General features: G+C 35.7%; 2 pseudogenes; one reads left to right on the top strand and one right to left on the bottom strand.

The window, feature by feature from the left end:
* Positions 1 to 18,744: 18,744 nt before the first annotated feature.
* On the bottom strand, positions 18,745 to 54,400 carry LOC100028947 (carbonic anhydrase-related protein 10-like; annotated as a pseudogene).
* LOC100021616 (eukaryotic translation initiation factor 2 subunit 2-like) lies at positions 54,084 to 55,623 on the top strand (annotated as a pseudogene).
* Positions 55,624 to 72,089: the final 16,466 nt, after the last annotated feature.

Here is a 72,089-nt window from a genome sequence, read left to right as displayed (position 1 = left end):
GGTGTGGTTCCTGGGCTCAGAGGAGGTTTGCTCTGGAGGAAGCTGAAGGTGGGGGCCTCTGAGACTGTTTCTCCATTTTGGACACGTGAGTAATAGGGACTGATCTCTTTTCTTTGCCCCAGCTATCTAAGGGCTTGGGCCTTTTGGCCCAGCCTAAACAGAAGGGGTATTTAAGCCCTATTCCCTTCTCTACCTTTTTCTCTCTCTCTATCTCTAATTCCCTTCTTACTCCTATTGTAATTAAACTCCAAAAAAGGCTGACGGCTGACTTGAGTTTTTCATTTAGGAATTACATAGCTGATTCCTTGGCGACCTTAAATTAATATATATCAGTCTTTTAAAGTGATTCCCATGTAACACCAGTCACAATCCAAGCATGCTGGAAGGACACTTCACTGGTGACTAATATCACTCCGGAACAATGACATTACATTATTAGAGTCATTTGCTATTAGGCTCCTGATGGACACTTGTCATGCTGACATCCATTGATATATGGTACTCAGAACAACATCAAGTATGTTAACTCAGAAGGACTAAGACACACTCATGTCTGTATAAGACACCAGATATATCCCACACTCCAAAGACTTTACTATGAGATTGAGATGAAATAGCTACAATTGTTTAGCTACTAATGTATACCTTGTGTTTTGTATATGATACTGTCAAAAGGAATTTATATTGTATGCATTGTAAATCTACCACTTGTATTGTAAGAAATGCTACTATCAACAAGGGTATAGACATTGGTATGACTCTCCAAAGAGTAGGAAATAGAACACTTTCATTCATAGCATAGATCTGATACCTCTGACAACAAAAATGAGGTGCTTAAGCAGAAGATGCTGCACAGGCATGTTTAATGGACAGATGATACTGATGTTACTCTCAAGAAAGGATGAGAGATCAGGCAAAATGCACTATGAAATCTTTAATCAGCGACCTGCTTTATTGTAAAAGATCATTGACATCAAGGCAAAGATTATGTTACTGACAAAACTTGGATGGACATTACGGGCTGACTACCATAGGTGTAGTTAAGTGTTAATACCATTGTTAACCATTACTCCTGATACCCTGTCTTTGTGGGTAATATCTTGTTAGGAACAATTTCTTGCTCTCTCCCAACAGTCCCAGAATTCAGACTGCCACTGGATTCGGGGTCTATTGGCTTCCCTTTCATATACTGGAAGACATTCTGGTATATGGAAGTAAGACCTCAGGAGCAAACTGAGGACTCTGGGTTTGACAATTTCTGTGGACGTGCAGTCATTGTCTCTCCTAGGTGGAACAAATTATTATACACAAATGCATGGAGCAAGGGCAAAGTATAATTTAAGTTTTACTTTTTTGGAGTATGTATTGAAAACATGACACAGTAGGCACGGATAAGCTCATAGAAAAAGCACATTGAATATTATACATTGACAACTAGGAATGAAAAAGCTATGTCAAATTCTATAGGTACAAGAAATTAGAAATTGTTTCTATGTGAAAAACAACTTAAGCTTCTATATACCCAAACATTGGTTTGGTAGAATGGATTTTGCAAATATTGGTAATGTTATATGCTTGATAATCATATTGATGGGTTTATTTATACAAGCAGAGATTTAAATAAGGATGATATGAGAAATATGCAGTCAGAACTTGAAATATTACTTCATTATCATCATCATGGTTATTTAAGCTACAAATGAGAATGTAAAGTGTATGGGAATATTGGTATTTGTTAAAAAAAATTCACAATAATTGTTGTATTATTGTTTTGCAAGGCCTTTAATGGTACAAAATTATGTTCATATACAAGGAAAATTTTGATCTATTTAGATCAGGAATTAGAAATCATTTGGAATGTAAGTTCTGATATTACACATTGGCTCAGTTTCAAAGATACCACATAAACAGTGAGCCAAGAGTCTAGAATTTTGTATTAATTTTGGGATCAGGTTCCCAGGATCATTTTCTAAGATCATTTGATATGTTATATACATGGTCCTCCAGAATTGTTCAGAGAGGATGTTTTTCTTTGAAGGGATCTCTCCCAACACACAAACAAAAAGAAAAGGGAGAAGAATCTTATAGATATCAGTATTTTCATTTGAGAGAACACTTTTGATTCATTTTCAAGTATTCAACTTTGATTTTTCTGTTGCACAATTATTGCCAGAATTTTAAGTACAAGGAAAGTACTACTGATGCTCTGATCCAGCATCACAAAGGTGCAAATATTTTATTGTTGCAGGACACCTGAGAGTCTGAGACCACGAGAAAATGACAGTATTTGTTAATTTTCAGATGACTCTTCTTGAGAGTGATGTCTGATTGCATGAAAGGGGAATCATAATGAACATATCATTATGGACCAGATAACCATGGCCACCCACCAACATATGAAATGGATGTTCAAGTTTGGGGATGCAGAGACAAGATGTACTGACGCTCTCAGTCACTGGATGTCCTGGCATTGAACTACCAACCAGTTTCCTATGTGGCAGGCATCTGGCAGTGAGCACGAATAGATCCCTGAGATGCAGTATCAGTATGAGAGAAAGGAAGGATTCATCCTTCATCTCCAGAGATAGTAATTTTGCTAACTGTTGAAAAGTCTGACAACTTCTGATAGTCCAGACTGTGAAAGGTGGCATGTTTGATTAGTGCACCTGTCATGTGAGCCATAGAATTCTACCTCATTAAACCAGGATCAGTAGAGTGGAAACTGTTTTCTTAATAATTTGGTATCTACTAAGACTGTTACATTGATTTTGATATGCAGACAGGTAGATACGAAGATCAGTTTGGGTTTTTTAAGATGTATCACTGAATCAGTTTATGCTGATGATCACACTTGATTTTTATATCTGAGTTCTACTATTGGGTTGGTTTTTCATCTCTGTATCAGGATATGATTATGCACCAGAGTGTTTGTATTTGTTAATGCCATAATTTTGTTACATTTTGATATTGCACTACTTATTGTTATGTTAAACAAAAAGGGGGAGATGTAGCAGTACACCCCTAGCTATGGGCAAGGGAAACAGTTAGTATGTACAGAGTGGCTTAGAAGAGTGCATGCTCAGTCTTGAGCATGGCTGGGAAAGCCTCTGACCCTTGACCCCAGCTTCCCCCAGGTTAGGGGGGAAAACAGGTTTCTTTGTGTTCACCTGGCTAAGAGAAACCACACCTATACCTTGTCATTAACCAATGATAACCATCCCTATGTATTGTATATATTTGCATATCAAAGAGATTAAATACAGGGCCGCAGCAAGCTCCTCCTTCTCTTCCTCTCTTGGATCTCAGCTCTCACTGATGTCTGTCCTTGCTGGAGCTTGGCCATAGGCCAAGATCCATCTTTAATTCCTTTCCTTATCTACCTCTCACACCTGGGAACTGGCTTTTGGCCAGGCACTCTCTTTTCTCTATCATGTCTCTGACCTGTGTGGTATTAATTGTGGATCTCAGGACGGATCATGCCTCTGTGACATCCTAAAGATCAGGGTTATGCTGTGGCCCTATTATAATCAATAAGGCCTGGTTTGTGACTCATTTCTGCCACCTCATATATATAACTTAGCTCCACTACGCCCCTCGGGATATCCAAAACTTTTATCCTTTTTCTATCTTCCTACCTTGAGGTTTCTCGCGGGTTCGGGGAGCCTCAATCCTCTACTTGTGGATAGTGTTTTTTAGATCCCTGCAAAGTGTTCAGGGACATTGCATTGACCCTAATGGAAAAGTCCATTACCTTCGATTGTACCACATTGTATCAGTCTCTGTGTACAATGTTTTCCTGGTTCTGCTCCTTTCTCTCTGCATCACTTCCTGGAGGTTGTTCCAGACTCCATGGAATTCCTCCACTTTATTATTCCTTTTAGCACAATAGTACTCCATCACCAACATATACCATAATTTGTTCAGCCATTCCCCAATTGAAGGGCATCCCCTCATTTTCCAATTTTTGGCCACCACAAAGAGTGCAGCTATGAATATTCTTGTACAAGTCTTTTTCCTAATTATCTCCTTGGGGTACAAACCCAGCAGTGCTATGGCTGGATCAAAGGGCAGACAGTCTTTTATTGCCCTTTGGGCATAGTTCCAAATTGCCCTCCAGGATGGTTGGATCAATTCACAACTCCACCAGCATTGAATTAATGTCCCTACTTTGCCACATCCCCTCCAGCTTTCACTGCTTTCCACTGCTGTCATGTTAGCCAATCTGCTAGGTGTAAGGTTATACCTCAGAGTTGTTTTGATTTGCATCTCTCTGATTATAAGAGATTTAGAACACTTTTTCATGTGCTTATTAATAGTTTTGATTTCTTTATCTGAAAACTGCCTATTCATGTCCCTTGCCCATTTATCAATTGGAGAATAGCTTGATTTTTTGTACAATTGATTTAGCTGTCTGTAAATTTGAATAGTTAAACCTTTGTCAGAGGTTTTTATGAAGATTATTTCCCAATTTTTTGCTTCCCTTCTGATTTTAGTTATATTGGTTTTGTTTGTACAAAAGCTTTTAAATTTGATGTAGTCGAAATTATTTATTTTACATTTTGTGACTCTTTCTGTCTCTTGCTTGGTTTTAAAGTCTTTCCCTTCCCAGAGGTCTGACATGTATACTAGTCTGTGTTTGCTGATTTACTTATAGTTTCCTTCTTTATGTTCAAGTCATTCACCCATTTTGAATTTATCTTGGTGTAGGGTGTGAGGAGTTGATCCAAACCTAATTTCTCCCACAGTGTCTTCCAATTTTCCTGGAGTAACATCTATTTAGTTCCCCCCTCATCTTCCAGTATCAACCTCTAATACAATTTGGCACCCAGAAATAGCATGAACCCACCCCAGGCTAGTGGACAGAAAAAATTGAATAGGGAAGAAATAAGGAAGATAAAAAATGATGCTATAAATAGTGTTCTGGGCATCTGTACTGGCCATTCTATCTTTCTATTGGATTTATAATATCATATACAACATAGTTACAGGAGTGGTGCTGGACACAATGGGTTTTATAGCCAACTCAACTTCATTTATTACAAGGATGCCTTTCAAACACAATCATGTGGCAAGTGATCACACAAGTCTATGTGATCACAATGGCAGCTATTCAGATACTATCTTATCTCAGGAATGTCCTTAGACTAATAACACCAAGAAGACTGCCCAAATCCTAGTACTGGATGATAAATTAGAACAATTAGTCCATAGAATGTGCTCTGAATATCTGGCACAAAAGGAAAAAGAACAGGATAAGGAAGAGTCTAAGAAAAAGGCAGAAATGGCTGAAAATACATGGAATACTGATAAAGATAACAAGCCAACACACAAAAATAATGTCCCTACTTTGCCACATCCCCTCCAGCTTTCACTGCTTTCCACTGCTGTCATGTTAGCCAATCTGCTAGGTGTAAGGTTATACCTCAGAGTTGTTTTGATTTGCATCTCTCTGATTATAAGAGATTTAGAACACTTTTTCATGTGCTTATTAATAGTTTTGATTTCTTTATCTGAGAACTGCCTATCCATGTCCCTTGCCCATTTGTCAATTGGAGAATGGCTTGATTTTTTGTACAATTGATTTAGCTCTTTATAAATTTGAGTAACTAAACCTTTGTCAGAGGTTTCTATGAAGATTTTTGTCTATATTCATCCATATCACCTAGATTGGTGTATTTATTGCCATATAATTGGGCAAAGTAATTTTTCATGATTGCCTTAATTTCCTCTTCATTGGAGGTGATGTCCCCCTTTTCATATTTGATGCTGTTAATTTGCCTTTCTTCTTTCCTTTTTTAGTTAGATTGACTGGTACTTTGTCTATTTTGTTTGTTTTTTCAAAGTACCAGCTTCTAGTCTTATTTATTAAATCAATAGTTCTATCACTTTCAATTTTATTAATTTCTCCCTTAATTTTTAGGATCTCTAGTTTGGTTTTCTTCTGGGGGTTTTTAATTTGTTCACTTTTGAGTTTTTTTATTTGCATTTCCAATTCATTGATCTCTGCTCTCCCTGGTTTGTTATTATATGCACTCAGGGATATGAATTTACCTCTGATTACTGCTTTGGCTGCATCCCAAAAGGTTTGAAAGGATGTCTCGCTGTTGTCATTTTCCTCAGTGAAATTATTAATTGTTTCTATGATTTCTTCTCTAACTAAATGATTTTGGAGTATCATATTGTTTAATTTCCAATTAATTTTTGATTTGGTTTTCCATGTACCGTTACTGATCATTATTTTTATTGCCTTGTGATCTGAAAAGGCTGAATTTATTATTTCTGCTTTTCTGCATTTGTATGCCATGTTTCTGTGACCTAGTGTATGGTCAATCTTTATGAATGTGCCATGTGGTGCTGAGAAGAAGGTGTATTCCTTTTTGTCCCTATTTATTTTTCTCCATATGTCTATTAATTCTAATTTTTCTAAGATTTCATTCACTTCTTTCACCTCTTTCTTATTTATTTTTTGGTTTGATTCATCTAAATTTGATAATGGTTGGTTTAAGTCTCCCACTAATATGGTTTTACTGTCTATTTCTTCCTTCGATTCTTCTAGTTTCTCCATTAGAAATTTGGGTGCTATATTATTTGGTGCATACATGTTGATTAGTGATATTTCCTCATTATCTAAAGTCCCTTTTAACAAAATATAATTACCTTCCCTATCCCTTTTAATCAGGTCTATTTTTGCTTTGGCTTTATCAGATATCATGATTGCAACTCCTGCCTTCTTTCTATCAGTTGAGGCCCAGAAGGTTTTACTCCATTCTTTACTTCTGACCTTGTGGGTATCTACCCATCTCATATATGTTTCTTGAAGACAACATATGGTAGGGTTTTGGATTCTAATCCGTTCTGCTATTCATCTATGTTTTATGGGTAAGTTCATCCCATTCACGTTCAAAGTTATGATTGTCACTTGTGGACTCCCTGGCATTTTGATATCCTTCCCTAATTCTAACCTTTCTTCTTTAGCTCTACCTTTTAGTCCAGTGATTTACTTTAAATCAGTTCCCCTTGTACCCTCCATTGATATGTTTCCCTTTCTAGCACCTCCCTTTTTATTCCCTTCCCCTCCCCCTCTCCTTCTCTCCCTTTTTGTGTTCCTCCCCCCTACCCCCTTTGGTTTTCCCTTCTCCCTACCCTTGTTGGGTAAGATAGAATTCAAGATCCCAATGGATCTAGATGTTCTTCCCTCTCAGAGTTGATTCCCCTGAGAGTAAGGTTTAAGTAAAAACTCTCTTCCTCTCCTCCCCTTCCCGTGTGAATCTTTGTGTGAGAAATCTTTTGTTTTTCTTTTCCACCTATTTACACATTACATTTTCCCCACATATTAATATATATAGATTGATATAAATGTAGTCCTTATATAAGAGAGTTTGAATAAAAGAAAAAGATAACATTTTTGTCCTTTTCCCTTTCCTTCATATTTACCTTTTCAGGTACTCCATGCTCTTTGTTTTTTGGTATCAAACTTTCCACAGAGCTCTGGTCTTTTCTTTGCAAAAACCTGGAAATATTCTATTTTGTTGAATGCCCATACTTTCCCTTGGAAGTATATAGTCAGTTTTGATGGATAGCTGATTCTTGGTTGAAGACCCAGCTCTCTTGCTTTTCTGAAAATCATGTTCCATGCCTTACAATCATTCAGAGTGAAACTTGCAAAGTCTTGTGTGACCCTGATTGGCATTCCTTTATATCTAAATTGTCTTTTTCTAGCTTCTTTTAAGATTTTTTTCTTTTGCTTGAAAGCTTTTGAATTTGGCAATTACATTCCTGGGAGTTGTCTTTTGGGGATTTAGTGTAGAGGGTGTTCTGTGAGTTTTTTCAATACCTGTGTTTCCCCCTTGTTCTAGAATCCCTGGGTAATTTTATTTGATTATATTTTGTATTATGATGTCGAGTTTGCTGTTTGTTTCTGGCTTTTCTGGTAGTCCAATTATCCTCAAATTATCTCTTCTTCCTCTATTTTCCAAGTCTGTCACCTTGTCAGTGAGATATTTTATGTTTTCTTCTAATTTCTTGGTCTTTTGGCTTTGCTTTATTAATTCTTGCTCTTTTGCAAGATCATTGTCTTCCCATTGCCTGATTCTGACCTTTAAAGCCTGCTTTTCCTTTTCAGTTTGGTCAAACCGGTTTTGTAGTTGCGTGAATTCCTTTTGCATCATTTCCCACTTTTCCTGCCAGAAGTCTTCCATCTTTTTAATCATTTCCGATTCAAATTCTTCAAGAGTTTGTGAAGAGTTTCCATTTCCTTTGGAAGGTTTCAGAGCATTTGCTTGTATTTCCTCTTCTATCTCCTCCGTATTTTGTATTTTTGCTCCATAAAATGTGTCCAACGTTGCCCCCTTCTTCTTGTTTTTCTTGGTGTTTTTAGGCTTTTGTACTTCTGTACTGTTTGCCATCTTTCTCTGAGTGAGGAGGACTAGCTCTTCTTATATCTGTCTGATGTTCAGAGGCTTTAGCCCCAGGCAAATTGTCCGTTCTCTACAGCTATTCTGTCTTCCCAGGGAAGCCCGGAATTTGCTGGTGTTTTGGGTGTTACTGTTCTCCTCAGTTCCCTCCTGATGTTTCTCCACTGCCTTACTTCCACGCTCTGAGCCTGATTCAGCACTGTCCCCAAGGTATTTCAATGCTTTTGCCGGACCGTTCACTCTGAGGGGGGAGGGGCCGTGGCTTCCCGGAGCTCCGAGGGCTCCTGATAGAATTAACTTCAGCTGGGTTGGGCTGAGTGTGCCCTGACACAGGGACCTTCCAGGTGACTCAGATGGAAGGATCCAGCCAGGGGGCTACAGGCACCCCCCCCCCCCCGCCGTCTGTCTCGGTTTCCCTGCCTTCTGTGTTGGGTGCCTCCATGACTGACTCAGGTTGTTTTCCAAATGCGGCCTTCAGAATAGCCAGCCTTGAGGTCCTTTTGCCGGCCCTGAGGTTCCCACTCCTGCCTCGGGCTCAGAGCTCTGGGTTGGGGGGGGATGGGTCCTGGGACCTTCCTTTTGCCTACCCCTTAGATCCGAATGATCGAGGGTTCTGGCTTTTGGGGGGCCGTACTTTTTGATCCAGGTCCAGGAGGAGGGTTCCTGGGGTCTATCCTGTTGTTTGTTTTGAATTTCGGTGCCCTAGGAGCATAGGATTTGTGATTGGTAAGGAAGGGTTTTCAGAGATCTGAACTTTAGCTCTGTCTAAGCCACCATCTTGACCAGAAGTCCTGAATAGGTGATTCTTGGTTGTAAAACTAGTTTTTATGCTTTCTAGAATATCATATTCCAAGGCCACCCATCCTTTTGTGTAGAAGATGCTAAATCCTGTGCAGTCCTAACTATAGTCCCATCATATTTGAATTGTTTCTTTCTGGCTATTTGCATTATTTTCTCCTTGGCTTATGAGGTCTTGAATTTAGCTTTAATATTCCTTTGAGTTGTGATTTGGGGTTTTATTACAGGAGGTGGTCTGTGGGTTCTTTTAATTTCTGTTTTACCCTCTTATTCAAAAATATCGAGACAGTTTTCTTTGATAATTTCTTGTAATATGATATCTAGACTTTTTATCATGACTTTTAGGCAGTCCAATAATTCTTAGATTGTCTCTCCTGGATCTATTTTCCATGTTAGTTGTTTTTTTTTAATGACACATCTCATGCTTTCTTCTATTTTTCTTTCTTTTGATTTTGTTTTATTGTTTCTTGATTTCTTATCATGTCATTAGCTTCTATTTACCCAATTCTAATTTTTAAAGAATGATTTTCTTCTGTGAGCTTTTGAACTTCCTTTTCCATTTGATTAGTTCTACTTTTCATGGAACTCTTTTTTAACCTCTTTTTTCATTTGGTCAATTCTACTTTAAAAAAAAAAAACCCTTTTCTTCATTGGATTTCTGTGCCACTTTTTCCATTTGACCAATTCTGCTTTATAAGCTATTATTTTCTTTTTGCATCACTTTCATTTCTTCTCACTTTTCCTCTGCTTTTCCTTTGATTTTGGAATTCCTTTCTGAGCTCTTCTAAAGCCTGAATCAAACTCTCATTTTTCTTTGAAGTTTTGAATATGGCTCCTTTGAACTCACTGCCCCCTACTGGGTCTGTGTCTTTCTCTGCTTAGTCTCCATAAAAAAATTTCTGACATTAAGTTTTTCTTTTATTATTTGATAATTTTCCAAGCCCTTTTTTAATCTTACTTTTATCTTAAAGGTGAACTCTGCTTTCATGTTAGAGAGTGTACTGTCTTAAACTTTAGTTTTTTCTTGCTGCTGCCCTCAGCTATAGTTTTAGGTTCAGTTCAGTTCTTTCAAGGTGGTATTATGGGCTATGGGTTGAAAGCTCTGGGAGCTGGTGATTTCACCTTCTCTCATACTTCTGGTGGCTTTCAGGCTTCAGAGCACTGTGAGCTACTTTTCTCTGAGGTTTAAGGCTTCACCTCTGGATTGAATGGGCCAAACTCCATGGACTTGGAGTTTCACTTCAGGCTTGTGCCAAGGCTTGGGACTCCAAGGTATAGGCATGGGGTGCTCTTTATTCTGAAGTTTTGGTGGCCTCAGACACTTCCTAGCTGACCCTGGGCAAATCACCTGACCTCCACTCTTCTGCCTTGGAACCAATACACAATATTGATCCTAAGATGACAGGTAAGGATTTTTTTAAAACTTTTGGGAGAACTTCTTGCATAATTTCTTACATTTTAATTAGCTTCTTTAAAAATTATTATGTTCTTCTGGTACATTTACATTTTATAATTTGTCTTGTATATTCTATCCTCAAAATGCACATAAATATTGGCTTATATAAAAAATACATGTTCATTTAACACTAATGTCCCTTGCATTTTTTCTGTCAGATTTTTCTTCATTTAAGTTTCTGAATGTATGTCTGCAATGTTAATTTCTCACTAATTAAGAGTAACTTTTCATTGATGATTAATTTTTATTCTAAACTACTAACTGAATTTTAAACTTTGCTTTGAGAAGTCTAAATTCAGACCTGGAGTAATTTCCAATTTTTACCTTTATTGTTGGAGAATTGAAGAATCTTGGGGGGAAATGTGATTAATAATCATCTTCTTGGTCATATCCATTCTGTTTTTAAAAGAGAGTTCCAATAGATTTTAGGAGAGTTAAAATCCTTCATCAAGGTTCAATTCCAGCTTTGTCATCTGCTTCTGAAATTCATTTTCTACTTTCTACTTCGGGTTAAGTGGTATAATATTTATATATGCATATGTATGTATATATAATTATATTTATATATATATATAATAATTTTTATCACAATAAGAATTCTGTCTCTTATCTACCATGAACATATCATGAACTTTCCTCCCTCTGAAACTTTTGTTACTTCTACATGGAAGTACTTCCTATTGGCTCCCCACCTTTAATCTCAACTAGATTTTAAAATCCTGCAAGTGGGAGGTATCTTTGTATCTCAGTACTTGGCATAGTAAATGAACATAAAAGAAGCTCTATAAATAAATCTATTGAATTCCTGATAATCCAGAATTCATCCTCTTGCATTATTCATTATTTTCTTTCTTTAAGTCATTAAAATATATTTATGTCTCTCTATATATATCCACATACATATATGGCTATATATTCATATATACAAATATATGTGTATACATTGTTGTTGTTCAATTATGTCTGACTCTTCATGACCCTGTGGACCATACTGTCCATGCAGTTTTCTTGGTCAAGATACCAGACTTGTTTGCCATCTTCTTCTCCAGTAGATTTAGGCAAACATAAGTTAAGTGACCTGCTCATGGGGACATACCTAATAGCTGTTTGAGGTCATATTTAAACTTAGTTCTTTTTTACTTCAGGTCCAGTTTTCTATTCACTAACCCACCTAGATCTCTCTTAAAAAACAGAAGTTAAGGGACTTGTGTAAGGTCACACAGCTAGTAAATATCTGAGACCATATTTGAGGTCTTCCTGACTCCAGACCTGGTAGTCTATCCACTGTTATGTAGCTGCTGCTATAACTATATATACATATAGTTTGCATATATGAATATCTAATGGAATATAAGTATCTGGGGACATATATTAAAGGCTTACCTCTAGTGACAGGAAAGACAAAGTAGTATTAAAATGCTAGATACTTGTTAACCAAAAAAAGGAAATAAAAATATAGACAAGATCTAATATTAGATCTCATGCGCTTCACATTTTTTTGTATCTAGTCACAAGTTCCCTTGCTACGTATAGTTGTTTTTTTGTTTTAAAAAAAACTTATGTAGTATCATTCATATTGACTAATAATGCTCTCTTGATTTTAAACTATTGTTTTCAACTTTTAAAAATAAATTAAAATCTCAAATCATTAGAAATAATAAATAAGTAGAGGAAAGAGGAAGTCAGGGAAAGCTAATTGCTCACAATGGAGTTTTATCATTTTATGAACTTTACTTTCTCTGGATTTTAGCACAATGGGGAATAAAATACTATAATATTAATTTGATTCAATAACTAGAAGGCTAATTTTTTTCTTGCTCTGTGGTTTTAGCAAGAAAAAATATGACATTTATTGATCTATTGGCACTGTTTTATCTGAATTTGAGACAGTAGAAAGAAAGACAAAATGTATTGATTATCTCCCAAAGAAAGGATTCAAATAAATGAGAAAGGTATCTTCCTTTGTTATGTGCTCATTTTTCCTAGACCTGCATTCTTCACATCCAGATTAGATGAATGGTTTAGCATTTGAGAATTACCTTCTAATGAACTAATATGAACTTATCCATTGCTCTTTAGTGATACTAATACATGATATTTGAGTTGTATGTATAATAGATTAAAAATATAAATTCTGCTGATGTGATAGAGAATAGATATTGTTCCAGAGGGGAAGATAATCATGTTCATTTCTGTCTTGTTGGTTCATTCTTTTCTTTTCTTTATTCAGCCTCCTAATTTTGTTAATAATAATAATAGCTGTCATTCATATAGTATTTTAAGCATTTTTCCTACATTAACTAAATTACCTAATTTGACACTCAAAACACCCATCTGAGGTGTGTTTAGTTTTAAGAATAGTTATTACCTCCCAGGTTTTGAATTAAGGAGAAAAAGCTAATAAATATGACCATAACTAGTATGAAGGGACGAAGGTTGTTGAGTTGATTACTAATTATATCATGACTTGCACACGAATTGGATTTAAATGAGGCAGAGTTGCACAAAGTCATCAGCCTCATTCTGTCATCCAGAGCCACTGAAGTACAGCGGCAAGACAAAAGTCAGGACAGATGGTAATGAACTGGGATGCAGTGAATTACCATGGTATCTTTGATATCTGACACAGCTCTAAGTGTTCCACAATGCCTACTTCAGCTGCCTTCATTGCCATTGGAATAAATTGTTCTCATCCTCCTATTCTGCCAGGGCAAGTTTTCACATGCTTGGCATAGACATCCCCCCTAAGTCACTGATAGTTGGTTACCCTTAGGTTACTTGGAAGTAGAATAAATATTCACCAAGTAATTTGAGATCAGAATTCCCCATTTAATACACAAATGTCAATGAAACAGGGGGGATGAGGTTCAGGGGAGAGAACTTATTAAGACATTACCCTGTGATTGAGAGAAATGGGCCAAGACTGAAGAAAATGAAATACAAAAGAAGAGCTCAAGAAAAGCAGATAAAATCCTCCAGACCAAGACCCATACCCATTGGGAGAGAAGATTCTATGGAAGGTTGGGAAAGGAAAGGCAGTTAGCCCAAGGTGGGGTGGACAGACACTTCTGCTTGGAGTGGTCTGATCTCTACATCACTTCACCTCTCTGTAACCAACCTCTCTGAATGGGAAGAAGTTCTTGGCTGTGACCTTTCTCTACCTGGTTTGAGCTGAAAAAAAGAGAGTCTTGCCAGTAAAGACCCCAACTGAACTATTATTGTTTTCCCTCAGGGGAAGTCAAATATTCCTTTTTGTTTTTGAAGAGACTTGAACCAAAACCTTCAATAAAGAATTAGAATTAGGGAAATCCTATCGCCCTCTCTCCCATTTCCCTCTTATTTCCTTCCCCCAAAGAAAATAAATAGGTCTTTTTAACTGCAGAAACTGTTCTCAGGAATTTGTAATCAAAGGGAGGGACTGACTCATCGTCTGTTAGGCAAACTCCATTAGGCTTCTTAGTAGGGAGACCAGGAAGCAAGGGTGTCCTCTGAAGTCAGCTCCCTTCCTTCAAAACTATTTCCTGGAGTAACATCTATTTAGTTCCCCCCTCATCTTCCAGTATCAACCTCTAATACAATTTGGCACCCAGAAATAGCATGAACCCACCCCAGGCTAGTGGACAGAAAAAATTGAATAGGGAAGAAATAAGGAAGATAAAAAATGATGCTATAAATAGTGTTCTGGGCATCTGTACTGGCCATTCTATCTTTCTATTGGATTTATAATATCATATACAACATAGTTACAGGAGTGGTGCTGGACACAATGGGTTTTATAGCCAACTCAACTTCATTTATTACAAGGATGCCTTTCAAACACAATCATGTGGCAAGTGATCACACAAGTCTATGTGATCACAATGGCAGCTATTCAGATACTATCTTATCTCAGGAATGTCCTTAGACTAATAACACCAAGAAGACTGCCCAAATCCTAGTACTGGATGATAAATTAGAACAATTAGTCCATAGAATGTGCTCTGAATATCTGGCACAAAAGGAAAAAGAACAGGATAAGGAAGAGTCTAAGAAAAAGGCAGAAATGGCTGAAAATACATGGAATACTGATAAAGATAACAAGCCAACACACAAAAATAAGAAAGAGGCAAAGGAAAAGGACAAGAATGACACAGATACAATTGATGAAGCTCAGAAAATCCTACCACTGAAAGACATAGCTAATATTACTTATGGGGTCAGTGTCCTCCATTCCAAAGCACACACATCATTTTCCACACAAGACTTAGACTCCCTAAAATGGAGATTCCCAAAATTTTTATCTGAGCCTTATAGGTATCTCAAAGATCTGAAAAGGGCCTTTAAAATTTTTGAGCCTGATTTTGAAGACATAGATCTCATTTTGTCTGAAGTTTTTAGCCCTCATGAACACAAACAATTCATAGACAAAATGAAAAGCAGATGAGAGGAAGGATTTTGATTTTGCCAGTCTATCAAGTTTATCCTATCTCAGAAAGTTCAGAGAAGACCTTCTGCAGGCTATTAAATCATTTTGTTCTGAGCATAATGCTTAGAGCAAATTTGATAAAATGAATAAAGATAAGGATAAACATCCAGCCACTTTTTATTGATAGATGATCCAAGAGCATTGAGTCTATCATGGGATTAAATCAAGATTCTCAGGAATCTGTGGCACATGTGAGAAGACAATTTCTTAGGGGCTGCAATACACATTTAAAGAATTTTTTTCAGGAATTTTTTCCCTAAGTATGACAGCATACAATAACTGAACTGAGGGACATTGCAACATACCTACATGATAACCAAAAGGAACAAGAATTGGAAAAACAGGAATTAAATCAGAAACTACACCACACTGAGGAATCTTTAAAGCAAAAAGGGATTGAAGAAATTAAAAATTTACAAATGATTAGGACATACTCTAGACCCTCCTACCAACAAAGGAGAGGTCAAAAAGAGACTAGGAAGTGCTTTTTTTGTCACAGAGTAGGCCACATAGTAAAAGATTGTTATATAGAGAAAAAGTATGAGCAAAATAACAAAAATACCAGAAATCAGAGAAGAACTTATTATAATAGATCCAATAAAAACATGTACTGTAATCATTGAACCCTAAGGAGCTCTGAAACTCCAGACTTTAAGCATATGCAATTGGTTATTCAATCAGGAGCCAAGCCTAGATACTCAGATGTAGTAACTGAGGGAAAATATTCATCATGAAGCTGGGACTTTAAAATAGTTGAGAATAAGAATGGGCATGGGAGAAAGGAATGGCAGAGTGTGAAACTTAATAAGGGACATACAATATTGAAACCTAAAGATAAAAAGGGAGAAGAAATTACATTGGTGGTACCTAAAAATGAATTTATAGGGTCTGTGAGAATTTCCAATGAAGAATCAAAGCAAAACATGAGTTAAAGCAGAGACAAGTTAAGGAGATAGAAAAACAGATCAAACATATGGTAGCAGAGATGAGACAAGATATCAGAGACTCATAAAAAAGGAGCATAGTAACCAGTCAAGAGAAAACCAAAGAACAAATCAAAACATATCTAGAAAATTTCTTTGAGTGCAGATTGGGCTCAGGGATTGAACAGGAGAAAAGGGAAAATTATAGAAAATTACATCAACAAAATCACAAGTTAATGACAAAAACAAAGAAACAAAATTTCAATTCCCCGCACCAAGACAATTATGTGAATGCACAAACTAGGGTTACTATTGCAGATGTATCTTTAAAAACTACATATGATGTAGACAATCTCACAGACATGGACAAATCCCCACTTGGACTAATTGAAAGTTCAAAAAGCTGTTTTGTGCAGACCCCCTTAGGAAAAAGACCCAACTTGAATTCAAAAGCTAAAATTTTTCACCCTGTATGTTACAATATGGAAAATTCAAATCTAAATGGTTGTAAAGCTAAAAATACAGTTGATATTGATAACCATGTTCAAAATATTGAAAATATCACATCAGTTAGATTTGAAAATATAAATAGAATGCAGGGCACAACAACTGCCATGATGGCCAAGGGTTCAAGAAACTTCCATGGAGCCAACATTCTGAATGGAGCAGGGAGGTCTGACCAAGCCAAAGAATATGAACAAACAGAAGCTATGGTTTAGATTCATGTTCCCAGAAAAAGAAAGATACTATGGACCTAAGGGCTAATAAAGATCAGTCAGGAAATGAATTAAACCAAGTAATGTTAATTGGTCCAACCATACAGTCAGCAAATGATGAAAGTACAGTGCAAAGTGATAGCTTAACAATTGGTTCATTGACAACACAAAAACCTGAACCATATGTATGGAGTAAAGTGGGGGGAAATAGTATACAAAGATCCAAGTGATACAGGGGTAAATGCATCTGTACTAAAGTCATTCCCAGTAGAACCCACCATCAATACTTTAGCTCAGTTTGTTATAAGACTGAGACCCTGATTAAATAGGGAAGAGAAACTGATGAACTTGTATGGAGTATTGAAAGTATCAAAGCATGTAGCTAGTTTCTAGACTGGATAACAAAATCTAGATGGAAAGTTAAAAAAAAAAGAGGAGATAGACATGCAGACAGAAAGTAAAATAGTGGAGCAGGCAGAAAAAGAAGTAAGAATGGGAGAGGAGTAAGAGAAAAGAGAAAAACAGACTCTATAGGACTAGGGATGGAGATGTAATACTTAGAATTATAGATGAATTTCCTAAAGTAAGATTCATTTCAACAAAAAAAAATGTATTAAATGTGTACTATGTGAAACCACTGATGATACCGTGATGAAAAACAATATAGCTGGCCTTTAAGGAACTTAACATCTCATGGGGGTGGAGGATAGGATAAGGTATGTAAACAGATAACCATAACACTAGGCACATTCAGATAAGGGTAGAGGAGAAATCTAAACAAATTGGTAAGGAAAATTTGATGAGGGAAAGATCACTTCCATTTAAAGAGATCAGAGAAGGCTTCAAGATGAGTTGGCTCCTATGAATACAGAAATGAAAAAGAATGCTTAATAGTTTTCAAAAACATCTTTCCTGGAAAGTTGTCCAGTGCTCAAACAGCCTTTCTCTTCTACTTGTAATGAAAGTATGAGTTTCTGTTGGAAGTAGTTCAGCTCTGAAGCACTATCTCTGTAGCCAAGCTCTAGATTCCTTTCTGTACAGTGATAAAATATTATTATTTTCAAAATTAAAAACAAAGCAAGTTCCATATTTCTTCTTCCTCTCCCCTATCACTATATTGTGGTTGGTACAAATGTACTTATTTCTATCTTGGTATTGTAGTGACCATAAAAAGGTAGCTGTCAAAGTAGATATTAAAAAATGATATTCACTAAAATGAAGAAAGACAAAGAAGGGATAGGATCTTGGGGATATAGTGGTTTTCTCATGGATAACTATAAATTGTGCCCATAGCATATAAATAGAAAAACAGAGGTTTCCCTGACTATAAACTGAGAGGAAAACAACAATATATGGAATATTTTAAATGGGAGAAAAGTATATTCTTTTCAATCTGATTAGTTTCATATTATCTTCAAATATTCTATTCATTTTCTTTTTTTTTTAACTTGTTAAACACATTTATTGAGTTGTTAACAGTAACCAAATACAATGAATGACCTTTGGAAAACAAGGAACAGAAAATGAATCAATTCTGATCTTGGCAAATCCTACTACAGATATGTGACAAAGAGGAAAAGAATTCAATTTCTCAATAGTCTGCAGTGTTATATTTACAATGCATATTGCTTGACATTTGTCTGTTAAAACCTTTTTTTAAGTAAATAAACAGAATGATCATAATCTAGAAATTAGTTTCATCAACCACCTTCTTTATCCTGACTTGCCAGCCACCCTTAGGGAGAGGATGCTAGGGCAGCTGTTCAGGGTTACTTGATAAATAGAAAAGTCCATCTGATGCTGGAGAAGCTGTTTTTCTTTTTTTTTTTAATTCTCTCTCTTTTAGGAAGAGTTCATATATACAAAGGCTGAAAAGTCTCACTGTGTAGTTTCATTAGTTCAGGAAAAAAAAGGTATCACTATTGTAATCACATTTACTAAAGTTATTATTTTCTAAGACAGATCTCTTATGAATTACCTTTTTTATTTTTAAAAATAACTTGACTTCCCATCATGGCAGCTTTTGTGTGTCTGTTTGAATTATGTATGCGGGTGTGTGTCTATGTGTATCTGAGTCTTTCCTGTGTCACAGGCTTGTAGCTACTGTCATGTAGGAAGGACCAATCCAGAGAATGAATGAAACTTGGGGCAGAGGAGAAGGGAAAGGGAAGGGAAGGGGGGCATTCTAGGTTACGTCATTTCACAGTTGTAGGATTTCACTGAGGTGGAATTCATCTGGATCTGGTTTCTTCACTTGAGCAGCCATTCGTTTACTCTATATTGTAGCTTCTGGGCTCTGTTATTTGGACAGTCTTTCCCTTGTAAACTAAAGTTGATGTTGGTACGGATGCAACGGTTATTGAGTGGCTGAACAGGCTGGAAGTTGTCACTCATGCTCAGAAAGATCTGAGATGGCTGATTCTGGCTGAGCAGTCATAAGGAATACATCTGCATCCTGGTTATGTAGACTGGTTTGTTCATTATTATCCAACTTGCTGCCTCATAACAGGGTGGGATAGTCATTGACCCATCGTAGGTAATGAAGCTAGAGGTCTCAGGATATAGTTCCTCTATATTAAGTCCCTGAAGCAAGCATGCATCATTTTTATACGTTATTCTTGTGATGGTATCTCTGTTGAGCATTCGATTAAGAAATGGATTTGATCAGAAACTTTCATAAATGTAGAAACTACTACCAATCCATTTGGACTTTTTGCAGCCTCTGTGACATTTGTATATAACTCATGGTTATAGTGGATTAGCTGAACCACAAGATTTGTCTTAAGCAAGGATGTCTGGGGAACAGAGTCTCCCCAGAGGGAGTTCCAGCCACAGTCAGCCTCCCAAGGGACTTCTTCTCAAGAGATCTTCAAAGGGCCTCCTCCAAAAGGATCTATCTCCAAGGATCCAAGGATTCCTCTATTCATTTTCTATACCACTAGCAATCCAAAGGCAATAGAATATGTTCACACTTCCTCTATTTCAATTGGCACCTCTAGGGGAAGAGACGGCAGAAGGTTTTAAATATCAGTCTGCCCACCTTCTATATTCACACAAAGACATATGGAAAGTAGAGGACTCACCACCCACTGCCCAGAATACTCTTCCCCTGAGCAGTTAGTTTAACCAGAAAAAAAAAAAGAGATTGTACTTTGAACAAAAGCACTGTGAAATTTGCTACTTTCCGATGATAAAAGTTATATTCTACCCTTCCTTCTCAGTCCTTGGTAGTCAAAAGCTAATTTTCTGTTAGCAGGAGGATACTATGTCTCACATATCCACCTTTGGCATTTATAAATGATGAGAGTTTTTCAGAGAGCCTTATTTGTCATTGGAGGCAGTTACATAGCATTAGAATTCCTGAGCCTGACCTGCAGCATAAAATATTATATGCTGTGTTTTTTTTTTAAGTTGTAGCTGAGAATAAATAAGTCCTTCTGCCACCTCCATTCCCAATTTATTCATGATATTCACCTCTTGGAAAGCCCAAAATCACCTGTCATGGCACTAAGAATGTAAGGTTTAGGGACAGATAGGAGGCTAAGCAAATTGAGAGCCAGGTGTAAAGATGGGAGGTCCTGGGTTCAAATATGGCCTCAGAGACTTCTTAGTTCTGTGATCCTGGGCAAGTCACTTGACCCCCATTGCCTAGCCCTTACCTTTCTTCTGCCTTGAAACCTGTTAACTTGGAAATAACACAGAACTATTAAATAGTCAGAAAAACCAAGTCTTTAATCAGGATAGGGATAAGTCCAATTTGGCCCTTTACTCAGAGTTGGCGCCACAACCTTTTCAGGGTGCAAACCCTGGACTCTGGGGATGTTATCCCTAGGGAGCGCCACAACGATAGATGACAACTCTGAGGAACAACAGAATTTGGGGAACCTATATACCCTTTAGGAAATCCAGGGGCAAGGAAAGATGATTGACATCACTATGGCTACAAGGAAAATGGGAGTGTTCAAACTAAACTGACAGGATACAATCAAGCTTGGGAAAGGAATCATAGCTAGAGGCTAGGGTGTAAGAGAAGGGGCTGCTTACAATAGATACTGAAGGATGGTTCCTGCTCAGTTGTGGATCTTCCTGAGAAAGGTTCTAATACAATAGGAGATGCTACCTAAAACAAAGAATGTCCTTAGCATATGCTTATCTCACCCAGGGTCATCATTTCCCTTCAGGGTAGATTCCATGGGAACAGGGAACAAGGACAAGCTTTTGGGGTCTCCAATCTACAAGCTAAATCTAAAATTGGGGTTCATCAGATCCCACTAGGCCACAAGTTTGGGATTCCTAAATTCCATGTTGACAAATCAATACACAGTACTGATTTTAAGATGGAAGGTAAAGGTTTTAAAAAAAATTAATGTGAGGTTTAGCAATTATTTTTGCTTTTGTTTTGTTTTATTTTGTTTTGTTTTTGCCAAAAAACATCTATTAGCAGGAACAATGAGGTTGGGAATGCAACCATGCTGCAACAACTTTCCCAGAGCAAGCTGGATATAAAATGTTAATCTATCCACTTCCCACACCCACATATTTAGAGAACTCTCTGCCCACAAACTTCCTTCAAGGATTCTCTTCTTTCATACATATCATCTGAGATATTTTCTTCCAAGTGCCACAGTATAAACACATTCAGCAGGTAATGGGGCCTTGGGCTCCTGGACCCTCATGAGAGTTTTATTATCTTTTCTTCTTCCCACATAAGTTTCTTTCTTCCATCTCAGTGCCTCTGAACTGGATATTTCCCATACCTAGAATGTGCTTCCTTCTTACTTCTGCCTCATAGAATCTCTACTTTCCTTTATTTTTATTAATTTTTTATTTGAATATTTTTTCTTAATTAATTTAGAAGGTTTTTCCATGGTTCCATGATTCATGTTCTTTAACTCCCCTCCTCCTACCCCTCTCCCATAACCAATGAGAAGTTCCATTTGGTTTTACATGTTCTACTTTCCTTTAAAGCTCAACTCAAGCACTACCTTATATATAAAACCTTTCCTATTCCTACCTCCCAATAAGGTACCAATTACTAATCTGACTGAATTACCTTATATTTATTTTGTATATGTTTCAATAAATTATATATGTTAGTTAAAATTATATATTTACATATATGCATATATCTATGTATATATTTCATTATTTAATATCTTTCCAGTTGAAAAATAAACTCTGTGAGATCAATCAATGATTGATTTTTCTTTGTATCTCCAACTCCTCACACAGGACCTAGAATATAGTAAGACCTTAATAAATGGTGTTGATTTGATTCAGATTAATTGATTAATCTCTCTACCTGATAGTAAATATATTATGATAAAGGTAAAGCTCCTGAAGAACCATCTTTGAAAGTGGTAGATGGTAAAGATTGGAACACTAAAGATTTAGTGTCTGAAATTTGAGGAGAAATTCATTGATTATAAACTGCTTGAGGGCAGGGGATGCTTTTGGTTTTGTCTGAATTCCCCAAACCTCCTGGAGTTTCTGGCACAGAGGAGGCACTTAACAAATGTTTGATGATTGACTGATTGTATGATTGTCTCCTAAAGCAAACTTCTTGGTGGTCTCCATTTGTATCCATTTAACCTAGTGCTTTGCACAGGTTGATTAACTGATTGATTGATTAATTAGTCAGCTCTAAATCTTTGGCAGAATCTTAAGCCTCTAGGTCTCAAGCTTACTGGTTTCCTGCTCTACCTGTCCCATTTAGGCTAAAGCTTAGATGTTTTTCTCTGCCATTATGATAGAAATAGTCTAACTAAAAGGAATGACTGCAGTTATCATGATACTTGGAAAAGACTGGATAAAGTGAGACAGCAATATATTTGGTTTTCTGTAATAATGGTGTTGTTGGGGTGTGTGTATGCATGAAGCTTGAGTGGGTGGTACATATAAATGGATAGTGAAGGAAATTCTGTGATTTTCTACTGGCAAGAAAGATTAGTTTCATGGACAAGGTAGGGTATGCCTTAGAAGATGGGCAGGATGTGGACAGATGGAGATGGTAGGGTGGGGGTGGGAAGGAAGAAATAGGGGTTCCCGGGAAAAGGCACAAAAGTACAGAAACAGAATAGCTCAGAACATGATGATGAGAGATATAATTAATACTTTAATAACTGGAGAATTAAGCATCATACCTAGGCAGAAGGAGGAAATAGATAATAGATTCCAGAAACAGAAAACAAAATCTGGCATTGGGAAAAATACAGCTAGGGGAGGTAAGGTCATTTTAAAAGTATTTAACTTTTAACTGAATTTAACCGAATAAAGTAACTAACTTTAACTGAATCTTTGGCTCAGGACCACACCCATCACAAGAACACCTGAGCATAATCACTCAGGTGACTCAGGTCTCCATGCTACTTTGTGATTGTCACCAGCTCATGATCAAGTCATTAAACAAATATTTATTGAATACCTGGTATGTGTTAATACTCTGACACTCACTGTGGAAGTATAAGTCAACAAATATTTATTAAGGATTTAGCAGGTACCAGGTACTAATGTAAGTAAAAGTTATTGTTCTTACCCTTGAATAATTGGAAATCTGTTACCCTAAAAACTGCATTTCCCAAGAGCCCACTGACTTCCTGTCATTACATCCATTCTGTAGACAGAGGGATGAATTCAGTGGGAGTTCCAGGCCTCAGCTCTCTTTTTTTTTTTTTTTAAACCCTTACCTTCCGTCTTGGAGTCAATACTGTGTATTGGCTCCAAAGCAGAAGAGTGGTAAGGGATAGGCAATGGGGGTCAAGTGACTTGCCCAGGGTCACACAGCTAGGAAGTGGCTGAGGTCAGATTTGAACCCAGGACCTCCTGTCTCTAGGGCTGACTCTTAATCCACTGAGCTACCCAGCTGCCCCCCTCAGCTCTCTTTTGCTTCCTGTTGTGACCATGATAGTAATAAGTGGGGATTTTGAACAGGCTGATTAGCCATGGGCAAGTGTTTTTTTTTTCTTTTGTTACCTTTTTATTCCTTTACTTCTAATGATCATTAATAAATCTCTTAAAATGTAATATTTTAATTATTACACATTAATTTTAATTTTTACACCCTTACTTAGCCAACAGTTGAATTAGGAGAGGAGAGGTTATAAAACCTAAATACTTGAAAACCAAATAAGAGTTAAATGATTCCAGACAACACTACAAAAGACATTTGTCTTTGTTTCCTCACCATTAGGCACAGGTGTTTGGCACATATAACTTAATACAATTTTACATTAAAATTTCATTTAATAAATGTTAATTGAATTGAATGCTCCAAAAATGAATTTGAAAATTAGGGGTTCAGAAATGAAATAGTATAATAGTTCAGAAGAGTGAGAGAACCCTGGATCTGGATGGACATATAAAGCCCTGGACATGAGAAGACTTTATCATCCTGTACTGGATTCAATCTCCTTTTAGCAAAATATTTAGCTGAAATAATAATGGAGAAAACAGGATTCACTCTTCATACACAGGTTACAACTCCTTGTTGACTTGGTAAATGGCTTTGGAGAGTTTCTGTGACCCCCTTATGGCCCAAATGATGATGAGCAAGGGGTTCCAAGAAGCCTAAATCCTGAGGAAGAGTATTCCAAGCATATAAAAGGCAAAGACAAAGTGGCAGGAGATGAAATGTCAAGGACAGCCAACAGCAAGTAGGGCAATTAGGTTGGAAAAGTGGGGGCATCAGAGGCAGCAAAGAAAATCCACAAGTGGAGATGGGCTAGAGTCAGATGGTGAAGGGTTTCCAGTGCCAATCAGATCAGCTTGTATTTAATACTAGCAGCAATAGGGAGCCATGTGAGCTTCTGAGGATGACATAATTAATCCCTGGTATTATCCAAGAACTTGAGTTCCATTGGTCGAACACCCATTAATCTGGGGCCATGCCTCCACTTTATAATGAGGCATCAGAATGGGACTTCAGTGGATGATAAATATATAGATATAGATATAGTTATAGATATAGATATAGATATGGATATAGTTATAGATATAGATATAGATGTAGATATAGATATAGATATAGATATAGATATAGATATAGATATAGATATAGATATAGATATAGATATAGATATAGATATAGATATAGATAGTATTTACCTTCCAGGCTTAGTGAGAGCACAGTGTCTGATCCATAGAAAGCATTATATAAATGTTAAGAGGTATATAGGTGGTATTGTGGATGGAGCATTGAGCCTAAAGTCAGGAAAGCCTGAGTTCAAATCTAGCCTAAGACATTTACTAATGTGTGACCCTGGGAAAGAAAGCCACTTAACCATGATTTTATTAATCTGTAAAATGGGGGAAATAATAATACCTACCTGCCAGGGTTGTTTTGAGTATCAAATGAGATAATAATTGTGAAAGATTTAGCATAGTGCTTGATAAAAAGTAAGTACTATATAAATGTTAGTTGTTAGTTTTATTGTTATAATATACATATGTTTTCATTATTTTGTGTTTATTATGTACATCTACATGTACATATATAGATGGTATCCCAAGCTTAGTGAAGTTTGCATACATATACACAAATATAGAGATAAATGTATATTTGTTCTTATATTGTCACTTTATCTCTAGCCTCTCTGCAATTAGATTGAAACTTAATTTACTCCTTTTCCTTGAGTCAACAAGTGTTTATTAAGTAATTATCATGTATAAGGCATTGCGCTGAATACTGGGATTATAAAGAAAGGCATCTCCCAGAGATGTGCTGATAAATGCTTAACGACCAATTTGCAAAAACACAGCACACTTTTAAATTCAATCTTTATTTTTTAACATTTTCTTTAAAACTTCCATCAGTCCAGACAATCAATAAAACAATGGGTCAAATATGAATTTCTTGCATTTGCCACTTTCCAATTTAGCAAAATTTAACAATCAGCTCTCCTGAGCTAGAAGGAGCTGACTCCAGTACAACCCTGCCAAGGAGCTCACAGCTCACAGCCTAGTGGGGGAAGCAACATACAAACAACTATGGACATATAAGAGATATATAGATATTATAGTATAAATAGGAACTTTTCTAAGAAAGAAGGCACAATTATTAAAATTGTGTCTCTTGAAGAAGGTGAGATTTTAGCAGACTTGAAGGAATCCAGAAAAGCCAAGAATCAGTGACAAGAATGGAGAGAATTAGACAGTCAGTAAAAATGAACTGAGTTGGGATGTGGAGGATCTTGCAGGAAAAACAGCAAGATAACCAGTATCACTTGATTATCAAATACATAGTGAGAAGAATATTGAACAAGACAAGAAAGGCAAGAAGGTGTTAAGTTGTGGGTTTTTTAAAGCCAAAATACAAGAGCCAACTGTTCTTATATTTTTCTTGTCTGTATGTTTGGCTCCTGTTGCTGAGATCACCTATTTCCCCTCATCTCCTTTTAACTGTGAACAGATTTCTCCAATTAATAATGGAAGAAACAGTAGGAAAATCAGGCAAGGGAATAATTATGATCACAGCCCTCAACTTCCAATTTCTTCTTTCATTCATTCCTTTTAAAATTCTCTTACTTGTTACTGGTTTTTTTCCCCTTTCAATCCATGACTATAACAGATTCTCCAACACAAACATGCTGTTCAAAAATATGGTGTGCTTTGGGCCAGGCACTAACTTACAATACTGATGGGATTTATGTTGAGTCAGATTGCCACAAGCTATAATTAGCATGGAACCCTTTGTGCAACTTTCAGCTGTGGGTGGAAAAGTAAATCAATACCAATAGTGTTGTTTTTAACATTCATCTCTTGCTCTAATATTGGTAAATCGAAATCAAGTATAGTCTGGTAGCTGTAACAAAATAAAGAAAAATGTATCCAAGTATATAAGTAGTGTCTTTATTAATCATGTTGGAACTTGCAATAAATTATTTTTCATTTAAATATGAAGGATTAGCAATGGCTTCAGGCTAACAACCTTCTCATTTCTGTTTAAGTTCAGCCAGGTGATGATTCCTTCCTTTTTTAAAGTATGAAAAATAGAAGAGCTGAAACATTCAAGAGAGATGAAAGCAGGTAAATGAAGATGAATACCAAAAAGTGACAAGAAAAATCCTCTAAGAATTATGCCAGGAAGCAAATCTATGAGATTAAAAGATGATCCCCATTGGCCAAAGGATATAACAAAGCAACAATCTGCAATAGAAGACAGTAAAAAAATCTTAGAAAAGACATAAAAAATCATGAGTAAACAGAAAAAAAGGCAAATTAAAATAATCTTGAGATATTTCCTCTTATCCATCAAATTAGCAAATAAAAAATCAGAAAATTCAACATTGGAGGGGCTAAGAAAAGCTGGGGATTCTGATTTGTCACTAATGGAGTTATAAGTTGGTTCAATCATTCTGGAAAATATTTCTTTATTATTCAAGAAATGTTGCCAAATGAGATTCTACTGCTATGATTATAACCCAGGCTGGCTAATGACACTGAGAAGCAACCTTTATATATAATATGTAATAACATGGGTATATATTCCTAATAAATTGCATGGTAAACCAGCATATATATATAAATATATGAGTGTATGTGTCTGTGTGACACACATATATACCTACATGTATGTTCATACCAGTATTACTTTGTTAAAACAAAAATATATTCTAAGTAATTTGAAAATGGCTAAATACTTTGTATAAATTTAATGGAATATTATTGTACCATAAAGATTCATGAATATGAAAAATTTAGAGAAATATAGCAGATAAATAGAATAATAGAAAGGTGACATACACAATGAATCAAATAACATAAATAAAAATATTAAGCCCACAAAACTTGGATTTTGTACAATTATTCACTGTACAATATGGATACCATTCTATCAAACTTAAAGTACCAATCTGTCCTTTCTGTTATGAAACAATAAACTACAAAAGTTTAAAGTGACATATACTCTCAATTGCAATCATGGTATTTGGAAATTTTGGTGGTTTTCATGGAATATATTTTATAAGTGTCATACTTTCATATTTGTGAGGAAGTATCTGATGTGTGAAAATGTATCAATAAATATTTTGGCTTATTTTTAGAAAGAATAGTGTTAGGAAAACTAAAACCAAATAAGGAAAAGGGATTTTAATAAATGTTGAAAATAATACATAAAAAATTCTTAAAACTATGTAGAGAGTAAGGGGAAGATCAAGAGAAGTATAAAAGACCCTCCCTATCCCCACACATCTATTTTTAATATATGGGAGCAAAAGACAACGGCAGAACTACTCAACTCTTATTTTGCTCTCTCTCATTTATCAAAGATAATGCTGTTAATGAAGAGAAATATAGACCCAGAATGGGTGGACAAGGACTAGAATCCCAAATAAGTAATAAGGATTTCAAATATTACCTTTGGTTTGGTTCCAAAATAAGAAAAAAAGTCTTATACCACTCCCCAAAAGATCAAGAATAAGAGAAAGTTAAGCTCACCGATATGAAGTACTATAAGGTTGGTGAGAATGGCAATATTAGCTGTCTTGGATGAGCGTCTGCTGCCTTGACCTTGAGAGCCCATCCTAGCCAGAGCCTGGAGCATATTTACTCAGTCCAGGATTCCAAGGAAAATAGTCTTATTTAGTCCCTATACTCCAATTTTTGCTCTTTGTAACATACCTTTCCCAAGTCTCTTTGATTGGAGGATTCTAACCTTCAATATAGATTTTATTTTTAAGAGGGAGATTTACTAGATTAGTAAATGAAAATAATATCACAAGGCGCAATGAATCTAGAGATTATTGATTTAATGGATGGATTATAATTTAAAAGGGATCTTTAGTGGAATGGTATTAGCATCTATTTCAATTTCATTCTCTTCAATTATGCCATTAACAGTGGGATAGATGGCACACCCATCAAATTGATGGCAAGAGTCTGGGATAGCTTTTTAATACATGGGATAATAAAACTGGGATCTGAAAAGATATTGACAGTCTACAATGATAGACTAAATCTTATAAGAGGAAATTGAATAGGAATAAATAGGAAGTCCTGACATTAGATTCAAAATATCAGTTGCTTGAGTGAGACAGTAAATTGTTTCTTACTGTTAATCTTCAACAAGTGTCTGAATAATCATTTACTTAGGTGGATTTATGCTTTGGGTATAGATTAACTTCTGGGTTAAACTATAATTCTAAGTTTCTGTGATTCTTAGCAATTATAAAAAAGGAATGATTTCAAATTTCTTCCTAAATCAAACATATATCTTTTAAATACCAATTTTCTGCTGGTGTAGTTGTATGCAGATGATATTCTTCTATTTATATGAAGACCAAGATGATACAGATCCTTGTAAATAAAACAACTATGTCAGAGTTCAGCCTAATAGTCCACACAATAAAAATGAAGTGGATGAAAAGCCAGAACCAAGTTATATTGGTCTCTAGAGAAGTGATAGTTAGTATCAGGAAGACCAGAAAAACACACACACACACACACACACACACACACACACACACACACACACACACACACGAACATTGATTGCTTCAACAATAAAAGTTATTTTATCTAAATTAAAATCAAATCTCTCCAAAATGATTTTAGTTTCTCTTGGTTTTCCACATAATCAACTGCTTCCCGGACAAAGCTGACCTCTACAGAATATCTTCTATTTAGGAGAATATGGTCCATTATTGTAAAGTGATACTTTCCTTTGATTAGAAAGGAATCTGTTAGGACTGTGAAATGTGTGAACTTATTGTATTTCAAGCTGTGGTTAGGACTGCAGTTTCTTGATGCTGGTTCCCTTTATCCTAGCACAATTTTCTTCCCATACAACCTTCTTCAGCCCCAGAAAATCTTCCTCCCATCATAAAACCCAATTGACCTCAGTTTCTCTCAAAGGGGTGCATCTAAAGAAACAAAGAGCTACTGTATCCTTGTATATCCTGATTGCATATCCTTGTTGGGCATGGGCAAAGAAAGTCTCCTCCTTTGTTAAATATTCAAGGTCTTGTGAATGACTCATTTGATCCTAACACTGAACCTGATCTAAGAAAGTGCTAGTTTTAGGACTCCACCTATAATACAAGGCTATCCTCCAGGCCAGCTGAACATCTGTCCACTCAATTTTCATAAAAATTCACTGCTTTTGAAGGGCTTCTATAAATTAGTGCTTGTTAATCTTTTTATGAACAAGAAAAGCAACATTCATTTAAATTCTACTTGGGAACTCTATATACTGCCTTGTCAAAAGACATTCATCCGTGCTAATTGCTACCTCTGTGACAATGGGCTAGTCACCAAATCTCTCTTGGTTACAAGTTATTTATCTAAGAAGGGTTGCAATAGAAAGCCTTCAGAATTCCCTTCTAATGCTTAACCTTTGTCTCCCATGCAGGGAATGTACTTCCATTTTACCTCCCACATTCTTCAAAACACTTAAACAAATATTTTATGTGAAACTTTACTGATTTTGCCTCAGGTGAAACCCTCCCCAACAAGTTAACTTGTATTTATTTTGTACATATTTTTTTTATATACATCATCTCCTCTGATATAAATTCCTGAAGGGCAGGGATTGATTGATCATTTTTTGTCTATTTCTTGGGCACCTAGAATAACACATGGTGCATAGATATTAATAAATCCTTACTGAATGATTTTCCCATTATACTATTATTCAAAGAATAATTATATTAGCTTTCAATATTATCACTTTGGGAAGAACTATATTTAAAATTTCCAAAGCAAATGAAGACCAAACCTATCCCTATTTGCCAATAATATACTTAGCATATCTATTTGGTCTACTTTCATCTTCCATCCTGCTTGGAGAGATGGGAGTTCTATTCAGGTCCTTTGATATTGTGAAATAGGTCTGCCACAAAACTCATTGGTTTGTTTATTTGTTTTTCCCACTCACAGAACTATCTTAAGGAAAATGCTTTGCCAATAGTTAAGTAGTATGTTGTGGGTAATTGCTACTATAGTTACTATTTTCCAGATGTGGCTTTCAATTGGATCCTGAAAAATGAATGAAAATTTGGTTCTTTGGGTGTTTTCCACTTATTTGAATCTATGGAGAACGTCTCTATGCAGAGCATTGTTTTTAATTATAGAAAAGGCTTTGTGTCCTTCAAGCAGTTTAAAAATAATCCTTTACATAGACACAACACTATCATCTCTTCACAGCACAAAGCTGGAGAGAGTGGGCAAAAGAGATATTATCATCTCCATTTTATAGATGAAAAAAGTAGATAAAAAGATTCAGTAACTTACTCAGCATCCCCAAAACAATTCAGTAATGGACACATTATATATCTTAAAAGCCCAAATTTCCTGCCTCCTTTCTGAGTTCTCTTTCTACTAGATCGTCTTTATTCATTGTATAAAAATATCATTCCACATAATGTTAAGACAAAAATTATTTACTTACCCACACACAGGCTCAAACTTTGAAGCAGACAGAGCAAAATTTTAAAAATCAAATATAGATAATATTACATTATGATTAAGTCAATATGAGGCCCCAAGGGAGCTTTATGTATACTTTGGGGGTTCCTGTTTCTATTTGAATTTGATAGCAGTGAATGGTGTGCTAGATTTGAAGACAGGACGTCCTACTTCAAATCCTGCCTTGCACAATTTTTATCCAACCCCCTGAGCCTCAATTTTCTTACTTCTAAAATTGAAATAATAATACCAGCACCTACCTCACATTACTTTTTGTGAGGATTGTGGATGAGAGAGATACAGAAGGCACTGCAAGGACTGGATTTTACAAGGTAATCTCATGTGAGAAAGAAATGGAACTTTGGCTGACAATGAGGGATGGGACTGGAACTTCTAGCTAAGAAAAGCAAGTGGACCATAGACTTCCGGTTAAGATGGCGGCTTAGAGAAAGCTAAAACTCAGATCTCCGGAAAACCCTTCCCGACCGATCTCAAACTATAAGCTCCTAAGGCGCCGAAATTCAAAACGATCAACAGCACAGACCCTGGGAACCCTCCTCCTGGACCTGGACCCGGTTCAAAAGGTACGGCTCCCCTCAAAAGCCAGAACCCGAGATCACTCGGACCTCAGGGGTAGGAGCGCAGAGTCCAAGGCTCCCGGAAGCCGCAGCCCGGCCGGGCTCAGAGAGCAGGGTCCTTGGAACAACAAGCCTCAGGGCCTTCTACCCAAACAGTCCCGGTGAAAGTTACTGCCTGGGGCTTCCGCTGCAGAGAGCTGGTCGAAACAACAGCAACCCTTAGGGCGGGAAAGACAGCCTCACGGGCTGGATCCTGCTATCCAAGTCTCAGTGAAAGTCCTTGCCCTAGAGCTTGGGAAAGCTGCAGCCCATCCCCCCGCAGGCCTACGAAACAGCCTCACAGCCAGCGATTCTGAAGGCAACTTCCTGAAAGCGAGCTGGGGGGAGAGTGTGGCCTCGTGGTCTGACCCTTCCATTCCAGCTCCAGTGAGGCATATTCAGTTTAACCCAGGGAAAGCTCATAGAACCAACATCTGCCCAGGACTAAAGCCTCGGATCACCAGAGATAAGAAAAGCTAATCCTCCACATTCAGAGATGACAAACTCCACAGAAGCACAGAAGCCCCAAAATACCAAGAAAAATAAGAAGAAAGGGGCGACTTTGGACACATTCTATGGAGCCAAAATACAAAATACAGAGCAGATAAAAGATAATATACAAGAAAATTCTCCAAAATCTTCCAAAGGAAATAGAAACTCTCCACAAACCCATGAAGAATTTGAATCAGAAATGACGAAAAAGATGGAAGCCCTCTGGGAGGAAAAGTGGGAAATAATGCAAAAGAAATTCATGCATCTACAAAACCAGTTTGACCAAACTGTAAAAGAAAATCAGGCTTTAAAGCAAGAACTAATAAAGCAAAGCCAAAACACCAAGAAATTAGAAGAGAACATAAAACATCTCACCGACAAGGTGATAGATCTGGAAAATAGAGGGAGAAGAGAAAATTTAAGAATAATTGGACTCCCAGAAAAGCCAGAAATAAACACCAAACTGGACATGGTGATACAAGATATAATCAAAGAAAATTGCCCAGAGATTCTAGAACAAGGGGGCAATACAGCCACTGACAGAGCTCACAGAACACCTTCTACACTAAACCCCCAAAAGACAACTCCCAGGAATGTAATTGCCAAATTCCAAAGCTATCAAACAAAAGAAAAAATCCTACAGGAAGCCAGAAAAAGACAATTTAGATATAAAGGAATGCCAATCAGGGTCACATAAGACCTTGCAAGTTCTACTCTGAATGATCGTAAGGCATGGAATATGATCTTCAGAAAGGCAAGAGAGCTGGGTCTCCAACCAAGAATCAGCTACCCAGCAAAACTGACTATATACTTCCAGGGGAAAGTATGGGCATTCAACAAAATAGAAGACTTCCAACTTTTTGCAAAGAAAAGACCAGAGCTCTGTGGAAAGTTTGATACCGAAAATCAAAGAGCAAGGAATACCTGAAAAGGTAAATATTAAGGAAAGGGGAAAAATGTTATCTTCTTCTTTTACTCAAACTCTCTTCTATAAGGACTACATTTATATCAATCTATGTATGCTAATATGTGGGGAAAATGTAATGTATAAATAGGGAGTAAAGAAAGACCAAATAGAATAATGGTTCTCACACAAAGATTCACATGGGAAGGGGAGAGGAAGAAAACTCCTATAAGAAGGAGAGGAAGGGGGGGGGTACTTAAACCTCAATCTCAGGGAAATCAACTCTGAGAGGGAAAAACATCCAGATCCATTGGGATCTTGAATTCTATCTTACCCAACAAGGGTAAGGAGAAGGGAAAACCAAGGGGGGGAGGGGGAGAGGGAGAACAAAAAGGGAGGGAAAGAGAGGGGGGAGGGGGAGGAAAGAAAAAGGGAGGGACTAAAAAGGGAAACATCAAGGGAGGGGACAAGGGGCACTGATTCAAAGTAAATCACTGGACTAAAATTTAGAGCCGAAGAAGAAAAGGTTAGAATTAGGGAAGGCAATCAAAATGCCAGGGAGTCCACAAATGACAATCATAACTTTGAACGTGAATGGGATGAACTCAACCATAAAACGTAGACGAATAGCAGAATGGATTAGAATCCAAAACCCTACCATATGTTGTCTTCAAGAAACACACATGAGGCGGGTTGACACCCACAAGGTCAGAATTAAAGGATGGAGTAAGACCTTCTGGGCCTCAACTGATAGAAAGAAGGCAGGAGTGGTAATCATGATATCTGATAAAGCCAATGCAAAAATACACCTGATCAAAAGGGATAGGGAAGGTAATTATATTTTGTTAAAAGGAACTCTAGACAACGAGGAAATATCATTAATCAACATGTATGCACCAAATAATATAGCACCCAAATTTCTAATGGAGAAACTAGGAGAATTGAAGGAAGAAATAGACAATAAAACCATACTAGTGGGAGACTTAAACCAACCATTATCAAATTTAGATAAATCAAATCAAAAAATAAATAAGAAAGAGGTAAAAGAAGTGAATGAAATCTTAGAAAAATTAGAATTAATAGACATATGGAGAAAAATAAATAGGGATAAAAAGGAATACACCTTCTTCTCAGCACCACATGGCACATTCACAAAAATTGACCATACATTAGGTCACAGAAACATAGCACACAAATGCAGAAAAGCAGAAATAATGAATGCAGCCTTCTCAGATCACAAGGCAATAAAAATAATGATTAGTAATGGTACATGGAAAACCAAATCTAAAACCAATTGGAAATTAAACAATATGATACTCCAAAACCGTTTAGTTAAAGAAGAAATCATAGAAACAATTAATAATTTCATCAAGGAAAATGACAATGGCGAAACATCCTTTCAAACCTTTTGGGATGCAGCCAAAGCGGTAATCAGAGGCAAATTCATATCCCTGAAGGCTTGTATTAACAAACAAGGGAGAGCAGAGATCAATCAATTGGAAATGCAATTGAAAAAACTCGAAAGCGATCAAATTAAAAACCCCCAGCAGAAAACCAAATTAGAAATCCTAAAAATTAAGGGAGAAATTAATAAAATCGAAAGTGATAGAACTATTGATTTAATAAATAAGACAAGAAGCTGGTACTTTGAAAAAACAAACAAAATAGACAAAGTACTGGTCAATCTAATTAAAAAAAGGAAGGAAGAAAAGCAAATTCACAGCATTAAAGATGAAAAGGGGGACAGCACCTCCAATGAGGAGGAAATTAAGGCAATCATTAGAAATTACTTTGCCCAATTATATGGCAATAAATACACCAATTTAGGAGAGATGGATGAATATATACAAAAATACAAACTGCCTAGACTAACAGAAGAGGAAATAGAATTCTTAAATAATCCCATATCAGAAATTGAAATCCATCAAGCCATCAAAGAACTTCCTAAGAAAAAATCCCCAGGGCCTGATGGATTCACCTGTGAATTCTATCAAACATTCAGAGAACAGTTAATCCCAATACTATACAAACTATTTGACATAATAAGCAAAGAGGGAGTTCTACCAAACTCCTTTTACGACACAAACATGGTACTGATTCCAAAACCAGGCAGGTCAGAAACAGAGAAAGAAAACTATAGGCCAATCTCCCTAATGAATATAGATGCAAAAATCTTAAATAGGACACTAGCAAAAAGACTCCAGCAAGTGATCAGAAGGATCATTCACCATGATCAAGTAGGATTCATACCAGGGATGCAGGGCTGGTTCAACATTAGGAAAACCATCCACATAATTGACCACATCAACAAGCAAACTAGCAAGAACCACATGATTATCTCAATAGATGCAGAAAAAGCCTTTGATAAAATACAACACCCATTCCTATTAAAAACACTAGAAAGCATAGGAATAGAAGGGTCATTCCTAAAAATAATAAACAGTATATATCTAAAACCAACAGCTAATATCATCTGCAATGGGGATAAACTAGATGCATTCCCAATAAGATCAGGAGTGAAACAAGGATGCCCATTATCACCTCTACTATTTGACATCGTACTAGAAACACTAGCAGTAGCAATTAGAGAAGATAAAGGAATTGAAGGCATCAAAATAGGCAAGGAGGAGACCAAGTTATCACTCTTTGCGGATGACATGATGGTCTACTTAAAGAATCCTAGAGATTCAACCAAAAAGCTAATTGAAATAATCAACAACTTTAGCAAAGTTGCAGGATACAAAATAAACCCACATAAATCATCAGCTTTTCTATATATCTCCAACACAGCTCAGCAGCAAGAACTAGAACGAGAAATCCCATTCAAAATCACCTTAGACAAAATAAAATACCTAGGAATCTATCTCCCAAGACAAACACAGGAACTATATGAACACAACTACAAAACACTCGCCACACAACTAAAACTAGACCTGAACAAATGGAAAAACATTAACTGCTCATGGATAGGACGAGCCAATATAATAAAAATGACCATCCTACCCAAACTTATTTATCTATTTAGTGCCATACCCATTGAACTACCAAAATACTTCTTCACTGATTTAGAAAAAACCATAACAAAGTTCATTTGGAAGAACAAAAGATCAAGGATATCCAGGGAAATAATGAAAAAAAACACATACGATGGGGGCCTTGCAGTCCCTGACCTAAAACTATATTACAAAGCAGCAGTCATCAAAACAATTTGGTACTGGCTAAGAAACAGAAAGGAAGATCAGTGGAATAGACTGGGGGAAAGCGACCTCAGCAAGGCAATATATGATAAACCCAAAGATCCCAGCTTTTGGGACAAAAATCCACTATTCAATAAAAACTGCTGGGAAAATTGGAAGACACTGTGGGAGAGACTAGGAATACATCAACACCTCACACCCTACACCAAGATAAATTCAAAATGGGTGAGTGAATTAAACATAAAGAAGGAAACCATAAGTAAATTGGGTAAACACAGAATAGTATACATGTCAGACCTTTGGGAGGGGAAAGGCTTTAAAACCAAGCAAGATATAGAAAGAATCACAAAATGTAAAATAAATAATTTTGACTACATCAAACTAAAAAGCTTTTGTACAAACAAAACCAATATAACTAAAATCAGAAGGGAAACAACAAATTGGGAAAAAATCTTCATAGAAACCTCTGACAAAGGTTTAATTACTCATATTTATAATGAGCTAAATCAATTGTACAAAAAATCAAGCCATTCTCCAATTGATAAATGGGCAAGGGAAATGGATAGGCAGTTCTCAGATAAAGAAATCAAAACTATTAACAAGCACATGAAGAAGTGTTCTAAATCTCTTATAATCAGAGAGATGCAAATCAAAACAACTCTGAGGTATCACCTCACACCTAGCAGATTGGCTAACATTACAGCAAAGGAAAGTAATGAATGCTGGAGGGGATGTGGCAAAGTAGGGACATTAATTCATTGCTGGTGGAGTTGTGAATTGATCCAACCATTCTGGAGGGCAATTTGGAACTATGCCCAAAGGGCGACAAAAGAATGTCTACCCTTTGATCCAGCCATAGCACTGCTGGGTCTGTACCCCAAAGAGATAATGGACAAAAAGACTTGTACAAAAATATTCATAGCTGCGCTCTTTGTGGTGGCCCAAAACTGGAAAAGGAGGGGATGCCCATCAATTGGGGAATGGCTGAACAAACTGTGGTATATGTTGGTGATGGAGTACTACTGTGCTAAAAGGAATAATAAAGTGGAGAAGTTCCATGGAGACTGGAACAACCTCCAGGAAGTGATGCAGAGCGAGAGGAGCAGAACCAGGAGAACATTGTACACAGAGACTAATACACTGTGGTATAATCGAACGTAATGGACTTCTCCATTAGTGGCGGTGTAATGTCCCTGAACAACTTGCAGGGATCCAGGAGAAAAAAACACCATTCATAAGCAAAGGATAAACTATGGGAGTGGAAACACCGAGAAAAAGCAACTGCCTGAATACAGAGGTTGAGGGGACATGACAGAGGATAGACTCTAAATGAACACTCTAATGCAAATACTATCAACAAAGCAATGGGATCAAATCAAGAAAACATCTAATGCCCAGTGGACTTACGCGTCGGCTATGGGGGGTGGGGGGGAGGAAAAGAAAATGATCTATGTCTTTAACGAATAATGCTTGGAAATGATTAAATAAAATATATTTAAAAAAAGAAAAAAAAGAAAAGCAAGTGGACAGTTGGGAAAAGTTCTTGTCCCTTCTTAACTGAGAGGGGAAGGAGCAACTTCACTGAGCTTAGCCTGCTATAATCCCTCATTGATCTGAAGAGTCCTAGATTAGCCATCTTTCCTTATAAGTGGTGGATAGAGACTTTTTCCCTTTGGGGAAGGCAAGAGACTATCCATCTAGACGATTTTCCTTCAAAACTATATCTCTGTGTCAGGAAACTACACCAACTTGACTCCACAATGGTCTTCTGGGACTTAGGTCCCCAGATCTATGCCCTCAACCCCTGAAGGGGATTTAGGTTGAAAATAGAATAGGGACTTCATGTTTCCCTCTTCTCTAACCCCAATCCTGAACATCCAGACAATACATAGATCTTATAGTTTACAGAAGAACTAAACATCTCATTCTTCAAAATGTACTGAGGGAATCAAGATAATATCAATCCAGGGAAGAAAACAGAAAGCAGAGACAGAAGGGGATTTCCTTTTTACCTTTCAGCTCTGAACATTGATCCAACTTAATCTTTTCTGGGGCAGCTCTGCCTGGAAGAGGAAGTGGTGTGTCTCTTTATCTGTTCCCTCCCTCTCTGAGACCTGTCAAGCTTTGGTTCCTAATCCCCCTCTAGTATATGATTGAATGAGATAATGTATATAAGTGCCTTGCAAACTCTGAAGTGCTATAGAAATATGAGCTATCATTAACCCCTCATAAGTGTTATTCCCCTTTCTTTTTATTTCTCTTTTTCTTGTCTTTCTGTCTATCTCTGGAAGTAAGAATTTTCAGCCTATCATCTGTCATTCTCTCCCACCCACTCTTAATACTTGTGTCTTTCAAATATGGTTGGTTTTCTGTATATTTGTTTGCATGTTGTCTCTTCCATTGGATTGTAAGATCTTAGAGGGTATTCACTATCTTTTGCCTCTTTTTGTATCCCTATTACTTAGTACATAGGCACATAGTAGGTTGTTCTGTTTAAGGATGCTGTTGTTTGTATGCCAGTCTTTCTCTGCATATGATCAACTAATGTGTAAACTTTTTGAAGGTGCCACTCATGTTCCTATTTAGTTTTGTAGTTTCTACTCTTCATTGAGATATTTCCTACTGACCACAAGAAGCTTAATAAATATTTCTTGAATTGAATCTCTACTTTTCCATAGTCAGCATCACAACTCTACTGGAGAATCTCTTCACCTCACAACTGGGTTATTGAAATAGCCTCCTAACTTCACCCCTGTTTCTGTTTTCTATATGCCAGTTCATTTCATACACTCAATCAAATTCATCTTCCTATAATATCCCTTTAAGCACATCATGGTTTTTTTTATTTTTTCCATGTTTTATTGTCATGCAAAACAGAACTCTGTATTGGTCATTGTTGTAAGAGCAAACTCATACATAACCAAAATCCCAAAATAAAACCAAAATTATACCTATGTGAAACGACTCCAACAGTTCTTTCTCTGGAGGTGGATAGCATTCCCCATCATAAGTCTTTCAAGATTATCCCAGATCAGTGCATTGCTGAGAATAGCCAAGTTTTCTTGTCCAATATTGTCATTAATGTGTACAATGTTCTTCCCGGTCTGCTTATTTCACTCTGCATCAGTTCCCACAGATCTTTCTAGGTTTTTCTGAAATCATTCTGCTTATCATTTCTTATAACATAATAGTATTCCATTGCCAACATGTACCACAATTTTCTCAGCCATTCTCCAGTTGATGGACATCCTTTCAATTTCCAGTTCTTTGATACCACAAAAACAGTGACTATAAATAATTTTAAACACATTGTGTTTTAAGGCAATTAGTGGCTCTCCTCACTATCTTCAAGTAGTGTATGTATTCTTAAGGCTACTATTTAAGAACTTCACAATCTGACCCTACCTTTCTTGTCCACCCTGATTTCCTATATAAACTCTTCATTTAAACCAAGCTGTTTTAACTGTCTCCCAAATGTACCATGCTATTTCTGTCATACTTTTACTTATGCTATTTTCTCTGCCTAGAATGTCCTCTTCCCTCCCTCCCTTCCTCCTACCTATCTACAGCCCACCAGTGCTTAAGGGCTCAGATCCACATCCCAACTTCAACCTGCCCTGACAACTCCAGCCCACACTAGTCTCTCCCTTTTCTAAAATCCTGGAGTTGCTACTATTCATTTTTAGCCCATAATAATCTACTGCTTTGTGTAACAGAATCATGAAAACATAAAGAACATTGGAAAAAATGTAGGTTGTTTCTCTTCTTCACATCCTAACCCTCTTTATAAAAAAGAACACTGAAACTCTTTGAGGTGAGTTTTCACCTTATCTTTCCAGGGATCTGGCCTCTTTACCACTTCTCAGACATCTCACTACCTACTCTCTGACCATCATTCTCATCCCTCTTCCAAAAGAAGCTTACATACCACCTCTGAATTCCTCTCCCTCCTCCTTCCATGTAATCCATTTCATCTATTGGGTTTTTTTTTTCATCATAGTGTAAACTCTGTAAAACTCAGGACTGTCTAGCTAAATTGTTCAAGTATTTATAGCTCTTAGCAAAGTACCTGGTACATGACAAATATTTAATAAGTCATTCAGTGTGCTAGTCAATGTTTAACAACTGGCTTCTGCTTTGACCCTGAGGGAAGAACCAGGAGCAATGAATGCAAGTTGAAGTGACAGATTTTGGTTCACATGAGGAAAAAGTGCTTAACATAAAAGGAGTCCAAAAGTAGGATGAACTTCAGGAGCTGGTGTGCTTTTCCCTCATTAGAAAGCTTCAAGAAGAAGCTAACTGATTTCTTCTCTGGTATGTTGAGCTGGAAATTATCCTTCAAGAGTAGTTTAGATTAGATGGTCCTTTTGAATTAGATTCTGCAGTGCTAGGAGCCAAGAGTCATGTGTATCCAATGGTAGGATAGATGCTTTAGGAAATTAATATAAATTAATATTAAACATAATTCCCTGCTCTCACAGAGATCATACCAGCGTCACTGGTATGATGTATATTTAATTAAATCACACTTCCCCTACCATATACTTTGGCAAATAAAGTCATTATTTTAAATGTTTGTGACTTTCCTAAAGCCAAAGTTTCTGTTGAAATATGTATTGATACAACCTGTAAATACATGTTGGCATGGTTGTATGGAAAAGCCTTACTCTTGGGGATTTAAAAAGAAGTTTTGATTTTGACTAACCAATAGTAATGCAATGCTATTTATGTTATTAATGATTAAAGTTAATAAAATGTTGTACAATTTAAAAAACTTTCTCCAGTTGTAGAAAGTATGCTAAACAGTGTGAAACAATCATTAAATAATGTAAAAGTATTTAATCAAGTGATAAGTAGAGACAATATACAACAATATGTAGACAAGTATTAAATAAGAAGGTACTGATTATGATTTTTATAGGAGAACAAAGAAGAAAAGGATAAGTGTATACTGAAGTTGGTGCAGAGATAGGTGGTAAGATGAAAGGGGAAATAGGACTTAACTAGAACTTGAGAAAAATATTTCATTTACATTGATAACATCTGACAAATCTGATTTCTTCATTAAACAGGATCCTTTAAAAGATGCTTATTTGAATGCTATGCATGATATGCCCATTGTCTCTCCCATTTTATATCACATCAGGCCTCATTGGATGTTAAAAGCTAGCTTGAGAGAATTTCCTTTTCTGCTAAAAAACCTTTTTGATGTGCTTAGCAATTCTTACGAAGTTGGCCACAGAGCTAACTGTGACAATGAAATGGGACCACAAGATGGGGGAATAGTCCTAGTATAACTCTGGTGAATAGGGAAAGGAGGAAGCTTGTTAATCCTGCAAAAAGGGACCCTTTCCCCTCAGACCATGAATATCTCAGACCTGTAACCCTGACAGAATTCTGCCAAAGACAAAGACCCTCATTTCTCGTCATTATTCATTGTAGCGAAATATGTCTAAAAATCTCTTGCCACTATTAACAACTTTCAGATGTTGTTTATTGAGACCTTCTTCTTTTCCCCATGAGTAAGAACTGAATTTAAAGAACATTTAAAAATAGCATTGAGTTAGCTAGTTGCCTCCTCATTTCCTCCTTCCCCACCCCACTTCTTGACAGGATCTTTTCCAATATGGATCAAAAGAAATAATAATAATAATATTTATATTCATTCATTCAACAAATATTTATTAAGTATAACCTGTGCAAAACTATGTCAGATGTTAAGGATACAAAAATGGAAATAAGACAGTTTCTATCTTTAAGGAAGAACCATTCTAGAGAAGCATCATGTTATGATAGATAGAATCTGAACCAGGAATCAGGTTTTCCCTCATTAGAAGGCTTCAAGAAGAAGCTAACTGATGTTAAGTGTTAAGCACTTTTCCCTTATGTGAACCAAAATCTGCCTCTCTAATTTGCATTCATAGCTCCTGGTTCTTCCCTCAGGGTCAAAGCAGAAGGCAGGTGTTAAACATATTTTCCTTTCTTGATATTAGTTTCCACATCTGTAAAATAGAAATTAATAACTGTACCCATTTCTCAAAGTTGCTGTGAGAATCAAATGAGATAATCAATGTTGGTAAACTCTTTGTAATTCCTTAAGGGTGTACCTTCATTGTTCAATCAGGAGATTACAACTTTATCTTCCCCTAAAGTACAGTCTAAATAGGGTGGAGTAATTTAGAGTTCCCAAGACATTCCTGATTTTGATAAACTAAATATCTTCATTGTTACAAATAGAAAACAGCTAAATCCAATCTTCACAAGCGTTATATAAATGCTGACTATATATACATAGTGCTTTGTGGAAATGAGGAGCTAGTCCCTGACTCCTAATAATGGGAGGAAAGTAGCTGATAGGGGTTAATTCAATGACTTAATGGTATTATGGAAAAAATACCACAACTCCTTATGGTTATATCCCTGGAACCCAAGGAAGCAGATGAATCATCCTGGTTCTAGGAGAATAAGCCAGAATCCTAGCTGAAACAGAAAACAATGATGGAATAAAATAGAAGCATTCTATAATTTTAATCTTTTTTTTAAATCATGGTTTCTGTACAATCTCTGAGAAAAAATTTTAAAAAGCTTTTCATATATTACCCAAGTTCAGATGTGAGGGGGAGTATTTCACTCTATCTGGTTATATGAGGTCACAGCTTAACTACTTATTAGAACATTAAGCTATCACAGAATCTCACTTTTGCAATTAAATTATAGTTTTATGGTCCTGTTTCTTCTAGTTTGCATCACTTCTCAGGGCAACACCATCCTCCCAATCATCTAGACTCACAACCTAGGCAATATCCTCTACTTGTCATTTTCCTTTTGCTATAGCCAATATATTGCCAAGTCCTGTCAATTCTACCTTTATAACATTTCATATATGCCTCCTTCTGTCCTCTGAAAATGCAAACACTCTTGAACAGACCCTTATCAATTCACACTTAGACTCTTGCAAAAGTCTACTGGTTGATTTCTCTGCCTCAAGCTTTTATCTTATTCCAGTTAATCCTTCACTGAGCTGTCAAATTGATCTTCCTAAGGCTCAGGTCTAGTTTTGTCATATAGATCACCCCTCACCCCCAATCCAATAAGTTCCAGGGGCTACCTTAAGGATCAGATATGGAATCCTCTGTATGATAATCAAAATCCTTTGTAACCTGAAACCTTCCTATTTTTCTAACCTTTATACACTTTATATCATATACCTTCCCCTCTGTATTTTATGATCCAGTGACACTGACATTCCTCGCTGTTCTTCACACAAGACACACCATCTCCTGATGCCATGTATTTTCACTAGATATCCTTAATGACTAGGATTCTTCCCCTTCTTATTGCCATTTTCTAATGGTTCTGCTAAAATTCTCCCTTCTACAAGAAGTCTTTCCTGATCCTTTTTAATTCTATTGTCTTCTCTCTACAATTATCTCCAATTTAGACTGTGTATATGTTGTCTAAAAATAGTTTTGGGGGATGCTGCTCCTCCTAGTAGACTTTCTTCTCCTTAAGAGCAGAGAACATTTTTGTTTGGTTGTAGGTTTTTGCCTGCTCTTATAATCCCAGCACTTAAAACAGTACCTAGAATATCCAAAGAACTATTAAAATGTGTATATATACCCTTTGATCCAGCAGTACCACTATGAGGTCTGTAACCCAAAGAGAAATCAAAGATATGAGGAAAGGACCTACTTTTACAGAAATATTTACAACAGCTCCTTTTATTATGACAAAGAACTGGAAACTGAAGAGATGGCAGTCAATTGAGAAGTGCCTGGGCAAGTTTTATTATATTATTGTAATGAATACTAATGTGCCATAAGGAATGATGAATCAAGAAATCACACACACATACACACACACACACACACACACACACACACACACACACACACAAAACCCTAGAAAAACTTATATGATGTAATGCAAAGTGAAATGAGGAGAACCAGGCACTGTACACAGTAACAGCAATAATGTGTGCTGATCAACTGTGAATGACAACTATTTTAGCAAGACAAGGATCCAGCTCAAGTCCAAAGAATCTGAGATGAAAGAAAGCTATCCAATATCATGAAAAGAACTGAAGGAGTCTGAAGGTACATTGAAGCATGCCATTCTTTACTTTATTTCCTCCATGAATTTTCATCTAGTATAAGAGTTATATGTCTTCTTTTTACCACATAATGAACATGGAAATATGATTTGCATGATAGCACATGTACACACCACATACAACCTATATCATGTTACCTGCCATCTTGAGGAGGATAAAGTGGTAGGAGGGAATGAAAACATATATCACAAAATGTCAGAAAACAGTCATGCAATCTGGAAAAAAATAATTTATACACAGGACATAGTAGGTAATTAATAAATGAGTGTTAATCAACTATAATTATAATTTCTTAGGGAATCTTGATTTTTCTAATATTAAGTAATGAAGAATTTAGTCAGAGGCTTAGTTTGCCAATAATTTGTGATGAAATAGTTAATTGGGGAAGCAAAAGGAAATGATAGCCTCAAATATTCTTTAGCATGTTTTTTAGTATTTGGGTAGTATGCTCAGATGTAGAATTGATTTTTAGGTAAAATAAATCTGAAAAGTATCAAAATATTATCACAGAGAATGTAAGAAATGCTTAACACTAGATCTGATACTGTTTTGTTTTCTTTTTTGCCTTAATCATGTTTCACAGCTTGATTGGAACTTTCTTGAGAAAAGAATCATTTTTATATCTCTTTTGTAGTGAGGTTACATAATATAGTGATATAATGAAAAAGGCATATGACTTCTATAAATAAAGCTTGAGGGAACTTAGAAGACATGTAGTCCAGACCCTTTATTGTACAAATGAGGAAGCTGAAGACTAGAAAGGTGTAATCACATCCATGGTGCGAAAGGCAGTTAAGTGGCATAATCAGGCTTTGAATTCATTTTCTTCAACTTCTATAACAATACTCTTCCCAGTACATCACAGTAGTCTTTTCCAGATGCCACAATCCCAGCTCCTTACCTGTACCCTCCTATGACACTAAATCCAATCCACTCACCTTTTTGATTGCTATCCACTAAATATGTGACAGCGTATGAATTGCTCTCCTAAAATGCAATGTTTAAAAGCAAAATAACACTCCAGATTGGGTATCAGAGAGCAGAATCAACTGGAAAATTAGCTATTATTTTCTGCACAGACCTAGTAAGCATGAGGCATATAATTACACTCAGTGAATACTTTTTCTGATTAATCAAATATGATCCTGGAAAGAATCATACAATCCAAGGGAACAGGTATAGGACAATGCCTTGGAAACTATACGTACTTATTAAATTTTAAGTGCCTTTAAATGACTATTTCTTTTGGTTGCAACTCTTGAAAAGATATACATTTGTCTATGCGTGGCAAGGACTATAAACTCTTAAATGACAGAGAGGAGGTTTTAATTTACTTTGTAACTCACCATGACAGCTAGTGCTTGCTTTGTACATAGCAAGGTCTTTAATAAATGGCTAACATGGGGTTAATTAACTGGGGTCATCCTGTTCTTTCAAAGTAGTTTATTATTAATCTCATAGTTATGTGTGAGAGAGTCTAGGCCAGCATTCCTAAATGTGTACTAAATATACTCTACCGGCTTTCTTTTTTTAAATGTTTTTATTTTTTTTATTTATTTTGTTAAATTTTTCTGAATTACATGTAAGAAAATTATTTTTATTTTGAATTCCAAATTCTTTCTCCCTCTTCTAGAGAAGGCAAGAAATTTGATATTTATTATACATATTTGTATATTAGCCATGTTGCAAAAAACAAAAAACAAAAAAACAACCCACAGGCAAAAAAAAAGTTTAAAATAATGAATCCTTCATTCTGTTATCAGAGTTTCCCTGTTTTCCCTCTAGAGGAGGATAAGATTTTTTCATCATGAATCTTTTGAATTTTTCTTGGATCATTGTCTTGATCAGAGTAGCTAAATCTTTCACAGTTATCATCCTTAAAATATCACTATTATTGTGTATAACATATTCTCCTAGTTATGTTCACTTCACTTTGTATGAGTTCATTTAAATCTTCTAATTTTTAAAAAATTATCCTTCTAGACATTTTTCATAGCACTATAATGTTCCACCAGAAATATATGCCACAACATTTTCAACCATTCTTCCACTCATGAACATGCCCTCAGTTTCTAATTCTTTGCCACTACAAAAGAACTGCAATAAATATTTTGGTTCAAATGGGTCATTTTCCCTCTTCATGATCTTTTTGTTATAAAGAACTCATATTGGTATGCCTAGATCTAAGGAGATGCAGTTTTATAGACTTCTAGGCATAGATCCAAATTATCCTTCAGAATGGTCAGATTGGTTCACAACTCCAACAATAGTGCATTAGTGTCCCAATTTTTCCATATCCATATCAATTGGGTAATGATACATGCTTTTATAAATTTGACTCAATTATTTATGTTTCAGAAATTTATTAGAGAAATTTGCTGTAAAAAGTTTCTCCTCAGCTTTCTATTTTCATTCTAATCTTGGCTGCATTATTTTGGTTTGTGAAACATCTTTTTAATTTAATGTAATTGCACTATGTAAAGAACTGACATAACTGAAATGCAGATTGAAGCATACCATTTTTTGTTTTATTTTTTCCATGAATTTTTCTCCAGTGTAAACAATGTGTCTTGTTTCACATAATGAACATGGAAATATGTATTATATGATAACACACACATATTACCTGCTTTCTTGGACAGAAGAGAGGGGTAAGAGGGAAGGAGATAGCATGGATTGCAAAATTTCAACAAATTATTATTAAAATTTTTATTGACATGTAACAGTCTGAAATAAAATTAAAAATAATTTAGTGTAATCAAAATGATCCATTTTACTTCCTGTGATCCTCTCTATCTCTTGTTTGATCATAATTTCTTCCTTTATTTATTTTTTTTTTAAAGAACCCTTACCTTCTGTTTTGGAGTCAGTACTGTGTATTGGTTCCAAGGCAGAAGAGTGGTAAGGGCTAGGCAATGGGGGTCAAGTGACTTGTCCAGGGTCACACAGCTGGGAAGTGGCTGAGGCCAGACTTGAACCTAGGACCTCCCATCTCTAGGACTGGCTCACAATCCACTGAGCGACCCAGCTGCCCCCAATTTCTTTCTTTATACACATATCAAAAAGGTAAATTTTCCATGCTTTCCTAATTTGCTTTCATGATATTATTCTTTATGTCCAAGTCACTTATCTATTTTCATCTTCTCTTGTTATAGGGGGTGAAATGTTGATCTATACTTATTGTCTACCAAACTGCTTTCCATTTTATTGGTCTATACCTAGTTTCTACAAAAATTATTTTCAAATTTTTTAGCAATTCTTGTCAAATAGTAAATTCTTGTTAAAAAAAGCTTTGATGTTAGAGTTTATCAACACTATGATTATTTACTCCTTCACTGTACACCTAATATATTCTACTGATCTATCACTTCATTTCTTTGCTGGTACGAGCATGTTTTCATAATTAACATTTTGTAATATAGTTTGAAATCTGCAACTGCTAAGTCACCTTTCCTCACATTTTTAAAATTAATTTTCTGAATATTCTTGACTTTTTGTTCTACATGAATTTTATATTTTTTTCCTAGCTCCATAAAATGATTTTTGGTAAGTTATTTGATATGATATTGAATAAGTAAATTAGTTTAGGAACAACCTTATTTTTATTGTATTGATTTGACCTACCCATGAGCAATTAATATTTCTCCAGTTATTTAGATTTTACTTTATTTATGTGAAGATTGTTTTGCAATTGTGTTCATATAGTTTCCGGGATTGTCTTGGCAGGTAGACTCTCCAGTATTTTATATTGTCTGCCATTATTTTAAATCTTTCAATAAGATTTTCTATTTAAAGTCTTTCTATATCTTGCAGCTGAGCACTTTTGGGGAAATTTAGAAATGTTGATCAAGTATGTTTCTTGTAAACAACATATTTTTGGATATTGTTTTATAATCCATTCAGTAATCAGCTTCCATTTTATGGGTGAATTATCCCACATTCATAGTTATGATAGCTAACTATGTTTTTTTCCTCCATTTTTCCTGTTTGTGCCTCTCTCACTCTCTCTCTCTCTCTCTCTCTCTCTCTCTCTCTCTCTCTCTCTCTCTCTCTCTCTCTCTCTCTCTTTCTCCTTATTCCCATACTTTCTCAAAACTTTGTTTTGCTTGCTTCCTCTAATCCACCATTCTTTTTTCTCACCTTCCCATTCCCTTCTCTTCCTACTTCCCTATTAAGTAAGATAGATTTTTACACCCAACTAAGTGTGTACGTTATTCTCTATTTGAACCAATTAAAGTGAGAGTGAAGTTCAACAATGACCACTTCCCATTTTCCCATCTACTGTTAAAGCTCTACCTTGTGTGCCTATTTTATGTGAGATAATTTCTCTCATTCTTCTCCCTTTCTTTTCCTCCAAGTACATCCCTTTATCATCCCTTTGTTTCTTTAGATTATCCCATCATAGTTAAATCATTCTCATTTCCTCTGTGTATACATGTTCTCATTGTCCTAATCATGATAAAATTCTTAGAAGTTGCATCATTTTTTCATAGAGGAATATAAACAGTTTAACTATATTAAGTATCTTATGATTTCTCTTTAATGTTATGTTTTTATTGAGTCTTGTTTATGAATGTCAAATTTTGTATTCTGTTCTGATCTTTTCAATAGGAATGCTTAAAATTTCTCTATTTCATTAAGCATCCATTTTTTCCCTTGATAAATTATACTCACTTTTGCTGAATGATTATTATTGGTTGTTATGCCTTCTAGAATGTCAGATTCTAAGCCCTTAGATTCTTTGACAGGGAAACTAAATCTTCTGATCCTGAATGTGGTCTCTTGAAATATTTTATCCTTGAAATGAGACCCCTGGAATCTGGCTATAATATTCCCTCAAGAAGGGATTTTGTTTTCTGTGAACCAATAGTGCTAATGCTCCACTTAGCCCTAGAACTGTGAACAGATTACCCTGCTCTCCTGTGGCTACAAGTACTAATGTTCTTTTCTGCCTTGGGACTGAGATCAAATTCCCTGTTTCCTTGTGCAACCACAAGTATTATTTTTCACCATGGATCTGTGACCAGGGCTCCTGCTCACCTGATGTCTCACATCCTTATGCAGTTCTTTATCCTGGGACTATGACTCAGAACTAGGTCTTGCACCTAATGCCAGCAAAGGATCTCTTGTAATCTCTTTCTGACCAGTTGTCTGATCCCTTTACTGACTCTGGACTAAGAGCTTCCAATGTTGCTCCTGCTATTAGAACATCCACCTCCAAGATCTGGTGCTGGTGTTGCTACTGTGTGTGTGTGTCTAAATTGGTTTTCATCCCAGGGTCACAAATCTCTCCTTCTAATTCCCCAAGTTACCTTGGGCAGGAAAAATGTTTCATCCCAACCTTTTGGGTACTCTGCCACTCTAGAATTTGAATTGAGCCATCATTTTAAGTTGTTTAGATTGAAATATTGAAAGAATTCAATTGAATTATTGCCTATATACCAATATCTTAGCTATGCTCCCCATGTAATTTCTAAGGAAATCATGACTTCTCATCAACTTCCAATTCTTTTCTAGCTGTGATGTAATTACTCCAGTGTATCATCTATGGGAAAACTTACAAGGCAGTGTACAAGAATAAAATAATACCATTCAAATACCTCTGACATTTAAACCTAGAATAGAATAATTTGTGACAGGATTGGGGTTAGCTTTAAATGCAGTCCTGTTAAAGCTTTTTCCTTCCCCAAATTAGGTTTCATGTATTATTTAAAGTGTACAGAAACATAATAGTCCCAGAAAATAATACAAATTTTGCTGATGACATAAGAAATTTCTTCTATTATCCCACAAACCATGAATTTGTTTTTATAACTCCCTCAGTAAAACCATATCAGGCTCAAAGTTTGTGGTGTGGAACCTTTGTTCATCAAAGAAGACAGCGACAAAAAAGATTATCAGCTTGAATTCTTTTAGGGTTGTAGCCAATAGAGAATTGAAACAAGATGACATGTTTTCATATAAGCATATTCTGATTTGTAAACCTCAATAGGCAAAGCAATTTCCTCAGCTGTTAACTGTGGCCATGTTTAAAATAGATCCCCTATTTTTCCACAGATAGGAACAAGAAAAATAATTTCAAGGCAGAACAAGAAGTTAAAATTTTAATTTTCTACTTATAACATCAGACTAAATGCATGTACTTTTAATATTGTGTACAATGTTGTCTCCCAGCTGGCGCACATTTATTTAGAGGCAATGTTATATACTAGAAGATGTTTATGAGAAAAATGAGTATAGTAAATGGAAATGATTATACAGAACCTTGGACAGTGCCTTGCATAGAAAAAGTTCTTTAGATTGATTAATCATTCAATTAATTGATAGGTTATTGATTCATTATAATTAGAGAGCCAAAAGAGAAGCACATGATAGGAAAATCCACAACTTCATGGATTCTTAGGTGTATATACTAGTATCTTATTTTAGAAGCCTCAAAACAGAAAGTTTATTAGATTCCAAAGTTCCTTAAACAGTAAGAAAGCCAGTCCTAGAGAGTTCCTAGGTTCCAATCTGATACTTCAGACATTTTCTAGATGTGTGACCCTCGGCAAGTCACTTAACTCCCATTGTCTAGCCCTTAAAACTCTTCTGCCTTGAAATCAATACAAAGTATTGATTCTAAGATGGAAGCTAAAGGTTTAAAGAAAAAACAGTAAATTTTGGATCTGTAAGTTGACCTTTCCAAAGCAGCTTGTTTGTTTATTGTAAAATGATTCTGATATCTTAATACTGGGCATTATTAAATGCTAAGAGGAAATGTTGGAGAAAGACAAAAATAAATAAATATAGCATTGTAGATGGAAATATCCTTTCTAGGATCTTCAGAGACAAAAGCAAAAATAAAATAACTTTTTTTTGTGGGGATGAGATGATAAGGATCAATAATTTTAGTCTACATTGTAGTGAGAAGTATTCTATACAGTAGGTAAGGTGATGAAAGTACTGAAACTACAGGTAGACAAAATTCAGTTAAGTATTTAAATTAACTTCATCCTAGATTACTCCTTTGTCATCTTGGAAGGGTTTGTGTAGATCAAAGAATCTATGAGCAGGATTATAGGTCATAATAGAGAGTTTTGACAAAAGGTGATCCATTGGAGGAGGACATGGCAAACCATTTTATTGTAAATTGTAATTATAATTTGTAAATGTAATTGTAAATTGTATATTTTTTAATTTTAAAACTCTTTTATTTTTCTTGCATGTGCAATATACTATTTCAGTTTTTTATTTTTTCTCTCCTTTTTATATGACACCAGTATTAAGATTTTCTTTAATCTTTTTGATTTAGCATTAATATAAGTTTAAAATACATTTGCTATAATGTCAATGCATGCCACAAAAGCTTGAGACTATAAAAAATTATGCCATTTATTGATAAAAATTATGGGACTTTGTTTAATGATTCTGTCTTATTCCAGGAAAAGATATATAAAAGAGCCATTACACAGGGCCAAAGAAGCACTAAACTAAACCTGAATTGTGCAAAAAGAGCACATAGTTCAAAAAAAGCAGAAACCAATCCAGGTAGGACTGATGCACTTCTAAGCCAATACAAAAGACTTGAAACTAGTGTGAAGACTCAAGGTTGCGATGCTTAACATATGTTAAGACATAGGCCTTCCTTGTATCCACACTCACTCGGGAAATACTTAACAGGCGAGTATCCCAAACTTGGCTCCTAACCTGGCTCCTATAATCTAGTCCTTATTCTGTCCTTCATAATGTGGCAACTTTCTGTAGTCCTGGCTACTGACTGAGTAAATGCTTCATTGCTGAGATCATTTTAATTGGGCCCTGATTCAAGGACCTGTTAGAGATTTATTTTTCCTTTACTTAGAATTTTTACACATAAGACATTGATAGTCTATATTTCACCCAGAAATTAATTTTTTATTTGGATTTTTCTGATTTTTTTAAACTTTCTCTTGCCAATTGATTCATATACTTCATAACGCAGTCATGCATCCCTAAATGATCCCTGTGTTTTTCAATCGCCCTCTTCAAGGGGGAATGTAAAATTATTATTTTAAATTGCAAAGTTTAAATTCCTTTTGTGAGTAATTTAGGTTAAGAAACATGCTACCTCTCCAAATCCAGAAACTGAACCATTTGGAGAAGACACCATGAAGATGCCTCCACAGACCACATGCTGTGCAGGAGCAGATCAAGAATGAACTTTGGGTGTGGTTTATTGAACATTTACTTGTATGTATACTCTTATGCCAAAGGGGACTGCCCCCTAACTGGCTTTTGGTCAATGCGCCTAGCAATCATTGGTTTTGTTCTCTTTTCCTTTTACCCACAAATTATTGCAATCTTTAAGTTGATTATGTTTCATTGATCATTTTGGGGAAACTGGTTTCCCGATACAATCACAGGGAGGTATGTAAAAATGGAGATTTGAACCCCAGACTTCAATCCCCAGAGATCCTTGGTGTTTCCCAGAGTTCCCTGTAATCTCACCTGAGTCTCTACCTGGGCAGGATCACAATTGGTATTTAACTGGCTCTCTGCCTCCCACGCAGTCTCTACCATTTTACAATGATGTAGTAAGTAAGCTAAGCGCAGGAATTCTGAATTGTCTAATCAGCCATGGGCACAAACATGGTTTATTATTTTGTATCCTTGATTTCTAATAATCTTAATAAACCTCATAAAATATAATACTTTTATTACTAGAAACTAATTTAATTTTTACATTATCATTAAAATGATAAAAGAGATGATATCAGATGATAAGTCCCTCCAGTTGGAAGGTGTTCAGTATGCTACTGGGAAAGAGTAGAGGACAACTACAAGTAGATTCAGTAGTAATGAAATGGGCCAAAACCAAAAGGAAATTCGGTTGAAGATGTGTCTGGTGATGAAAGTCTAATGCTATAAACAACAATATTTCATAGGAAACTGGAATATAATATCTATGAACCAAACATGTGGTCAAACAAGAGATGGAAAGATTATAAACATTAACATATTGGATATGAGTGAACTCAAATGGATGGTAATAGATGAATTTAATTCAAATGACCTTTATATATATATAGAGAGAAAGATATATCCAACTGAATGTAAAATTCCAGAGAATAGCAAGAATAGATAATTTTAATGAACAATATAAAGAAATAGGAGAAAACAATAAAGTGAAAAAGACAAGATATTACTGAAATAAAATTTGAATTATCAAAGGAATATTTATGCAAAAATGTGTGTGATAAAAGACAAAAATCACAGGGATTTAATAGAAGTAGAATAGATTAAGAAAAGATGGCAAGAATACAGTGAAGAAACTATACAAGAAATATCTCAACCTTATCAATCATCATGAGGTGAGGCTTCTGGTCTAGAGCCAGACATCCTGCAGAATGAAGTCAAGTGGGCCTTAGGTAACATCCCTAACAATCAGGTTAGTGAAGGTGATGGAATTCCAGCTAAGCTATTTCAAATTCTAAAATATTATACTGTTACAGTGTTACATTTAATGTGCCAGCAAATTGGAAAATTAAACAGTGGTCAATGGATTAGTAAAGGTCAGTATGAGTATGACAAGACTGTATATTATCAACTTATTTATTTAACTTACATCCAGGGTATCTCATATGAAATACCAGGCTGAACAAATAAAAAAACTGGAATTAAGGTTCCTGGGAGAAAAATCAACGATCTCACACATGCAGACAATACTACTTTGATGGCAGCAAATGTAGAATCAAGAAACCTGAGAAGGGGACGTAGCTCAGGTGCTGGGAGGTTGAAGGGGAAACTCACCCCTTTTCACTGATGCAAGAGGCAAGTGCGACGCTAGGAGCAGCAGCAGCAGCAGCAGCATCACTGGACTGAGGCCTTTGCCACTGGGGTATCCGACTTTCTATCCACACCAAATCTTCTTGAGCTGCAGCCATGTCCCAGGACAAGATGATTTTCAATCCTACTATGAGCAAGATGAAGAAAAAGAAGAAGAAGCCTTTTATGTTGGATGAAGAAGGAGATGCACAGACAGAAGAAACACAACCTTCAGAAACAAACAAACAACAACAACAACAAAAAACTGAACCAGAGCCAACAGGGGACAAAGATGTAGAAGCTGATGAAGAGGATGGTAGAAAGAAAGATGCTTCTGATGACCGGGATGACTTAAACTTTTTCAATCAAAAGAAAAAGAAGAAAAAAAAATAAATATTTGATATTGATGAAGCTGAAGAAGGTGTTAAGGACCTACAGATTGAAAGTGATGTCCAAGAGCCAGCAGAATGAGAAGATGGCCTTGATATGCCCAGCAACAAAAAGAAGAAAAAGAAGAATGTCAAGTTCCCAGATGAGGATGGAATTCTAGAGAAAAATGAAGCCTTAGAAGATGAAGACAGCAAAAAGGATGAGGGAATCTCCTTCAGCCATCAGACTGGCCATGCATGGGCAGGTTCAGAAAGAGAAAAAGCAATGATGAATTGCTGAATCGAGTATTCAACATAATGTGGGAAAGGAATCCAGATATAGTTGCTGGAGAAAAAGGAAAATTTGTCATGAAACCTCCACAGGTTGTTAGAGTAGGAACCAAGAAAACATCTTTTGTCAACTTCATAGATATCTGGAAACTATTACATCGTCAGCCCAAACATCTCCTGGCATTTTTATTGACTGAGTTGGGTACAAGTGGTTCCATAGATGGTAATAATCAACTTGTAATCAAAGATTCCAACAGAAACAGAAAACGTTTTGAGAAGATATATCAAGTAGTATGTCACCTGCCATACATGTTGGTCACCAGACACAATCCTACAGAAGGATACACAACTATTTCTTACAGTGTGAGACCTGCCATTCTTGCTGCTCTGTTGCCAGCATCAAAACTGGGTTCTGGGACATAACAGGCAAGCAAGCACAGCTCTGTGCCAAAGCTAACTAATTTACTAAACGACACTGGATTTTGCAAAGTATTTTGGAGATGTGGCTGGACAGGTTTATGATCTGAGTGTATTTTCCATTGTATTAAAAGCAAGATTAAAAAAGCTGCCAAGTTCTCGTTAGGCATTGGGTTGGTTGGTCTATGAAATCCTTGCAAGATGCAGATCCTCAAACTGTTCACATGCTCGTTGAATATTTTAACAACTGTCAGAGAAACATGATGGGGAAAAAGGTGGTGCTTTTTATTTAAAAAAAAAACATTCCTAGACTTCTGTAAAATGCAAGATAAATTAAAGTTATTCTAACAATGAAAAAAAAAAGAAACCTTTCCACCCACACATTCAGTTGTTCTTCCCCATTAGAATGAAATCTCCTGGAGATAAGGGCCATTCTTTTTGTTTTTACTTGTATTCCCAAAATTTAGCACAATATGTGGCATATAATATTTTATTATTTTTATTTCTTAAGTTCCTTCTTGTACAGAACTCTCTGCTGACATGATAATTCATATTTATGTAGTACTTTAAAATTTTCAAAGCAGTTTCCTCACAAACATTAAAACCTAATCCCCTAACCTAAGTTTATTGCTTCTTCACAATAACAAACAAAAATTAAAAAAAAAATTAAAGCCAGACTCATTTGGAACTTCCTGCTTTATAGGGGATAATGTTTCATATAACAGTGGCATAAAGAAGAAGAATAAGATTGTAGCTTTAGGTCTAGAAAGGACTTTAATCTCCATGCTATATAATACCCTGATCTTAAAAAAAAAAAACACAAAGAGGCCAGAGAACTTAATGAATGAAACATACCCAAGATGCAAATCCAGAATTTAGGAGAAAAGGGATGTGTTTGGGTCAACTTCATATGGTGAGAACTAATCATTAAATTTTCACTGTGATAATTTCCACCTCAGAAATCAGCAATTGCTACAAATCAAAGCTTCATTTATTGTTGTATTGGTGGTCTAGACTTAAGAAAGTGTTAAAATTGCTGACCAAACTTAAAAGTGGTGTCTATATTTTCTTCCTATTGCCCTGTTAAAACATTTACCAGCAGACCCTAAATGACTATTAACATTGCTTGAGCTTAGTAGCAGCTCAGGTAACAAAATTATCACTAGATTTGAGGCTTGGTAAATGGAAGCTAACAATCACACCAGTAACAGCAACTAGTATTTAAATAATATTTCAAGATTTTCCAAGAGATTTACATTCATTATCTCATTTAAGTCTCACATCATTCTTAAAGAGAGATCAGAACTCAACTCCTCTAGGAAACTTTTAGGAGATTAGATTTAGAAGATTAGAATGAAAAAAAAAAAGATTTTAAACAATGGTATAGTGGGAAGAGTCCTAGATTAGGAATTAAGAGATGTATGTCATTAACCCCAATTGCGTATCCCTCACTGCTCTTTTATCTTAGAACTGATACTAAAACAGAAGGAAAAGGTTTTTGTTTTTTTTTCCATTTGAATGAATTTATTTAGTCAATTTGAGCATTATTTCTCAGGTACAATAATCACATTATTTCCCTCCCTCCCCTCCACCCACTCTTGCCACAGCCAACAAGCAATTGCATTGGGTATTACTTGTGTCCTGTTAAAATTTAAATTTTGTTTCTCTGCTAAAAGTATTATATTTTTATGAGGTTTATTTAAGATTAAGAAATAAAGAAAATACAAAATAAGAAAGCATGTGCCTAGGCACAGAGCCCATTCACAAACACTTACTCTACATCTTGCCTATTAGGTAGAGAGCTGCGTGTGCTTAGAAGCGGAGGCAGAGAGAGCAAGTAGGCGGTACAGTCAGTTTAAATAACCATTTTGTTCCCAGCCCAGATGAGTACTCAGGTGAGATTTTAAGGAATTCTGGGAACTACCAAGGACTTCTGGGAATTGAAGTCTGGGGTTCAAATCTCCATTTTTACATCCACCATTTGATTCTATTGGGAAGAGTTTCCCCAAAAGGAGTATGAAAACATAATAAAACTTATTATTGCAATAATTTGCATAATAAAACTTAAAGATTGCAATAATTTGTGGGTAAAAGGAAAAGAGAACAAAACCAATGATTTTATAAGTAAATGTTCAATCAACCACACCCAAAGTTCATTCTTGATCTTCTCCTGCACAGCATGTGGTCTGTGGAGGCATCTTCATGGTCTCTTCTCCAAATAGTTCAGTTTCTGGATTTGGAGAGGTAGCATGTTTCTTAACCTAAATTACTCACAAAAGGAATTTAAACTTTGCAATTTAAAATAATAATTTTACATTCCCCCTTGAAGAGGGCAATTGAAAAACACAGGGATCATTTAGGGATGCATGACTGCGTTATGAAGTATATGAATCAATTGGCAAGAGAAATTTTTAAAAAATCAGAAAAATCCAAATAAAAAATTAATTTCTGGGTGAAATATAGACTATCAATGTCTTATGTGTAAAAATTCTAAGTAAAGGAAAAATAAATCTCTAACAGGTCCTTGAATCAGGGCCCAATTAAAATGATCTCAGCAATGAAGCATTTACTCAGTCAGTAGCCAGGAGTACAGAAAGTTGCCACATTATGAAAGACAGAATAGGGACTAGATTATAGGAGCCAGGTTAGGAGCCAAGTTTGGGATACTCGTCTGTAAGTATTTTCAGAGTGAGTGTGGATACAAGGAAGGCCTATGTCTTAACATATGTTAAGCATCACAACCTGAATCTTCACACTAATATATCCGGTGTGCTCTTTGTGGCACTAATCAGGTTTAGCTTTGTGCCAATTTTTTTTTGTCTTTTGTATATCTTGTCCTAGAATCAGACAGAATCATTAAGCAGAGTCCCATAATTTTGTTTAAACAATTAGTGGCATCATTTGTATAGTCTCAAGCTTTTGGGGCATGCATTAGCAAATGCATATTAAACTTATGTTACTGCTAAATCAAAAAGATTAAAGAAAACATTAATACTGGTGACATGTGCTTCAGATATAAAAAGGAGGGAAAAAACTGAAATAGTATTTTGCACATGTAAGAAAAATATAATAATAAAAGAGTTTTAAAATTCAAAAATGTAGCTTATAATCATTGACACTCTGTGTCAGCTAAGAAAATATAGAATACAAGGCTTTCTCACCAAAAATGAGATCCATTTCCTCTTCATATCTGGCCATGATCCACTGTGAGTACAAGCAAATGAATTTTACAAGGTAACAGGTTTTTTTTTTAATATAAAGAACAGGATTACAAATATGTAGGTATCAGTATCCCCCAAATTCTCAATATACCAGTTAATTACAATAGCAAACAAACAAACTATGATTTTTTATTACACATGAGTTGCTGTATGGCATTTTAAAAAGCCTATCAACTGATGGACATTTGTCACAAGTTTTTACAGCCATAGCAAATGTTTCAACCTTGGTAAACATATTTTTTTTAACAAAGTAAAACTTATTTTGGGTTTTTTAACATCATCAAGAAATCTAGATATCATTACAAAATTTTGGCAGAGGAGTCTAAGAAAAACTCAAACCTCTGTAAAGTGAGCTGAAGAGTATAAATGAGAGATGCTCCTTTTTTGTTTTTTTGGAGGCTTCTAGGGGTACAATGCCTTGAGATTGACTTCCCAACTTCCATTGACATTTTTATGAATGCGGGAGGTGGGGGTTATAATTGTATTTCACTTTAGCTACTAAAATGGCCCTTAACTCATGTTAGGAGCAGGCAAAATGACCAGATTCTTAAGAAAAGAATTCTAAAAATCATGTCTAAAGAACCCTTAAAATCAATTTGAGGTATTTAGCTCATTAAACTTTCCAAAGGTTGTTATAGCAGTTTTCTGATGGAGTCCATCTATCCTCTATGTGACAATTTACAAAGTCAAAAATAGAAAAGCTGTTTTTATATGGGCGTACTCAATAATGTTTGTTCAATATGGTTATAGGGGAAAAGTATCAGAATTTAACAGTAGTTAAAACCCAGTACATTAAACTTATTCAGTAAAACAGAATAGTATTGAATGCAGTAATATATGAACTTAAAACCACAAAATTAAATCTTAAAACAATCACAAAATGCAATAGAATATAGAGATTTTTATAAAACATTGGAGTCCGAAATGCCTTAAAAATCTAACCTCCAGTCTCTTTAAACTTCCTTGGGTTTTTTTAAATTAATTATCCATTTAGATGCCTATTGTCAGAAGGCAGAAGATTGATAAGGGGTAGGCAATGGGGGTTAAATGACCTGCCCAGGGCCATACCACCAGGAAGTGTCTGAGGCCAGATTTCAACCAAGGACCTCCCATCTCTAGACCTGGCTTTCAATTCACTGAGCCACTAAGCTGATTCCCCATAGTGAGGGTCGGTTTCAGGAATCTCAATTTTTGCCAAAGAATTGCAGGGATTTGAAATTCTCTCCTGACTCCCAGGTGAGCTAAGTGAAAGAATCAATAGAGTCAAAAGATATCCTTTTAAAGCAGTCATGCTTGTGATTTCCTGTTTGGAAAAGCCTCTTCCTTCTTTTCTTTCTCCCCCCCACCCCCTTGTGACCTCCTGCCCCCAGTCAACATGGAGGCTAATTGTAGCCTAAAGAAAAAAATCATCCCTGTTTTTACCAGCCGGGAAAGTGAGTCCTGGGCCTGGGGTGATGAGCAATCTGTTCTGAGGCCAGAGTTGCAGACTGGTCAGGATCAGCTGGGCCAGGTGAGCGAGAGAGAGATCAGGAGCAGGAGCCAGGAGCTGGGACCAGGGTGGGCAGGGTTGGGACCAGGTGAGAATAATCTGGGTCTGGATTGCAGGCAGAAGTGAGATGAGTCAAAAGGCTTGCTAAAAAGCCTTGGAGAAACGTGGCTTAGAAATCATTATCTAGGCTATTTTTTTTTTAAATTGAGAGGTTTTTATCCCTTCATGGTCGCCAAACTGTTAAAATTAAATTTTGTGTCTCTGCTAAAAGTATTATATTTTTATGAGGCTTATTAAAGATTAAGAAATAAAGAAAATACAAATAAGAAAGCTCTTGCCTAGGCATAGAGTCCATTTACAACCACTTACTCTAATCTTTCCTTCTAGGTAGAGAGCCACATGTGCTTAGATGCAGAAGCAGAGAGATCAAGTAGGCAGTATAGGCGGTATATGGGTATATTAAATACCCATTTTGTTCTCGGCCCAGGTGAGCACTCAGGTAAGATTTTAGGGAATTCTGGGAACTACCAAGGACTTCTGGGAATTGAAGTCTGAGGTTCAAATCTCCATTTTTACAGTCCTTGATCAGAACCTATTTCCATGTTGTTGTTTACACTAGGATATTCATTCAGAGTCTACATCCCCAACCATATTCCTTTGACCCATGTATTCAAGCAGTTGCTTTTCTTTGGTGTTTTTAATCCTCCAGTGTTTCCTCTGGATGTGGATAGTGGTTTTTCTCATAAGTTCCTCCAAGTTGTTCAAGGTCATTGCATTGCCGCTAATGGAGAAGTCCATTACATTCAATTGTACCACAGTGTATCAGTCTCTGTGTACAATGTTTTCCTGGTTCTGCTCCTCTCACTCTGCATCAATTCCTGGAAGTTGTTCAAGTCCCCATGGAATTTCTCTACTTTATTATTCCTTTAAGAACAATAGTATTCCATCACCAACAGATACCACAATTTGTTCAGCTATTCCCCAATTGAAGGGCATCCCCTCATTTTCCAATTTTTTGCCACCACAAAGAGCACAGCTATGAATATTCTTGTACAAGTCCTTTTGTCCATTATCTCTTTGGGGTACAAACCCAGCAGTGCTATGGCTGGATCAAAGGGCACACAGTCATTTATCGCCCTTTGGGCATAGTTCCAAATTGCCCTCTAGAATGGTTGGATCAATTCAGAACTCCACAAACAATGAATTAATGTCCCAACTTTGCCACATCCCCTCTAGCATTCATTACTTTCCATAGCTGTCATGTTAGTCAATCTGCTAGATGTGAGGTGATACCTCAGAGTTGTTTTGATTTGCATTTATCTGATTATAAGAGATTTAGAACACTTTTTCATGTTCTTATTAATAGTTTTGATTTCTTTAACTGAAAATTGCCTATTCATGTCCCTTGCCCATTTTTCAATTGGAGAATGGCTTGATTTTTTTTACAACTGTTTAGCTCTTTATAAATTTGAGTAATTAGACCTTTGTCAGAGGTTTTTGAAATGAAGATTGTTTCCCAATTTGTTGCTTCCCTTCTAATTTTGGATGCATTAGTTCTGTTTGTACAAAAACTTTATAATTTGATGTAATCGAAATTATTGATTTTACATTTTGTGGTTTTTTTCTAGCTCTTGCTTGGTTTTAAAGGTAAGGGTTTTTAAAAATCTATGCTTTTCTATTTCATTTTTAAAAATAGAATAAAAATATAAGCTCTACCAACCTCCCTAAGTTTATTGTTAGAGATTCAAATGAAAGAATACAAGTGATATACTTTGAATACTACAAACCCTCATCTATGTAAGTGGTTCTCATTTTTGTCCTAGAGAAAAATGCTGTTTGTTTTTTTTTTGTTTTTTTTTTACAAAAACCTAAACAGAATCTTTTTATATTTTAAACTGAATTTTCTGAATGCTCACTATTAAAAGGACTAAATGATGAAAGGCAAATATTATCTCATTTGGTTTCTACAACAATCCTTCAAGGTTACACCCTGGGTGGGTCACTTAACCTTTATTTGCCTTGGTTTCTTCAACTATAAAAAGCACCTCATTCAACTATATGTCCTTCAAGTATTTGAGACTAGATTTAAACCCAAGCCTTTCTGACTTAAGATCTAGCTTTCTATGTACTGTGCCATGTAGAAAGGAAAACTAAAGCAAATTCTGGACTTTCTACCTTTCTGAGTCAAATATCATTGTATATGTTGGTTCTGTGTGATTTGTGTCTTGCTCTGAATCTTGCTCAGTGATTTCTGTATTCCCCAAGTCTTTTGCAAACTCTTGCCTACTAGTATGCGGCAACTCTGTGTTATGTGTTGATAAATTTGGTTCTTGTGTTTGTTCCTTCCTGTGGATTTGCTATCATATCCCAGTTTTGTTCTTCAGCTTTATCCATCTCTTGTTGCTTTGAACATTCATTTTGCAATCCATCATCTGTTTGCAATGGAATTGCATTATCATGGAGACTTAAGGATGGTGTAATAATGTTTATGTTTGTTTTTTCTTGTGCAGTTACTATTGGCTGGAATTCTTTGGTATAAGGATATAAGGTTGACTTTTCTATTATATGTCATTGATATGTTCTTTTGTATTATCATCCCTGCTTTCAGTGTCATTGTCTCCAGGAGGTCTACTAATCTGAATATTCTTTGTTATTGCATTTTCCACCCCATTGGACCATTCTGTTGTTTGCTTGTGTGCTTGAATTAATTCATTTGCAGTTTGTTTAGAATCCTTAGAACCCTCTAATATTTGTGTCTAATATAGTTCTGTTTTTGGTTTTGCTATTTGTTTTATATTTTCAGTTTCTAAAGTATATTCTGTCCTTTCTGCTAAGTTACTTTTGTGTTGTGCAGAGGCATGTTGCAATTCACTATTGCTTGGATCTAATCTTTCATGTTCTTTGCCTTTTAAGTTATAATGTTCTAATACGTTTAAGGTTTGTGTATTACAGACTGTTGCTGGTTCTGTTCCTTCCTCTTTCTTTGTAGCTTGTTCCACTGTTCCAAAAAATTTCTCTCTAATCTCTGTTACATCCTTATCTAATTGGATTTCTTCTTCTATCTTCTCTTTAGTTTTATTTTGTGCTTTTGGAACTCCAAATTTATTTGCATGCCATCTCCTTCCTTTTTACTTTCCCCATTTCCTTTCCCATTTTTCCTTTTTGATGGTACCATATGCACCTGGCTTCATAACTGACTTTGTTTGGCAGCACCTGAGACTACTTGAGAATGACGTGGTTTCGCTCCTTGTTGGATGTAGTTCTCCATGGTTTCTAAATTTAGTGCTTGCAATGAATTCTTGCAATTACAATGACAACATTTTGTATTTGCTTGTGTGTTGTTGCTCCTATACTTTATATTGCTTTTTTAGGACCTCCATTTGTTATTAGCTTGGACTAATTGTGCCTTTAAATAACAGTCTCAAACCATGTGACCCATTTTTCCACATAGGAAACATTTGGTATATTTCTCCTTTGATTGTTGTGTGTAATTTTCCTTGTGATGATTGCAGAGTGGCTATATTTTTTTATTTCTTCAATTTCTTTATGTTTAATTGTGCTATTTGCCTCCTTGAGCTTGGTTTTAAGCTCTTTTATTATTTCATCCTTTTTCTCTAGGATTTCTTTATGACCTGTGAATAAGTAAATTGCAATTTTTTCTTAACTCTTCCAGACTTAGTGTTTCCCAGTATGGGCATTGAAGTTTAAAATATGATCTTATAGGTCTGTTACTGCCTTTCACAAATTTTCTCCTTATGTGTTGGAGATTTTGTTCAGTTAAATTTTCAAATCCAAGCACATCCTCTGCTACTTAAATCACTCTATCAAGGAACTTTGATGGATGTTCCCCACTTTCCTGTCTCAATTTCTCAAATTGTCCCCAAGTATCTGGTCTTTTTGAAAAACTTTTCATTGCCTCTAATAGACCTTCTCTGGCCTTTTTTAGATGATGTAGATTTGCATTATTAGATAACTCTAAGTCTGTTCCTTCCTCTGGCCATGATGTTAAATTTGGATTTTTTCTAGTTTCATTAATGAATTATTGTTTTTCCTTTTTGAAAATAATTCTGAGGGAAGAATTTCAGTGTCCTGGAAATTTTGATCATAAAGCCTAATTGCTCCTTTTAAATTCTTTCAAACATCTCACAGGTTCTGGAAACCAGGAAGGCATCTGTTTTGTTTTTTTTTCAGACTTTCAAGGTCTTCTGCTGTAAATGGCTTATGTGGTTTAATATGAATTATGCCTCTGTCTGGTTGTAGGCTTGTTTGATCTCTTAGTGGCAATATTGGTGTTCCCCCTTTAGCTCCATCTGTTTTTCATGCTTAGTTATATTGTTATTTTTAGGTATATCTTGTTGTGTGTTAATATATTTGCCAGTTTGTTTCTCCTTAGTCAGTTGCTTAATCATTTGCTTTAGTTGCATCATCTCCTCCCTCATGGCTAAAATCATCACAGTCACTTCATTGTCTTTTGCTATTTCCCCATGAATTAGATGCATACCTTTTTTAGGGCATTGTATAACTGGATTAAGAAGAATAATGCTCCAGCATATGTGGGAATGAATGAAATCAAGCGATCTATACTTATATTCAGCTATTGAAAACTTTCATAGATGTTAAGCAGAAAATAAATATAATCTGGAATCTTGAAAAAAAATAAGTTGTAAAACATATAAAAGATATTTCCAATCAAGGCTAGATAACACATGGCAAGTAATAGTTTCTTTGCTGTCTTGTATCTTGAAAAGACTTTTGCAACGGAAAAAAAAATGTTTGTTTTTTTTAATCTGACACTTTAAGAGTTGCCTCTTCCCTTCAGAAGGAGTGGTTTCTTTTGACTGTGGTGTTGCTAGGCAGATTAGTTGCATTCAACACTGTTCTCAAAATGGCTGCTTTTCACAGTCACACAGGCTTTTGAAATGTATGTAGGCCCAATCTCTCTGAAACATCTCTGACACCTCTAACTGATGTCTTCTTCCCAAATTCTTGACAAAATAAGTTGGAAAACCTAGCTGGTTCTGCCAAAAACTGTAATATTTATTGGGAAAATGGGTGGGATTAAAGAACAGGGGATAGAGAAGGTTTTGTACAGGGAATGGAGAAGTCGAAGTGAAAGAGGAATATGACTTCCAGTGAGGTAAAAGGAGAGAGATGCCCCCTGCTGAGAGGCTATTTTTTTTTTAAATGGGGTTCCTGAGAAATGGGTCACTTATGATATCCTGAGAGGACGTCTTCTCTATAGATTGATATTGCAGATACCCCAGAGCATGTAAGCATGAACCCTCCTGAGGGACAAGCCTCCCCCCAGACACATAATGTTCGAGACAACAAGATTCCAGCAGTGAAGCATGCCACAGTGAGAAGATAACTTTCTAACCCAGAGGAAAAGCATACCAGAGAAAAAGCATCCCAGAGGAAAAGCATCCCAGAGGAAAAACATCCCAGAGGAAAAGATTTTAAACCAGCCCAAAGGAAAAGATTTTAAAGCACCACAGAGAAAAAGCATTAAGAAAAGCGGCTAGAGAGAAGAAAAAAAAGAGAAAACGCTGAAATGGACAGTTAAGACTTTGAACTTTGTAAATTTGTTTACATAAAAAAAGGACAAATGGAAAATGAGACATCTGTAAGACTGAGTATGTTAAAATAATAAAGCAAAAGTAATTTCACCTATTAGGGAAATAGCATGTAACATTACATAACTTGGAAGAAAGAAGAGATCCATCAGTCAACATGAGAATTGGAAATCTGAAGAAACTTAGTATATTTAGTAGATTAGTAACTATAATAAAAATAAGTGACCTTGGGAAGGTCACAACAAAAAAATGGGATGATTGTGGAAAGGAAAACTAAAGCAAGTTCTGGACTTTCTGCCACTGACTTGGAACCAACAGCAGGTGGAATGTTAGAGAGAAGATATTGACAAGACTGACAGTTGGCGGGGGAAGGGGAAACTGGGAGTGGCAATTAGTCTTGTAGAAGTGACTCTATACCTGAATTTCCCAACTCTACCTGGATCCCTGTGATCATGTTCATTGGACAAAAGGACTTAAGGGAAGCAGTTTGGACTGTAAGGCCAGTCTTTAGGGCATTAGCCCGAAGAGATAGGTCCATCGGCTCTGAAGGTCAGAACTTTCTTCCTCTTGCTGTCTACAGCTAAGACTTTGAACTTAAAAAAAAATAGCACAAATTAGCATAGATAGGAATAAAGGAAACCTTCCACCAGCCAGTGAGGCCTGGCCTCATCTCACAAGCTGAGAGAGACTCAAAACCTCATCTAGGGAAATCCCTCCTCCCTCTTCCCTATTAACTACCCAATCCAAAATTGTTATTAAAATTTATCTTTATTTGAATATCACAGTCAGATAAGAGGATTAACATTTCAGGGGACACAGAGGGAGTTGAACCTCAGGACAGCCAGTCAACTATAAACAGTCCTTATTGGACCCCTGCTGGGGTGACTAAGTCGGGGGGTGGGGGGTGGGGGGGGGAGGCTTGTCCCTCAGGAGGGTCCATGCTTACCTGCTCTGGGGTATCTGCAACATCAATCTATAGAGAAGAAAGACATCCCCTCAGGCTATCATAAGTGGCCCATTTCTCAGAATTCCCATTTTTCAAAAATATTCTCTTGGCAGGGGCCATCTCTCTCCTTTTACCTCACTAGCAGCCATATTCTTCTCTCCCTTCAACTCCTCCATTCCCTGTACAAAACCTTCCATATCCCCTGTTCTTTAATTCCACCCATTTTCTCAATAAATATTACAGCCACCAGCTTTCTCTGGGAGGTCCTAGGAAGAGCTCACCTAAGGGCAAAAGAGGCAGATATGTGAATGAATGTTCCAAGGTGATTAGGTTGCAGGTAACAAAAGGATGTTTTAGAATGAGAAAGCTCTAAGTGCTGATGGAAATTTTAGGGTGAAACAGTAGCTGAGACATAGTGACAGAGTTCAGAAAGTCAGAAGCTGAGCCAAAAGGGGAAAGGAATAAACATAATGGCAATTTTTAAAAAATCATACTTTTAGAAATTGTTAAAGGAACATACACAATTTATTTAGTGAAAACGATGCATTTGTTCTTCCCACAATACTAAACATGCATTTATACCTATTGCTCCTAATTCTGTCTTTGAGGACCAAAGAAAATAAATTTAATCTCTTTTCCACATGCTGATCTTTCAAATATTTGCAGAGAGCTAACATACCCCACTCTTTATGTCCTCTCTACTCCAGGATTCTCCATATGATCCTTCTTGAGAACATTCTCCAACACTTTTTGCCATTCTGATGATCTTTGTGTGAATATATTTCAATTGAACTATTTCTTTCCTTAAATATAGAATTCAGAACTGGACAGTCAGGTGATCTGAACAAGCAGAAGTATTGCAGAGCTATTCAGGGCACCATGCTGCTGTTAATGTAGAATAGAATATCATAAGACTCTTTTGACTACCATATTACCCTATTGACTCATTTCTGTGTGCAGTGCATTCAAACCCCAAACCTTGTCATCTAAGCAAATCTCCCTTTGCCCTTCCTATACAGTTCTGGCTTTTGCAACACCCAGTTCTCTTTGAGAAACAGTTCAAGTGCCACCTCCTTAAGAGACTTTTTCTGACTTTCCCACTTGTTAGTGCCTCAAAAATGCTTTGTATTAATTTTATTTATGCCTTATTTTTATTTACTTATTAACAAATTATATCCCTCACATAGAATGTAAACTCCTAAAAGGTTAGAAATAGTTTCACTTTCCTTTGTATACCACCAGAACCTAGGTTAATGAGTGGCAAATAGTAGTTACTTTGGAAATATTTGATAATTGATTACAAAGTTGATTTGTTGAGCTCCTGGACATAATTATCTATCTATTTTTCTCTAATTAAATTTCATGTTATTTTATTTGGTCCATTGTTCCAAAATGTTGTGATCTTTTGGGTGACCTAAGTGTCATTATTGACCCCCTCCCCATCCTTTACACATCCAGTATTTTGCCAAATGCAGCTATAAATACTTTTGTACAACTGGTCCTTTTCCATATATTATTTATCTCTTTGGAATACAAAAATAATGGTATTGCTGGATAAAAAAGCATGTATTCTTTTACAGCTCTTTGAGCATAATTCCAAAAATGCCCTAAAGAATGGCTGAATCTTCACAATGCCACCAGCAATGCATTAGTGCCCCAATTTTACATTCTCTCCAACATTTATTTTCCTTTACTGTCATATTGTCCAATCTTATAAGTATAAGATGGTACCTCTGAATTATTTTAATTTGTATTTCTCTAATCAAGGGGATTTAGAACATTTTTTTCATATGATTATTGATAGCTTTGATTTCTTTATCTGAAAACTGTCTATTCATGTCAATTGGGAAATAACTTGAATTCTTATAAATTTGACTTAGTTCTTTACATATTTGAGAAATGACACCTTTATCAGAGCAATTTGTTATAAAAAAAATTTCCCCAGTTTATTATTTCCCTTCTAATCTTAGTTGCTCTGGTTTTGTTTGTATAAAACCTTTATAATTTAATATAATCAAAATTATTCATTTTGTATCTTGTAATATAATGTAATCTGATGGGTAAATGATTCTATATTCCCCTAATTTACTTATAATATTACACAATGTTTAGATCATATCCCAGTTTTACCTTATCTTGGTATAGAACAGTGATTGCAAATCTTTTAGAGACTGGGTACCCAAACTATAAACCTTACCCAGCATGTGAGCTGATCCTTTACCCTAGCCAGGGGGGTAAGGAGGGAGAAATGAACACTGCTGGGATGTGTTGGAAATATAGAGAAATGCTGATTATTTTTGTGGTTTTATTCTGTATACTGCAATAGTGGTAAAGTTATTTTTTCAATTAGCTTTTAAGTTGATTTTCTAGGACTCTCTAAGTAGATCATCATATCATCTGCAGAGTCATAGTTTAGTCTCCTCGTTGCCTATTTTAATACCTTCAATTTCTTTTTCTTATCTAATTGCTAAAGCTACCATTTCTAGTACAATATTAATTAATAGTGATGATAATTGGCAGCCTTGCTTCAGTCCTGTTCTTATTGGGAAGATTTGTAACTTATCCTCATTGCAGATGATATTTGCTGATGGTTTTAAATAAATACTGCTTATTATATTAAGGAAAGGCCTTTTTATTCCTATGTTTTCTAGTATTTTCAATAGGAATGTGTATTCTATTTTGTCAAAGGCTTTTTTTTGCATCTATTGGTATAATCATGTGGTTTCTATTAGTTTTATTATTTATATGGTCAAATATGTGGATGTTTCTCCTAATATTAAACCATCCTTGCATTCCTGGTATAAATACCATTTGGTCATAACGAATAATCCTTATGATAACTTGCTATAGTATTTTTGCTAGTATTTTATTTAAGATTTTTGCATCTATGTTCTTTGAGGAGATTGGTCTGTAGTTTTTTCCCTGTTTTTAATCTTCTTGATTTAGGCATCAGCACCATATTTATGTCATAAAAAGAATTTGGTAGGACTCTTTTGCTTATTTTGACAAGCAGTTTGTATAGTATTAGGATTAATGGTCCTTTAAATGTTTGATAGAATTCACTGGGGAATCCATCTGGTGCTGTGGAATTTTTCTTGGGGAGTTCATTTATTGTGTGTTAAATTTCTTTATCTGAGATGAGATTTTTAAAGTATTCTATTTCCTCTTTTGTTAATCTAGGCAATTTATATTTTTGTAAATATTCATGCTTTTCCCCAAGGTCATCAGGTTTATTGTCATATAATTGGATGAAATAGCTCTTAATAATTGCTTTAATTTCCTCTTACAGGTGAAATCACCCATTTCATTTTTGATACTGGTAATTTGATTATCTTTTTTTCTTCTTTTTAAATAAAAGTAACTAATACTCTATTTTTTTTTCATAGAACCAGCTCCTAGTTTTATTTATTAGTTCAATAGTTCTTTTACTTTAAATTTTATTAATTTCTCCTTTGATTTTTAGGATTTCTAATTCAGTCTTTTAGAGGAAGGTTTTAATTTGTTCTTTTTCTCATTTTTTTAGTTGAATGCCCAATTCATTCATGTGATTTTCCCCCATTCTATTTATATAAGCACTCAGATATAAATATTCCCCTGAGCTCTGCTTTGGCTATATCCCATAAATTTTTATGTCATTTCCTCATTGTCTTTCTCTTCAATGAAATAAGTGATTATTTCTATGACTTGTTCTTTGAGCTAACAGTTTTGAAGAATTCGATTTTTTAGATTTCCATTAATTTTTAATTTTCTTCTCTATAATGATTATAATTTTATTGCATTACAATCTGAAAAAAATTAAATTATTATTTCTGCCTTTTTACATTTGTTTGTGATACTTTTATGTCCTAGTACATGGTAAATCTTTGTATATGTATCATGTGCTACTGAAAAGAAGGTATATTCCTTTTTATCCCTATTCAATTTTCCCTAGATATCTATTAAATCTAATTTTTCTAAAATTTCATTCAGTTCTCTTACTTCTTATTTATTTTTTGTTTGGACATATGTAGATCTGCTAGGGGAATGTTGAGGTGCCCCACTAGTATAATTTTACTATCTATTTTCTCCTAAACTCCTTTAGTTTCTCCCTTGAATATCTGGATGCTATTCTATTTGGTACATATTTGTTAAGTACTGATATTTCTTCATTATCTATACTGCCTTTTATCAAGATATAATTTCCTTCCTTATCTCTTTTAATCACTTGTATTTTTGCTTTAGCTTTGTCTGAGATTATGATTGTTAATTCTGCTTTTTTAATCTCATTTGAAGCCCAGTAGGTTCTGCTCCATCCCCTTACTTTTACTCTGTATATCTACCTGGCCCAAATGTGTTCCTTGTAAATAACATATCATGAGATTCTTGTTTTTAATTCACTCTGCAATTCACTTCCATTTTTGGGTGAATCAATCCCATTTACATTCACAGTTAAGATTATCATTTGTGTATTCCCCTTCATCTTGAATTTCTCTTTTAATTCTTCCCTTTCTCTTTCTACTCTTTATCTCCACACCAGTGTTTTCCTTTTAGTCACTCCCTCCAACCTCTCTCTCCTTTTTATTACTCCCCTCCCCACTATCCTCTTTCTTACATCCCTTATATTTCTCTTTAGGATAAGATTGGATTCTATAACCCAATGAATATGGCTGTTCTTCACTCTCTGTGCCAGTTCTGATGAGAGTAATCTTTGTTAACTTATTAATACCTTTTTAAAACCACTTACCAATGAGATTAAGGTGATTACTGTCATTATCCTTATCCTCCCCTCCAGTGGAATAGGTTTTCTCCCTGTGCCTCTTTATGTGATATAATTTACACCATTTTACTTCTATCTTCCTATTTCTCTTAGTACAATCCTCTTTTTCAACCCGAGTTTTTTTACATATCCAAAACAGTCTACTACCACACCCTCTGCCTATGTATACTTTTCTTAACTACTATGATAATGAGAACAATTGTTGAGTTATAGATATTATCTTTCCATATAGGATTATAAACAATATAAACAATAAACAAACAAATATTTGACCTTATTGACCTCCTTAAATATTTTATCTATCTTATTTACCTTTTTATGCTTCACTTGTATTTTGTATTTTGGCACCAGATTTTCCATTTAAATCTGGTCTTTTCTTCAGGAATACATGGAAATCTTCTATTTTATTAAATGACCATGCTGTCTCCTAAAAGAAGATAGTCAATTTTGATAGATAAGTGATTCTTGGCTGTAACCCAATTTAATTGCCTTCTAGAATATCATATCCCAAGCCTTCTGGCCCTTTAATATAGAAGCTAAAAGATCCTCTGTAATCCTGATTGGGGCTCCATGATATATGAATTTCTTTTTTCTTAAAGTATTTTTCCTAGGCCTAGGAGCTTTTGAACTTAGCTATAACATTCCTGGGAGTTCTCGTTTGGCAATTTATTGCAGGAGGTGATCTGTGGATTCTTTCAATTTCTATTTTACCCTTAAGAACATCAGGACAGATTTCTTTGATAAGCT

Source organism: Monodelphis domestica, chromosome 2, assembly GCF_027887165.1.
Source record: "Monodelphis domestica isolate mMonDom1 chromosome 2, mMonDom1.pri, whole genome shotgun sequence".
Taxonomy (NCBI): domain Eukaryota; kingdom Metazoa; phylum Chordata; class Mammalia; order Didelphimorphia; family Didelphidae; genus Monodelphis; species Monodelphis domestica.
Note: the sequence above shows the minus strand (reverse complement) of the source record. Positions and strands in the feature narration are given on the sequence as shown.